A 72,089-nucleotide genomic window follows, 5' to 3' on the forward strand; every position below is an offset into this window, starting at 1 on the left:
GATGAATAAAACTTGAGTTCCATAACTTATGTAATACATTATTTCCCCCAAATTTGGTGCCCCTAAATTAAACTGCATCTTATACATGGGATTGTCTTATACAAGAGGAAATATGGTACCTTTGATAAACTCACATTGTCTTAGACATGAACTATTAAAACTAACTCAAGAAGAAAGAGCAAATGTGTATAAACTTTTAGCAAGTAAAATAATTCAATCAGTAATCAAACTTTCTCATGAAGAAAAGTCCAGGACCAGATGGATATGCTGGTGACATCTACCAAATGTTTAAGGAAGAGTTAGTACCAACCCTTTACAAACTTTTCTGAAAATAGAAGAATATGGAGTATGTGCCAACTCATTCTGTAAGTCCCCTATTATCCAGATCACAAAATCACATAGAAAAAAACCCCCACAGAGCAATATTCCTTATAAATATAGATATAAATGTCCTCAACAATATACAATGTTGACAAATTGAATCTAGAAACATATAAGGGAATATATATATATGACATATATACTGCTCACAAAAATTAAGGGCTATTTCAAAATGAATACAAAACTATAAAATATCCCATAATTTTTGTGAGCAGAGTATTATATCATTATATGTAACATAGAGGTATATATTATTCAGTTTATATATAGTATATGCACCATGATCAATGAGGGTTTATCTAAACTATGGTTGGTTGGTTGAATGTTTGGTTTAATATCTCAAATCAATGTAATATACCATATCAATAGAATAAAAGATAAAAACCTGATAAGCATCTCAATAGACATAGAAAAAGCATTGGCAAAATCTTATATCCTTTCATGATAAAAATTAGGAATACAAGGGACCTTTCTGAACCTGATAAAGGGCACCTACAATATTCCCACAGAAACCATCACACTTAATGATGAAAGACTGAGAGTATTCCCCATAATATCAAGAGCAAGACAAGGATGTCCACTCTTGCCTCCTGTATTTAACTGGTGGTTCTAGCAAGGAGTTTGGGCAAGAAAAAGAAATAAAAAGCACCCAGATTACAAATAAAGGAGTAAAACTCTCTGTATTTACAGAGAACATGGTTTTCTAGATTTTGAAGCATCCACTAAGTCCCTAACAACAAACAGAAACTTCAGGAAGGTTGCAGCACTCAAGATCTATACACAAAAAGCAACTGTGTTTCTCTATGATAGCAATTAACAGTAGGAAAATGAAATTAAGAAAATTTCATTTACAATAGCACCAAAAAGAATAAAATACTTAGAACTAGCTTAACGAAGGAGGTGCAAAACTTGTACACTGACAAACACAAAGCATCACTTAAGGAAATTAAAGAGGACCTCAATAAATGGAAAAGTGTACTATGCTTTTGGATTGGAAGATTTAATATCATTAAAATGGCAATACTCCTCAAAATGATTTAATGATTCAAAACAATATTTTCAAAATCACACCAACTGTTTTTTTTCTGAAATTGATAAACTGATACCAAAATTCACATGGAAATGCTAAGGACTTAGAATAGCTAAACTAACATTGAAAAGAAGAGCAAGATGGGAAGACTCACAAGTCCTCATTTTGAAATTTAATACACTGTGAGCATAATCAAGACAGCGTAGTGTTAGTGTAACAATAGACATATAGGGCAATAGAATAGAATTGAGATTATAGAAATAATGCCCTTTGGGTGATGTGTATACAACATAATTAACAGTTTAAATATTATGTAAATGCTTACCTGAAAGCTATGTACTCTTATTCATCAATGTCACTTCATTAAATTAAATTTGCAAATTTAAAAAAATGAGAAAAAAATAAGCCCTCACGTCCATACTGATATTCTACAAGAGTACGAAGACAATACAATGGGCAAAGGATAGTTGTTTCAACAAATGGTGCTCACACAACTGTATATCCACATGCAAAACAATGAAGTTGGACCCCTACATCACACATATACAAAAGTTAACTCAAAATGGAGCAAACACCATATATGTAAAGGACAAAACTATAAAACTGTTAGAAGAAATTTTAGACATGAAATTCATGACCTTAGAAATGGTAATGGATTCTCAGATATGACATCATAAACATAAGCAACAAAAGAAAAAATGATAAATTGGACATTAAAAATTAAAAAAGCATTGTGTGCTTCAAAAGACGATATCAAGTAAGTGAAAAGACAATCCATAGACTGGGAGAAAATATTTCCAAATCATGTATGTGATAAGGGACTTGTATACCGAGATTATAAAGATCATTGAAAACTGAATATCAGAAAGACAAAGAGCCCAGTCAAAAAATGGGCAAAGGACATGAATTGACATTTGTCTAATGGTGATATACTAGCTGCCATTAGACACATGAAAAGATGCTCAATATTATTTATTATTAAGAATATACAAATCCTAAGGAAAAAGAATGAAGCTGGGGGCATTACAATACCTGACTATATTATAGGGCCATGACAATCAAAACAGCATGGTATTGGCAGAAAAATAGACAATCAGACCAATGGAACAGAATAGAAAGTCCAGAAATAAAACCACATATATATGGTCAAATAATTTTTGATAAAGGGGCCAACAACATACAATGGAGAAAAGAAAGCTTCTTCAACAAATGGTGCTGGGAAAACTGGAAAGCCACATGCAAAAGAATGAAACTCGACTACAGCTTGTCCCCTTGTACTAAAATTAATTCAAAATGGATCAAAGACCTAAATATAAGACCTGAAACAATAAAGTACATAGAAGAAGACATAGGTACTAAACTCATGGACCTGGGTTTCTTTTTTTTTTGTTGTTGTTGTTTTTTTTTTTTTTTTTTTTTTTTTTTGTATTTTTTGTATTTTTCTGAAGCTGGAAATGGGGAGAGACAGTCAGACAGACTCCCGCATGTGCCCCACCGGGATCCACCCGGCATGCCCACCAGGGGCGATGCTCTGCCCACCAGAGGGCGATGCTCTGCCCCTCCGGGGGGTTGCTCTGCCGTGACCAGAGCCACTCTAGCGCCTGGGGCAGAGGCCAAGGAGCCATCCCCAGCGCCCGGGCCATCTTTGCTCCAATGGAGCCTCGGCTGCGAGAGGGGAAGAGAGAGACAGAGAGGAAGGAGGGGGTGGAGAAGCAAATGGGCTCCTCTCCTATATGCCTTGGCCGGGAATCGAACCCGGGTCCCCCGCACGCCAGGCCGACGCTCTACCGCTGAGCCAACCGGCCAGGGCCTGGACCTGGGTTTTAAAGAGCATTTTATGAATTTGACTCCAAAGGCAAGAGAAGTGAAGGCAAAGATAAATGAATGGGACTACATCAGACTAAGAAGTTTTTGCTCAGCAAGAGAAACTGACAACAAAATAAACAGACAGCCAACTAAATGGGAAATGATATTTTCAAACAACAGCTCAGATAAGGGCTTAATATCCAAAATATACAAAGAACTCATAAAACTCAACAACAAACAAACAAACAATCCAATAAAAAAATGGGAAGAGGACATGAACAGACACTTCTCCCAGGAAGAAATACAAATGGCCGACAGATATATGAAAAGATGCTCATCTTCATTAGTTATTAGAGAAATGTAAATCAAAACTACAATGAGATACCACCTCACACCTGTTAGATTAGCTATTATCAACAAGACAGGTAATAGCAAATGTTGGAGAGGCTGTGGAGAAAAAGGAACCCTCATTCACTGTTGGTGGGAATGTAAAGTAGTACAACCATTATGGAAGAAAGTATGGTGGTTCCTCAAAAAACTGAAAATAGAACTACCTTATGACCCAGCAATTCCTCTACTGGGTATATACCCCCAAAACTCAGAAACATTGATACGTCAAGACACATGCAGCCCCATGTTCATTGCAGCATTTTTCACAGTGGCCAAGACATGGAAACAACTCAAAAGCCCTTCAATAGAAGACTGGATAAAGAAGATGTGGCACATATACACTGTGGAATACTACTCAGCCATAAGAAATGATGACATCGGATCATTTACAAGAAAATGGTGGGATCTTGATAACATTATACGGAGTGAAATAAGTAAATCAGAAAAAACCAAGAACTGCATGATTCCATACATTGGTGATACATAAAAACGAGACTAAGTGACATGGACAAGAGTGTGGTGGTTACAGGGGGGGGGGGGTAAGGGAAGGAAGGAGAGAGGAAGGGGGAGGGGGAGGGGCACAAAGAAAACTAGATAGAGGGTGATGGAGGACAATCTGACTTTGGGTGATGGGTATGCAACATAGTTGAATGACAAGATAACCTGGACATGTTTTCTTTGAATATATGTACCCTGATTTATTGATGTCACCCCATTAAAATTAATAAAAATTTATTTATATAAAAAAAAGAATATACAAATCAAATCCAGAATGAGACACCAGTTTACACAACAAAGATGGCTATATGGTCAAGACAAACAGTAACTGGGTTGAAGATGGTGTGGAGAACTGGAAATGTTCATACTTTACTGAATTACTCATAAGTTCACGAATGTTCACACATGTAAAACGTTGTAGTTACTGTGGAAAACAATTTGGTACTTCCTCAAAAAGTTAAATGGAAAGTTAATACATGACCCAGAAGTTTTATTTCTAAGAGAATTGAAAACATATAGTAACACAAAAATTTGTATGTGAATATTAATAAAAGCATTATTCATTATCACTAAAAAGTGGAAACAATCCAAATATATTTCAATAAATGAATAAACAAATTCTGGTCAAACCATACAGTGGAATATTACTCATAATAAAAGGACACCCAGTACTGATTCATTCTACAACAATTAGGAAACTTGAAAACATTATGCTAAGTGAAAGAAGTTGAAAACAATAGGCTTCATTATTGTATGATTCCATTTATATGAAATGTTCAGAATAGGAAAATCCATAGAGAGAGAAAGTAGATTACTGGTTGCCAAAGATGAGGAGAGGGGAGATTTGGCAGTGTCTGCCTATGTGTATGGGATTTCTTACGAGGGTGATGAAAATGTTTTGGAATTAGATAGTGTTGGTCATTGCATGACTTTGTGAATATGCTAAAGACAATGGAATTTATCACTGAAACACTAAAATGTGATTTTTATGGTATGTGTAGTATATATCAATAAAAAGTTATTGTCTGAGAAAAATACGTATTCTATCACTGTCATTAGTTAATAGACAGGTGTAAGTATGATGTACATATGTTGGTAAGGGAATAGTGAAGAATGAGACCAGAATATTTTGCTGCAATGATTCTGAAGGTAAAATACTATAATTATTGTCACAAATAATATAAGTGTGCTTTCTATTCCTGTTGCTGTTGTTATTATCATTTATTGTTATTATTATCATTATGGAAGCTCTTATAAGGATAATACTCCATGAAAGAAAAATGATAATTATATCTTTTCAAAATAAAGAAGAATTATTTTTATTATTTTCAGATTATGTGATTGTTGCCTTAAAAATCTCATGAAATTTAATTTAAAAATTAGAAAAATTTAATTTAAAAATTTAATTAAAAATTATATATATACACAGAACACCAACAGTTTACATTTAAATTACAAAACCTCCTTGGAAACTATTACCTCAGAAAGTTTGTTTTCCAAGATTAGAAAATAAATTAAAAGCCTCTAAATAAACACCCCACAAGACTCGGGATTTATGTGAGCAAAAGCAAAAATCAAACACTTTGAAAGAGAAATAAATGTAGAGGCAGGCCATAATTCTGAACAGCAACATTGAATGCTTTTAAATTGTTAAATTATTTTCAAAATAATTTATGAGTTCAATGTAGTTTTCATTCCAACCTCCTAAAGAATTTATATTGGAATATTATGAAAAGATGCTAAGGATTATCTAGAGGAATAAACAGTGAGACTAGCCAAGGAAATTTTGAAAAGGGAGAGTAATTAAGAGAGGCCTCATCATATCACTTATTCTAACTTCATCCCCTCACACGCTTGCTTCACTCCAAACTGCAATAGCCAAGAAGATGTGGAACTGGTACAAGAATTAATATCTGGATCGAGAGAAAAAAAATGCTCCCACAGATAAACAACCACTGCCGTTACCACTATTATCACCAGCAGCAACAAAACATCTAATTTTACCAAGAAGTTAGAATAAGACCAATAAATACTACCTTGCAAATTAGTAGGAATAATAGAAGAATTATTTAGTAAGGGGTGCTGAAACAATTGTTTAAATATTTGGAAAATAAATTTATATTCCAATTATTTTTCTTACATCAGATTCAGTAAATAGTTGAATATGAGACAAAATTGGTAAAGACCAGAAAAAATAAAAGTATTTATTTAACTTTAGCTGAGAAGGAACTTCCTGAGTATAAATTAATGGAAGAAACCACAAAGGAAGAGGTTGATCAATAACACTCCATAAAATTCAAACTTGTACATAAAAAGCACCCCATACATGGCATCTGCCGTAGATTTAGAGTTAAAGATCGAGAGTTCTGGACATGTGTTTTTGAAAAAATCAGTGTGACTGCTTTGTGGAGAATGGATTCTAGAAGGGCAAGAGTTGGAAGCAGATAGACTCTTTAGCAGTGTATTGCCGTAAGTTAGGGGAAGTGATTCTGGCCTGGACTAGGGGGATAATGGAGACAGTTAAAAAGAGGTCAGATTTGGGGTACATTTTGAAGTAGATTACTACTTCTAGAAAGATTGGCTCTGTGAAATAATTAAAGAAATAGGATAATTAGAGGGATATTGAGGGTCAGTAGAGGGTTTTTAAAGATATAGTCAAGATTTAGATATAACCTGAAGGGAACGTGCCGATACAGAAGAAGATGTTGATCAGGAATGAGTGAATATACTTGACAGAGGAAAGTATCAGAGGAAATGATAGTCAGATGCAATGGAGAGTACACCTAAATGAATTAGCTTTGACAAGAAGGAAGCACACTTTGTTTGATGAAATGATGAAAAAAAAAAAAAAAGGTGGGGGTGTAGGCTGTTGCTGTGATTGTGGCTGGTAGATCAGTAAGGTGAAGAAGTCCGTTCCTCAAACCTCTATTTTCTTTGTAGTGGGACAAAAATGCAGAAGGACAGAATGGGTTTCGTGAGAGTGTGACCTATGCAGTCACACAGGGTTCTTTACTCAGAAGAGGACTCCACACTTGGGGTTTCAATACCCCGTGATTGCCATCTTGGAATTCTTAATCATTTTACCTTCATATTTATTTGTATAAGCAAAGTCCAGCGGGAAAGCGGCATGTGCTTGGGCTTGGCATATTGGATCAGGCTGCCCCAACCCGTGCATGGACTTACCTCCAGCTGCCCCCCACCTCCCTAGGACTGATTCCTGGCTGCCCATTCCCTTGCCGCTGCCCGGTTACTGCTGCCACCCTCTATCACTGACACAAGCCTGGGTAAGAGCATGTTGAGGATCAAGGTCAGGTGCGCACGGCCCATTCTTTAAATGGTGGGGTAGGGAATTGGGTAACTATATTTTTCCACATTTATCCCAGCACCTGAACCAGTGCAGCATTATATAGTAATTAAAAGAACAACGTGGCAAATTGAGGCCAGAGACTGTAGAAGGAAGAAAAATGCTTTTATCTTCTTTTTGAACCAGGGCCTTGTATTTTCATTTTGTATCCTGCAAATTATGGACTGGTTCCTGATTAGAGGCCCTGAAAAGGGCAGTTAAAATTTGGAAAATGCCTCAGTGGAATGGGAGACAGAGTATGTAATAGGACCTCTAAGCAATGTTCATGGATGTGGGTTGGCACTAATTTACACTGTTATGTGCCATCATTCTAGAAGCATTCAGCATCAATTTATCCGTTACTGGTGATTTCAGAACAAATGTGATAGAAATGAAAAACTGAACTCAAGGAAGCAGCATTTCTATGATTAATAAGGCTTTTTAATGGAAGAGCCACTGAGCAGTGATTCTTTAAAAGTGTTGACCCTAGCACCAAAACTGCTATTCCTCCAACCTTGGCAGTATTCATGCAGTAAACATTCAGCTTTTCAAGGGTATGTGGTTTAGACACTTCATCATCACCAGTTGTAGGGCAGTGGAGGATGTAGAATCTGTTCTGACTTTTGTGATATTGGTTTGGCACTATCAGTAATTTTGCATTAGGCACAGTTGAAAATCAAAATAGCATTTCATAGAAAATTTCAGTCCCTTTCTCAAAGACCCAGGAAAGAAGCCTAACCATCTTAAGATCCGAAAGATTTGCTCTGGTCCAGAAAGTCAATGGCATTTAAAACATACATTTTTCTTTTAATCTTAAGCTGGAAAGCTCCACTACAACCACAAAGTTACCTTGCTTGACTAAGACAGCAGCATTTTGAGAGGAGGTCAGTATAAACATGAATTTAGGATTTGCAAGACATCAGCTTTTGTTCTTTGTACGAAGTCATGTATTGGTTTCACTTCACTCGTTGTCCCTTTAGATTGGGGAAGAGAGGAGTGTTAAAAGTGCAATTTTGCAGTGATGTTACTCTTAACTGATTTATTATACAGTTAGCTCTTTGGCCAGCAATGTGTTTAGTGACCTTCCTGACTCCCAGTGCACACATGCCTTCATTCTTGCTTTTCAGTAAAGGCATTAGTTTCCATGACAGGAGACCAAAAACATTATCAAATTGGAAGTGTTTAGGGCCTCTGAGAAGCTGTTTTTTGGTCTCCCTGGAATTGTTAGAGAATAAGCTTGCATCTAAAAAATCTGACCTTTCCCAAGGAGAACAGTAGTTGAAGAGACAAAGAAGTTGAATACTCATTGCTTTCTGCTACTTTCTGTATCAATATGCACCGCATAAATGAAGGCAATGTAGTAGGCTTGAAAGTACATTTGGGTCTTTGATCTTAACCCCCTCCCAATTGCAAATGTACTCATATCTCTTGCTTTAGGACAAATATGTGGAACCGCAACTCAAGACACGAGGAATTTAATATCAAGCCACTTGGTTGTATTTCTTCTCCATTTTTTTCTAGTTCAAGTAACTGCTCTCTATTTGGTCCCAAAGACTTTTTTTGTACCTGATAGGCTATCAAGTCTTGAGCGGTGGGGACCCTGACTAGCTTTTGCAAGTTCTGGCCCCAAGCTACATTCCTATGTCTAAAGCCCTGTTACCAGCTACCAGACTTTCCTTGGTGCTGCCTGCAAGCTTAGATCTTTGAATACTGTGTTCCTAAACCCTTTGTGGTTGTGCTCTGTATACTTTTTGGGAAGTGCTTTACCTATTGTTATTGTGTCAAAATGTTATACTTGCTCTATGACTGTTATTTTATTTTCTTTGAGACCATCTTTTTTTCTGTCCAGCAGGGTCTATTCCCATTACTTGACATTTAATCAGCTTCCACAGTCTATATAGCACCCAAATGTGTCCTAGTTTTGTTAAACCTTTGACTCCTAGAAGTGTCACAGAAAAGACTGAATGACATACAGGAATATCATCAAAAAGCTACTTTGAATTTGTGGGACATTAGAAGAACATACTTTTTTCATCATGAAGGTATTTCTAAGGGAAATAAAGGTGAAATCAGTATTATGAGAAAAGTAGAGAGAATGAATTTTGCAAGCTTGAAAGTAAAAGAGTACAGCACAGGCAGTCCCTGGGTTATGAGCAACATAGATTCTATAGGTTTGAAAATGTTTAAGTATTTATATGCAAAGAAAAGTAAAAATAAATACTATGTTTAAGACAAGCATCTGTCTAACTTGCATTTAATAGGTAAATGTACTAACTTACATACCACGTCAACTTAAGAATAAACCCATAGAACCTATCTCATTCGTAACACAGGGAATGTCTACAGTTAGAAAAATTTTGGTTGGTTGTTTGGCAATTAACAGAAAACAATTAGAAATATCTCAAGCAATAAAAAAGGAGAATTTGTTACTAAGAGGTATATGGAATTCACAGGTGTAAATAAAGCCCATCCCTCACATTTGATTTTATACATCTGCATCATTCTCTGAAGACAAGTTTTCTCAGCTTTTAAGATGCTGGAACAGAAAATACAATCTTTTAAAAAGCAAACATACATTTGATCATGTAAACTCCCTGCTTTAAAACCCTTCAATGGACTCCCATTGCACCTAGAATAAAATCTAAAGTCCTTAACAGGCTTTACAATGCCCTGTGTTATCCTGTCCCTACCTACTTCTCTAACCTTATTTGCTATCACTTTATTTTTATTCTTCTGTCTTTGTAGACAATTTAGACCAGGGGTCTCAAACTCGCGGCCCACGGGCCGCATGCGGCCCGCCGAACAATTTTGTGCAGCCCACAGACTAATCCACGAAGTTCAAAATATTTTGGATAAAATTAAGTAAGCCTAGGGGCCTACTTGTATTTTTCATTTCTCTAGCATCCTAGCTTGATATTAGCTTAGTTAACAGCAGTTGTGATGCGAACTACAGTTTCTGGTCGTTTTGTGACACTGAGTAAACTGCATGTACGATTGTGCTCGTTGTACTGATTTTTTTTTTGTTTTCAACTGCAGTGAGAAAAGTGTTGCGTAACAGTTGCCTTTTGTAGACCTAGTGCTGCCCACCAAACGGCTGTGATCTTGCTCTGCGGCCCACATGCTGAGTTGAGTTTGAGACCCCTGATTTAGACTCTCGCTTTTGAGTCTTTGGCTTTTATGTTTCCCTTACTTTTTATTACATCATCCTGTCCTATTTCTGAAATTATGCTGTTCATGAATTTATCTGTTTATAATCCAATACCTTTGTGTGTGTGTGTGTGTGTGTTTGTATGTGTGTGTGTGACAGAGACAGAGAGAGGGACAGATAGGGACAGACAGACAGGAAAAGAGAGAGATGAGAAGCATCAATTCTTCCTTGCGGCATTTTAGTTGTTCATTGATTGCTTTCTCATATGTGCCTTGACCAGGGGGGCTACAGTACACCAAGTGACCCCTTGCTCAAGACAGTGACCTTGGGCAAAAGCTGGTGAGCCTTGCTCAAACCAGAGGAGCCCGTGCTCAAGCCAGTGACCTTGGGGTTTTAACCTCTGTGTCCCAGTTTGATGCTCCATCAACTGTGCCACCACCTGGTCAGGCTCATCCAATACTTTTTCAGTTGGGAGCTGCACGAGAGCTAAGACATTGCCTGTCTTTTTCATTCTCATAGGTTCAGTACCTAGAGTTATGTGTGACACATATAAAGGACAGTAAATACTTGCTAAACCAATTAAAAGAGGAAGATGATTGAACATTGACAGTCAGACATCAGCACAGTGACCTGGCATTAGAGATAAAGAAAAGCATAAACAATAATAATGTTTAACTATATACAATGTAAAACAATAAATAATAAATAAGTCATATTAGCTCATATATTTTTGAATACTTACTCTTTGGCACTTTTCAAAGGACATGTTAACTTATTTAACCCTCTCAATAATTCTATGAGATAGATCCTATTGTAATCTTCACTTTAAATTTGCAGATGCTAAGGCATAAAAATGTTAGATGACTTCCCCAAGGTCAAATAGCTAGTAAAATGGAAAGTACCCACAGTACAGCTAATCACTAATGCGTATTGCCTACTGTGGTTGCGAAACAAACTTGATTCTGAAAGAAATTCTCCTTCATACATTCTCTAACCAGATTTATATATCTAAGGCCTGAATATGTAAGTCTTAACTTATAAGTTGTAATAAGTGAGCATATTCAAGGCCAATCAGAGTATGTGAGAGGTGGAACCAAGCTGCTCTCAACACATATAAATAAGGCTGAAAAATTGAATCAAACCTTAGGAACAGTGTGTGAGCTCACAAAATAAAATGTGAAGATATATTTTATTTTACTGTCTCTGATTGGTAGTCTTTTAGAATGAAATCTACAGTGCTGAGATTTTAAAACATACTGTGTGTGCATATGTGTGTGTGTGGTTATATCCAACTACTTCATAGTTTGTCTCATAAGAAAAAAGTGTTTACTGTAAGAGCGGATGAAAGGGATGAGAACCATCCATTAAGAGGAAATTAAAATGGAAATCTCGATTCTTACCATAAAATGTTGAATCTTTTTTTTTTTTTTTTTACAGTGTGTGTTGTTTACCACAAGATGGCAGCTAAGCAATTGTCATTTGAATATGGCAAAGGTAAGTAGGCACTGGTATGTAGAAATCCTTTAATTCTTTAATGAAGTACAAATTGGATTTCAAATTTTGCTTCTAACAATATGCACACACACATATATAATACACACACATATATATATACACACACATTATATATATATAATAAACAAACAAAACCATGACACAGAGGTCCTTGCCATCGAATACTGAGACTGCCAAGGTTTTTCTGGGTTTATAGATCTTTAAAGTTATTGGAAGGATGGTATTGATTGTTAGCCAAGAAAAGCCTTGGCTAAGACTTATTTAAAAATCAAACAATAGAAAACACAACCTATACAAAGAAAATGTGCCAGGATCTTGGAGAAGAATGGAAATGAATAGTTTGGATGAAGGAACCAGGCTTCATTACAGCTAATTGAACATTCCAGCAATGATGCTCATCTTGGTTGTTAAATCAATGGTTCAATAAATTCCATTAATAGTTAAGAAAGCCAAACCATGAGAAGAAAGTTATTTTAGAGATGTTAGTTAGGCACAATACAGTACATTATTCTTTGAAGTTCAGCCTCCTCCATGAAGTCCTTCCTCACTTCTGAATTCCTATCACTTTTGCTGTCCAAACCACTCACTTTAGGATTTAATCATGCCTGGACCTATGGTGTTGTCTGTGTGATTTTATTTATTGATTTTTAGAGAGAGGAGAGAGAGAGAGAGAGAGAGAGAGAGACATCCAACTACTTCATAGTTTGCTGTCTGTTACTAGTGTGTGTTTATTTTTCTATTAGATTATAAAGTCCTTTGCTTGAGAAGTGTATTTTACTTTTTCATCTGAACATGCGGCTCACCTCACAGCACATTTACAGAATGGTCACAGGAGCACGGGCAGCAGAATTCGGAAGTTAAGAGCATGCACATGAAGTCACACTGCCTGGATTTACATTCTGTCTCTGTATAATCTTATATAAGTTATTTAATCTCTCTGAGTCTTAATTTTTCAAATGTAAAACGATTAACAGCTAATATAAACAAAAGTTTTAAAACAGTGCCTGATATGCAGTCAGTTGTTTCTTAGTCTTGGTTATCGATGCCTCAGGTTTTGGAAAGGCTTCTGGTATGAGGAGTCTGAGCTGCCCCTTCAGCCGCCTCCTGGTAGAGTGAGTAACCTGGCACTGAGCAACCAACCGCTCTCTACTGGCAAGCCCTCTGGTCACAAATACACTAAATGATGTTTCCTTAAGAGAGAGAAAAAGTTTAGTCATAAGAACCTGAAAAGTCCCATAACCTGTTCTAGAAGGGATAGTTTCTCCTGTCATACTTCAAGGAAGGAAGTTTTCACCATTTTAGAATTTATAAAGTTGGTGCACCACTTTGGAGATGGTTGTTCTCTAAGAGTGAGTTCTGCTGTTTCATAATATAATCGGCTCTGCTGAAGTGCTGGTTCTGTCTTGTCTCCTGGACTGTGTCTTGTTTTCACCATATAATGGGAAGGAGGGAAAGAGTGTAGGACTGGCAGTAATGGAGGATAATCAACATTCATCAAATTTACTATATGTTAAGCCTTTTGGTAGGAGCTTTCATATGCAGTACCATATGTAATTGTCACAGTTACTAGTCACATTTTACAGCCAAAAAAATCTGAGATTCAAATAGGTGTGTAACGTTCCCTTTCTTTCTTTCTTCCTTCCTTTCTTCCTTCCTTCCTTTCTTCCTTCCTTCTTCCCTCCCTCCCTCCCTCCCTTCCCCCTCTCTTTCTTTCTTTCTTTCTTTCTTTCTTTCTTTCTTTCTTTCTTTCTTTCTTTCTTTCTTTCTTTCTTTCTTTCTTTCTTTCTTTCTTGATTTTTAGAGAGAGAGAGAGAGAGAGAGAGAGAGAGAGAGAGAGAGAAAGCCGGGAGAAGTGGGAAGAAACTCTTAGTTGCTTCTCGTATGTGCCTTGACCAGGTAAGCCCAGGGCTTTCAACTGGTGACCTCAGCATTCCACCACAGATTAGGCTGAAATTTAATTTTAAATGGACATCCTGTATTTTTTGGCAATTCTAAAAATATAAAATATTGTAAATATGTTCCTCCCTCCCTTTTTCTTCTTTCACTTCCTCCTAATAGTTTCTCTCTCACTTATTTGGAGTATGACAGTCTCCCCAGGGCCTCCCATAGTGCCTACATACACCAGGTGCTCAAATGTTGGAAGGGCAGAAATAATTTATATGGGATGTCAAATCAATTCAATTGGTTGCATGCTATAAGGTATTGGTGCCCATTATCTAAAAATACTGGTGGCTGAAAAACAGATAATCTCCAGCAGTCACTGTGGGGTACAGTTGAAAAAATGAAACAACCATTATTTAGCAAATTAATTTGGTCAATACCAGATAAATTATCCCCCCAGAATAGGTTTGAGGAACCAAAATCATGTGGGTTGGTTAGTTTCCATTTTCACCTCCGAAGAGCTTGGTCTCATAGAAGTGAGTCTATCCAAATCCCTCTTCAGACTCCCAAATGAAGTACTCCATATGCAACAGTTTAACCTCAGTTATCAATTCATAGTGGTGTCTGTTTGATTGGGATTCTCCGGTTATTGTCAGAACCTGCCTTGTTAACCATCTCCTCTTTCCATCTCTGCACTTAGTTTCCCACGATGGATATAGTCACCAACTGAAATGCGAAGTGGATTTTCTAAGAGAGTTTTTTATTCATTTGTTTTTGCCCATGAATCTCTACCTATGATAAACAGTTAGGGTTATATTAATGAAAAACATGTATATAGTTACATGTATCTAAATGCTTCTAAAAAATTCTCTTTCTGAAACATGGTGGCTAGTGTTAGAATTATATCCAAAATAGAAAATGATAGTATTTTTAGAAAGATAAAGTTTTAAAAAATATCTTCAGAGTTGTAACTATCCTCAAGAGGAACTGAGACCAATAATTATTAAATCAATTTATAATTTCAGGCCCTGGCTGGTTGGCTCAGTGGTAGAGCGTCGGCCTGGCGTGCGGGGGACCCGGGTTCGATTCCCGGCCAGGGCACACAGGAGAAGCGCCCATTTGCTTCTCCACACCCCCCCTCCTTCCTCTCTGTCTCTCTCTTCCCCTCCCGCAGCCAAGGCTCCATTGGAGCAAAGATGGCCCGGGCGCTGGGGATGGCTCCTTGGCCTCTGCCCCAGGCCCTGGAGTGGCTCTGGTCGAGGCAGAGCGACGCCCCGGAGGGGCAGAGCATCGCCCCCTGGTGGGCAGAGCATCGCCCCTGGTGGGCGTGCCGGTGGATCACGGTCGGGCGCATGCGGGAGTCTGTCTGACTGTCTCTCCCCGTTTCCAGCTTCAGAAAAATACAAAAAACAAAACAAAAAAACAAAACAAAAAAAAAATTAAAAAAAATTTTATAATTTCATTGATAGAAAATATCTTAAATAGACATTATCTTAAATAGACATCTTGCTGAGGACCTAGGGATAGCTCATCTGTGGAACTGTACTAGGTTTTTCTAAAAAGAATATTAGTTAATTTTGTGCAGCATTTACAGTCTTAGTACTCAACAAAATTCAAAACTTCATTTTAAACCTATTAATATAATAGCTGGTCTTCAGGGTAGAATAAGAAAAGCTACTTACACAACTCAGATGCTGTAATTATAATGTGTTATTGATCCAACTTCTTTAGGAGAATGTGTCGCATCCTACCGATGGAGAAAACTTTATAAGAGAAGCATTTCTTTCAAAGGAAATGATTTCATTTCTAATACATTTCCAATTGTTTTCCAATTGTTGATATTTCTGGTCTGCCTCAGAGGATGTCAACCAGAATGTAAACAACCAAACTTCCCACAAGTGCAAAGTCTCCAGACACAGTTTCCAGGAGCTCCTCTTGCCCTGATGTCAGGGGTATACGAGATGTTAGGAAAGGGAAAATGGGGTGCCGAGGATGGGAGCAAAGGTCCAAATGTAATCTTGCTTATATTGTTGTGAAAATACTTTTTTTCTCCAAGGATTATCCTTCCATGTCCTCATTTTTCTCTCTTGGACCACTCTTGTTTCCGTGCTTTCCAGGTAAATGACCCCAAACCTCCAATTACTTCCCAGTCACCTTTAGACTGCTGGGTCATATGAACACAACATAAAAAGTAAAAGATAGCATGTGGATAGAAGGTACCAGAGCCAAACCTGTGCGCCACGTGCCTCTGCAATGTTTGTGGTTTGTGGGTCTATTGACTACTCCCCCCGCCCTCCAAGCATAGTTATGTATACGTGTGTGTGGACATGTGGAGAGTGTGGGGAGGAGGGAAGAGCTACATCAGAATGATTTACTTCTCTCCTCTGTAGTTACAGAAATAATTGGGAGTACAAGTTCACGGATTCCAAAAAGAACAAAAGCACCTTGCATTTGTCAGGGCAGTGCTTTCACAGAAGACCGTAAGTGATTCTTAAAAGAGTACTATTTGGGTAAGGTAAGGGAATCTCCTTTTTTTCTCATGAGAAATTGAGCTTCAAAAAGCTCAACTGACTAGTTAAAACATTTCCCAAAGCCACACGTTTCATAGAATATGGCTGCTCAATACGGTATCTCACTTTCCTCTCCAAGTCAGTAGTGGAACAAATGATCAGTCTTCTGTAGCTACTGTTTTTCTTTTGCGTTTAAAATTTTTTTTACTGGCCCTGGCCGGTTGGCTCAGCGGTAGAGCATCGGCCTGGCGTGCAGGGGACCCGGGTTCGATTCCCGGCCAGGGCACATAGGAGAAGCGCCCATTTGCTTCTCCACCCCCCCCCCCCTTCCTCTCTGTCTCTCTCTTCCCCTCCCGCAACCAAGGCTCCATTGGAGCAAAGATGGCCCAGGTGCTGGGGATGGCTCCTTGGCCGCTGCCCCAGGCGCTAGAATGGCTCTGGTCGCGGCAGAGCGACCCCCAGGAGGGGCAGAGCGTCGCCCCTGGTGGGCGTGCCGGGTGGATCCCAGTCGGGCGAATGCGAGAGTCTGTCTGACTGTCTCTCCCCGTCTCCAGCTTCAGAAAAATAAAAAAATTAAAAAAAATTTTTTTACTGAATTTATTGGGGTGACATTAGTTAATAAAATTACGTAGGATTGAGTTCTCCAATACCTCATCTGCTCACTGTATTCTGTGTTCACCAACACCCCCCCAGTCAGGTCTCTCTCCATCAGTAATAATCCCCCCTACACTTTTTTCTTTTTAAAAAATATTCACTTATTTATTGAAACATTTAATTTATTGATTTTTAGAGAGAGAAGAGAGAGAGAGAGAGAGAGAGAGAGAGAGAGAGAGAGAGAGAGAGAGGGAGAAAGGGGGGTTTGGAAAGTGGGAAGTACCAACTTGCAGTAGTTGCTTCTCACATGTGCCTTGACCCGGTGAGTCCAAGATTTCAAAACGGCGACTTCAGCATTCCATGTCAACACTTTACACACTGAGCCTTCACAGGTCTGGCCCCCTATCCTTTGCTACCCCTCCACCTTCTTTCCCTCTGGTAATCGCAATTGCTATTTTCCTCTTCCTCCCAGACCTCTCTGTCTTTTCCCTATTTTACTGACCACACTTTTTCTCCACTTTGCCGATTCTGGCAGACAGCCAGTTCTAGGGTCACGTCTAACAATGAACTTCCTTTGTACTCACGGGTCCTTTTGCTCATGATATCAGTGAGGCATCTTCCTAGACTTGTCCTGGATATAAGTAGAGAGTATCTTTTTCACCCAGGAAATTCTGTTACCTCTCCCTTTCCCTATTCTATTATATCTAGGAATAGCAGTAGAAACAGTTCACTTTCTCAAAACTATCACATATTGGTAACTTCCTGACCACTGACATTGGCAGAGGTGGATTCAGGTTGGTTGAGGCCCTGACACAGAAGAAAATATTGGGCCCCTTAAAAAAAGAGAGAGGAGCCTGACCGGGCGGTGGCACAGTGGATAGAGCATTGGACTGGGATGAGGAGGACCCAGGTTCGAGACCCCGAGGTCACCAGCTTGAGCGCGGGCTCATCTGGTTTGAGCAAAGCTCACCAGCTTGGACCCAAGGTGTCTGGCTTGAGCAAGGGGTTACTCAGTCTGCTGAAGGCCCATGGTCAAGGCACATATGAGAAATCAATCAATGAGCAGCTAAGATGTTGCAATGAAAAACTGATGATTGATGCTTCTCATCTCTCTCTGTTCCTGTCTGTCTCTATCTGTCCCTCTCTCTGACTCTCTCTCTGTCACTGTAAGAAAAGAAAAAGAGAGAGAGAGGAAAAATGAAAATACATGTTCACCATATTTTAAAATAAATAAAAAATATGTACGATTCATGTTAAAATGGCACATATAAAACCAAACTTGGTGTCATTAGAAAAAGTGTAAAGTTGGGGTTTTGCAGGGCCCTTCAGAAGTCGGGCCCAGGGTGCATGCCTGGTGAGCCCGCCGTTAAACCTGCCTCTGATCATTGGGATTTCCCTACTTTAGTCTTGCAGCACATGTCGTATAAAAGCAGAAGTATGGCAGGTGCTCAGAGATGAAACAGCATTTTAATTTATATGGCACGTTTCCCGAAACCTTGACTGGCAGGCTGCCTGGGGCTCCCTGGCTGGTGCTCCATAACTTTTACGCAACTCTCACTATTCTTACCTAATCAGCTCACAAAAATGAGTAAGGAAACCTTTTTTGTTTTTTTTGATTGTTTTGTATTTTTTTTCTTCTCATGTTTGGAGCACCTACATATATATCTGATACGCTGAAGCCATCTCTCTCCCCTTCAGCTTTACCTTATGGAAATATGAGTATTTAATATTTTATACAGATTCAAAGCTTGTATCCAAATATCATCTCTAACTTATATCTTAATCCATCTGTTCTATTGTAGCACATTACTAGAGGTGGATTAAGGTCAGCTGAGGCCCCGGCCGCAGAAGAAAATATTGGGCCCCTTACATTAGAAAAAAGTATAAAGTTAGGATTTTGCGGGGCCCTTCAGAAGTTGGGTCTCAGGGAGCAAGCCCGGTGCACCCACCATTAAATCCGCTTCTGAACATTACATATATACACCTAGTAGAATTTCGATTTCTGTTTGGATCTGGATTCTTCAAGGTGGATATAATAATGTAACAGTGCACAAGGGAGAGTGCCTGTCATTGGAAAGTATCATGGTGCGAGTGGGCAGAGACTAAGAGGATGACAAATCAGTAGAAAGCCTAGTGGATGTAGTACCTCTGCCAGACTTCCATCCAGACTCTTGGAGTCTAAAAATTTTGTCCTTTAGAAATTGATCTGTACTCTTTTGCTCCCAGTTGTAAGAGACTACATAGCAAGTGTGGCACAAGTATCTCCCTTTCAATATTTGTACAGTAAGTCCTCATTTAACGCCATCAATAAGATCTACAACTTTAAGCAAAAGGACATTTAATGAAACCAGTTTTACTATCAGCTAATTCATTTAAACAAGAGTTAAGTTTTTTTGTTTGTTTGTTTTTTTTACAGAGCGAGAGAGAGGGATAAATAGGGACAAACAGACAGGAATGGAGAGAGATGAGAAGCATTCATCATCAGTTTTTCGTTGCGACACCTTAGTTGTTCATTGATTGCTTTCTCATATGTGCCTTGACTGCGGGCTTCAGCAGACTGAGTAACCCCTTGCTCGAGCCAGCGACCTTGGGTCCAAGCTGGTGAGCTTTTTGCTCAAGCCAGATGAGCCCGTGCTCAAGCTGACAACCTCGGGGTCTTGAACCTGGGTTCTCCGCATCTCAGTCCAATGCTCTATCAACTGCGCCACCTCCTGGCCAGGCAAGTTCTTTTTTTGACTGTTATAATGTTTTTAATTTATCTTGCATTTTGCAGATGGCTATGAATAATTTTTAAAAAGCACCACATTACCCTATCATGTGTTTCCGACAATTGTTAAAGTAGGCAATGAGTGTGTTAATAGCTTAAACACTGGCATCTTGCAAGGACTTAAGTAAGACTAAGCAGCCACATGCCAAAGAGCTTGGCAGCTCTTTTATCTTGTTTTCATAAAATGGTGTGTCCACTTGGCTTCGGACCTGCTCGGCTACATTTCCACAACACACCTTGCAAAATCATTGGTGATCAGCAAATTAGTGAGTTTGGTACAGAGTTGTGCTCTTTTGCCCATGACAGCCTGGAAGCCTGTTTTAGTGCTAGTGACAGAGCACCAAGACTGAGATGTTTAGAGATAGAGTCAGGTATTCTTTTGCAGAATTATGTTGGGTGATTGGCCCATGTGACAAGTGATGCATTCCTTGATACATCTTTTCAAGTCAGTTTCTCTGTTTCAGTTGAAATCTTCCTATGATTATAAGTTGATTCTTACCTTCAATAGAGCCAATGAAAATGCAATGAGATGTTTGAGCTGAGGATGTAATAGTTTACAGATATCTGTAAAGTTGACAAAAAGAACCTTTCATGGTTCTTACTTGGACAAACTGTGGAGCTTTCATGAAAAATTTCCTTTTCTCTCCAGCAACCTTATCTGGATTCTTTCCCCTCATTATGCTGAATACTCAATTCAGTAGCTCGTCATATGTGCAGTCTCTTTCTGAGCCTGACCAAGAAGGGCCTTTCTCATTACTGAATGAGATACCATCATCTTTTTGCTGTATTCGTCTTCTAAAACTTCGCTTTTTCTAGAATTTTACCCTCATTTGGGAACTTGACATTCTTCTATTTCTTTCTTTCTTTTTTTTTATTGTCAAGATTAATGTCAAGGCCATCCTCTGGTTCAGTTGGTTCTTGAATGTCACTTTCAGTCTTAAGAGCCTTTACAGGTTCTTTAACTTCATCAATATCAAATATCCTTTTTGTTTCCTTTTCTTCTTATTCTTTTTAAAAATTAAATTTATGCACGGTGAAATTGGTTAATAAAATTATATAGTGTTTCAAGTGTATAATTCTATGATACATCAACTGTGTATTGCATTGTGTGTTTACCACCCAAAGTCAAAGCTCCCTCCATCACCATATATTTAACCTCCTTTACCCTTTACTACCCCATTCCCTTCTCTTGTAACCACTGTAGTATTGTCTGTGTCTATGAGTTTTTGTTTGTTTTTCTTGTCTGTTCATTTGTTGCTTTCAGTTTTATGTGCCATATCCCACGTATCAGTGAAATCATATGGTTCTTGACATTTTGCATCTGATTTATTTTGCTTAGCATGATATTCTCAAGATTCATCTATGTTGTTGCAAATGGTAGTATTTTATAATTTCTTATGACTGAATAGTACTCAACTGTATAAATGTACCACATCTTCTTCATCCAATCATGTATTGAGATGATTGGTTGTTTCCATGTTTTGGCCACTGTGAATAATACTGCAGTGAGCATAGGGGTACGTATATCTTTACACTTAAATATTTTCAAATTTTTCGGGGAGATAATCAAAAGAAGGCTTGCTGGGTCATATGGTAACTTTATTCTTAATTTTTGGGGGAATCCTTTACTGTTTTTCATAGTGGCTGTACCAGTTTACATTCCCGCCAACAATGAGTGAGGGTTCTTTTTTCTCCACAACTTTTCCAACAATTTGTTGGCACTGACAGGAAGTGAAACAGGTCAGCCTCAAGCCCTGGTGGTAGTGCAATTCCTGCTGACTCCTCTACCACCACTGTGCTAGGCTCTTCCATTAGCAAAAAGTAAGAGTTAAGTTCTTATGGCTTCTCAGCAATATTACAACAAAATGATGTTGAATGAACTGACATTACTCAAGGAACTGCTGTACTAAGAAATCCATTCTGTCTTAAACATTTGTATAAATCTTGTGGTGGGAGTGGTTATGAGATAGGGCTGTCTCCAACCCCCATACTAATACTCAAGCTGGTAGGTTTTTATCCTAGGATTCCGAGATGGCCTCTGTTCAAATTGTAATAGGATAGTCCTGATGCAGCCAAACAGGCACAAACAGGTGAATATATGTTTGGGTGATCCTCAGCCAGAATTTGACTCCCCCATGAATTAGTCAGAGTTCTATTGCCTCTGGACAAGAAGGATCAAAATGAGATCATCCAGAAGCTCTGAATAGCATCGTAAAATGATGACTCAATGAGAGCATATTGGGTTTTAGAGCCAACACTTTGGAAGTTGGGCACTACGGTTGAGTGGAAAGAGTAAAGGCTCAGGTCCCAGGATTTGTGAGCTGAGACAGTCATTTACTGCAGTGCATTTTTTTTGGCTTCTATAAATTGTTGATGGTGGCAGCATTCTACCTTTCTCTTCTAATTGGCAGACAAAAGCATTGAAGAATAATTAAATATGACTGAGCCAGCTTGGAACTTGCTGAGCATGAATTGACCAAAAGAGTGGGGAAGAAAGAAGACAAAGTTTCACCCAATTTATTCTCTGCTATGTTATTGTAAGTCCTAGTGGGCAATGTCAGTGTAGCAGGAATGGAAACAAGTTGTTCAGGTTGATGTGTGGTACTTGGAGATACAGTGTGAGACTCCTCCAAATTAGAATCAAGCCAGTATTCATTAAAGAAACTTGTATAATAAAGCATTCTTTTTTTAGCAGACCAAACAAAACAAAAACAACAACAACAACAAAATGAAAACCTGTGTCACTGCCAAAGATTTGTTAAATAAATACACCTGCCCTGCAGGAGAGTGAAGCAAATCTGAATGGAATGCCAGGCTTCTGACTAATTTGTCACATGATAGAGCTGACCCAGGAGGAACCTTAGCTGAATGGGAAGGCAGTGATACTGGGCTGTGTCCCCATCGACAGCTCAACTAACTAACACATTTGTAATGAGAGTAAGAAGTTTTCTTGGGACTATCTTAATATACCAGATGTTTGCTTCACAAATAGAAGTGCACTTCACAGAGGCGTGTTTTAGAAATGTAATAACTATTTCATTTATTGTAATTAAAACAGACCTCTTTTTATAAGGGAGCTATTAAATAGACACTTTTGAGAACATTTCTGCTTAATTTTTAGTAAAAAAAATTTCTCCTGAGGCAAATACAGAGTTGTGATCATTTCAGATATGAATAAAAGTGAGATTGCAGTTGGATGATGGCAAAGGGAAATTTAACTCTTTGTTTTAATTAATTTTTTATGTTTTAATTTCTCCAATGAGAATGTCATATATTTGAAATTTATCCAAATATGTACATAGAGATGTTAGTTATAGGTGCAGTGAAGGTGATGTTGAGTAGATGAATGTAGTGGTCAGCAGCCTAGGATTTTAAATATGACAGATGTCGATTCATATTTTGCATATACTATTTATTAATTACATGGCCTTGGGCAGGTTACCTAAGTTCATTTGTAAAATAAAGAAATAATACTTACCTTGAAGTATTGCTGAATGATGGTGGGAATGTATGCAAAGTGCTTTGTATGGTGCTAACACAGAAAGGTATCCAATTAAAGGTTAGCTACTATTTGTATTATTATAACTTGTGTAGTCCAAGTTCTTTCAAATGTTATTTTATTTATCTGTCTTAATAATCCTGGAAAAAGTCAAAACTAAAGAGAAAATTTCATGAATATTGTCACTTTTTCTAATGGAATGGTTACTGATGTAGATATGCACCCACCTTCAGGATGACTGTCCTTCTGTCCTTTCTGTTTCCAGTTTTGTCCATGAAATCTCAGTCTCTATGCTTAATACTTACCAAATTGCAATATGTCATTTTGAAAGTGGTGACCACTGAACTCATGCCATTATACAGAATATAAGAATATATCCTTGAAGTGTTTTAATGTTTCTGAAGAAAGTAAAAACCAATTAGAAGCAAGAGGTTTTAACCTATGAAGAGAAAGCTGAAATTCAACCTCAACAGTAGATACTGAAGTTCATTGTGAGGAAGTAGGAACAGTAAGCCCTCACTTAATATTGTCGATAGGTTCTTGGAAACTGCAACTTTAAGTGAAACGAAATAAAATAAAACCCATTTTTGCCTGATCAGGTGGTGGTGCAGTGGATAGAACATCGGACTGGGATGTTGAGGACCCAAGTTCGAGACCCTGAGGTCATCAGTTTGAGCGCGGGCTCATCTGGTTTGAACAAAGCTCACCAGCTTGGACCCAAGGTCATGGATTCGAGCAAGAGGTTACTTGGTCTACTGAAGGTCCACGGTCAAGGCACATATGAGAAAGCAATTAATGAACAACTAAGGCAGGGGTCGGGAACCTATGGCTTGCAAGCCAGATGTGGCTCTTTTGATGGCTGCATCTGGCTCACAGACAAATCTTTAATAAAAATAATAATAACATTAAAAATATAAAACATTCTAATGTATTACAATCCATTCATTTCCTACCTCTCATGTTCATGGTTGCGGGTGGCTGGAGCCAATCACAGCTGTCCTCCGGGAAAACAGCAAGTTTTTATTGGATAATGTGTAATGTACACGGGTTATTTTGAGGTCAGGAAGTAAACTTTCCTCTTTTTAATAAAGTAGTCAGCTAGCTAATTGCAGAAACCCTTTTGATGAAGAAGATGGCTAAAAGAAAAAAAGCTGAGGAGTATCATACTTTTCAGCAGGAATGAACAGAGGAATTCGCCTTTGTGGAGAGAGCAGGTTCTGCAGTGTGTCTAATATGCAATGATAAAATTGCATCGATGAAACGGTCAAATATAAAGCAGCACTTCGACACACGCCATACTACATTTGCATCAAAATATCCAGTGGGGAACAGCAGGAAGAAAGCATGTCAAGAGCTACTGTGCAGCCTGACCTGTGGTGGCACAGTGGATAAAGCATCAACCTGGAATGCTGAGGTTGCCGGTTCAAAACCCTGGGCTTGCCTGGTCAAGGCACATATGGGAGTTGATGCTTCCTGCTCCTCCCCCTGTTCTCTCTCTCTCTCTCTCTCCCCCCTCTCCCCTCTCTCTCTAATAAAAATGAATAAATAAAATCTAAAAAAAAAGTAAATAAATAAAAGAGCTACTGTGCAGAGTGCAAGCTAGTCAGCAGCAACTCTGTGTTTGGACCCAACAAGGTGACTGGAATTTGGCTAGCTTTGCTGATGCTTTAGCAATTGTGAGAAATGGAAAGCCATTCACAGATGAGAAGTATGCCAAAACATTCATGCTTGATGTTGCCAGTGAACTTTTTGATGACTTTTCGGACAAAGATAAGATAATCAAAGGAATAAAAGACATGCCTCTGTCGGCAAGAACTGTTCATGATTGTACCATCATGATGGGAAATCAAATTGAGGCAATACGAGTGAAGGACATAAATGTAGTGCCATTCTTTTCTCTCGCTTTGGATGAATCAACAGACGTAAGCCATTTATCCCAGTTCAGCATGATTGCAAGGTATGCTGTCCGTGACACACTATGTGAGGAAAGTCTTGCTGTTTCACCTATGAAAGAGACAACAAGAGGGGAGGATTTATTCAAGTCTTTCACTGAGTTCGCTAAAGAAAAAAATCTACCAATGGATAAAGTTATTTCAGTTTGTAATGATGGTGCTCCGTGCATGGTGGGGAAAAACAGAGAATTCGTAGCGCTTCTTCATGAACATGAAAAGAGACCCATCCTAAGTTTTCACAGCATCCTACATCAGGAGGTGCTTTATGCTCCGATGTGTGGCAAACAGCTTGATGAGGTGATGTCGCTGGTCATTCAGGTGGTCAACTTTATTGTTGCCCGAGCTTTAAATGATCGCCAGTTTAAAACACTGCTGGATGAAGTTGGGAATAATTATCCTGGTCTGCTCTGCACAGCAATGTGCGTTGGTTGTCAAGAGGGAAGGTGCTCAGCCATTTCGTGGCTTGTCTGAGTGAAATCCGGACTTTTCTTAGTTATTAGAGAAATGAATATCAAAACTACAATGAGATACCACCTCACACCTGTTAGATTAGCTGTTATCAACAAGACAGGTAATAGCAAATGCTGGAGAGGCTGTGGAGAAAAAGGAACCCTCATTCACTGTTGGTGGGAATGTAAAGTAGTACAACCATTATGGAAGAAAGTATGGTAGTTCCTCAAAAAACTGAAAATAGAACTACCTTATGACCCAGCAATTCCTCTACTGGGTATATACCCCCCAAACTCAGAAACATTGATATGTAAACACACATGCAGTCCCATGTTCATTGCAGCATTGCTCACAGTGGCCAAGACATGGAAACAACCAAAAAGCCCTTCAATAGAAGACTGGATAAAGAAGATGTGGCACATATACACTATGGAATACTACTCAGCCATAAGAAATGATGACATCGGATCATTTTCAACAAAATGGTGGGATCTTGATAACATTATACGGAGTGAAATAAGTAAATCAGAAAAAAACAAGAACTACATGATTCCATACATTGGTGGGACATAAAATCGAGACTAAGAGACATGGAAAAGAGTGTGGTGGTTACCGGAGGCGGGGGGAGGTAGGGCGCAGGAGGGAAGGAGGGAGAGGGGAAGGGGGAGGGGGAGGGGCACAAAGAAAACTAGATAGAGGGTGACGGAGGACAATCTGACTTTGGGTGATGGGTATGCAACATAATTGAATGACAACAGAACCTGGACATATTTTCTTTGAATATATGTACCCTGAATTATTGATGTCACCCCATTAGCATTAATAAAAATTTATTCATAAAAAAAAAAGAAAAACGTCTAATATCCTGAGTTAGCTAACACTGAGTGGCTCTTGAAGTTCTACTATCTCATGGACATGACTGAACATCTGAACCAGCTCAATGTGAAAATGCAAGGCATTGGAAATACAGTCTTATACCTTTAACAAGCAGTGTTTGCATTTGAAAACAAGCTAGAACTCTTCATAGCCAACACTGAAACAGGCCGTTTACTACACTTTGAAAAACTGGGAGAGTTTAAAGATGCATGCACAGCAAGTGACCCTGCTCAACATCTTGATCTCCAGCAGCTAGCGGGCTTCACATCTAATCTCCTGCAGTTATTCAAAGCGTGCTTTGGAGAATTTCATGAGCACACTTGTCTTTTTAAGTTCATCACCCATCCACATGAGTGTACAGTGGACAGCGCCTACCTGAGTTACATCCCCAGTGTCTCTGTCAGATATTTTGAGCTATAAGCTGCTGACCTGAAGGCCTCAGACATGTGAATGAATAAGTTCAAGTCACTGAATGAAGATTTGGAAAGACTTGCATGACAGCAAGCAGAGTTGGTGAGCAAACACAAGTGGGGTAAAATGAAAAAACTTCAACCCATGGGCCAGCTGATTGTCAAAACTTGGAAGGCGCTTCTCGTCACATACCACACACTGCAGCGTGTGAGTATTGCTGTACTGACAATGTTTGGCTCTACGTATGCATGTGAGCAGTCTTTCTCAAATCTAAATTAGAACATTCAGACCAACCTATGATCATGTTTAACGGATGGAAATCTCAACGCTTGCATGAAGCTTAACCTCACCACGTATCAATCAGACTACAAAGCCATCAGCAAAACCATGCAGCACCAGAAGTTGCATTAATGGTAAGAAGTACTTTATTCATCATTGGTTAGCAACAGCATAATAATGCTATTAAAAAGAATTCAGAGACTTATTGTACTTTAAAAATGTTGGTTTTACATAAAATGCACATATTTACTTGTATTTAGTGTTAAACATATTGTATGGCTCTCACGGGATTACATTTTAAAATATGTGGCATTCATGCCTCTCTCAGCCAAAAAGGTTCCCTACCCCTGAACCAAAATGTCGTAACGAAAAACTGATGATTGATGCTTCTCATCTCTCTCTGTTCCTGTCTGTCTGTCCCTATCTATCCCTCTCTCTGATTCCCTCTCTGTCTCTGTAAAAAATGAACAAACAAAATAAAAAATGAAACTATTTTACTATAGGCTAATTGGTATAAACAAGAGTTAAGTTCTCACAGCATAGTTCTGGTCACAAAAATGTCACCAAACTTCTAAAGACAGATCCATAACACATCTAACATTAAACATTGAAATAAATGTGAATTATATACACATTTAAGAAAGGTGAATAGAAAACAAGTCAAAGAATGATCTTCCAGCCCATTTTTTCCAGTTCAAGGTGGTGGGTAGGCAGAACCGATCCTGGCAGCCCAGCGCACAAAGAGGGATCCCCGCTTGAGAGGATTGCCTCCCATCACAGGGCGCACCCACACCTCCACCCACACTACTCAGGCTGGGGCAATTTAGAAACACCAGTTCACCTAGTGTGCACATCTTTGGGATGTGGGAGGAAACTGAACTACCCAGAGAAAATCCACACAGACATGGGGAGACATGCAAACTCCCCACAGACAGTGAGTGGCCCAGCTGGGAATTATTGTTGTTGTTTTTCTCATCAATGTTATAATAAAATGACATTGGACAAAATGACTTTTTTCGGGGACCTGCTGTTTCAGGATCATTTTAAATGGTATGCCCAGCAAGGTGTATTTATTAGATCTTAGAGAAAATGCAAAAAAAAAAATAAAAATGCTCTGCTAATATTAAACAGAACAAACTCTAGAAAAGGCAGTAGCTCTCTTTCTATTCTTGCCTTTTATGGACTTAGGTTTTATATATTTGCTCCTTTTCATTTTTTACCTTTAAGAAGTCTTCTTCCTAGAATGCCCTTTTTAGATATTTCGCTTGCGGAAAAGGACTCAGGTTAGACTGACTGTTTTCAAAGCATCATGCGGAGGGCTTGTTAACGTACAGATTGCTGGACCCCAGGCCCCAAAGTTTGGGTTCATTTGGGAACTACTAACAAGTTTTCAGATGATGCTGATGTTGTTGATTTCGGAACTAAACTTGGAGAAGCCCTGCATTGAAATGAGGCAGGGTCACAGAGATTTTGTATTTATAGCTGATTAGAGGACAGAATCTAATATTTATTCATTTAAATCATGGAAACTGTATTTCTACTTGTTGCATAATGGCTTGGCAAATGGGACTTTAAACTCTTTATCAATTCAGTGAGTATTTATTTTAATATCTACTATGTGTGAGGCACTGGGCTAGGTGCTAAGGATACAGCTGAAACAAATTAGACAATGTTCCTGGTCCTCCATACAGTTTTCATTCGAGGAAGGGGTGACAGCAAAAAACACTGAGACGAACTAGATAATGACAACTTCTATGAAGAACAGTAAAATCAAGTAAGGGGATAGAGGATGACAGAAATTGGGGACTATTTTATAAAATGTGGTTAGGAGAAGCCTCTTTGAAGAGAGGAAATCAAGTAGGGACCTGAATGAAGTAAAGGGGTAAGTCATGAAAGTATCTTAGGGTGAAGCTTTTCAGGTAAAGGGTTAGGCCCTGAGGTCTGCATGAAGGTCACTGTGGCTGGTGAAGGCTGAAGAGTGAATAGAGAAATGAACAATAGGCCCTGGCCAGTTGGCTCAGTGGTAGAGCATCAGTGTGTGGAAGTCTGGGTTCGATTCCAGGTCAAGGCACACAGGAGAAGCACCCATCTGCTTCTCTACCCTTCCTCCTGTCCTTTCTCTCTGTCTCTCTCTCTTCCCCTCCCACAGCCAAGGCTGCACTGGAGCAAAGTTGGCCCGGGCACTGAGGATGGCTCCATGACCTCCACCACAGGCACTAGAATTGCTCTGGTTGCAATGGAGCAACGCCCCAGATGGGCAGAGCCTCGCATCCTACTGGGCATGCCGGGTGGATCTCAGTCGGGTGCATGCGGGAGTCTGTCTCTCTGCCCCTCCCCGCTTCTCACTTCAGAAAAATACAAAAAAAAAAAAAAGAGGAAATGAAAAATGAACAGTAGGAGGTGAGATTTTCAGGTTAACAAAGGCCAGGTCACGTAGAGCCATTATAAGGATTTTGGATTTTATTGTGAAGAAAATGAGACTTAAGTGATATAATAACAAAAAGACAATATTTGGAAAACAGCTTAAGTTTGTCATTTTAATTTACATGGTTTGATATTGTGTACAGATAGTCATTTATGGCATTCAATTTTGAAAATTTCAACATCACAAATTTCCCAGTATTATTCTTTTCCCCCAGGACCACTCTAGACAAATCTGAAATTTAACTTTAATTGAAGTCCAATAATTTTTTTAGAGTGAAAGAAACAGATACCAATTTCCTTAGAATGGTTATTGTCATGTTTCTGGTATTTCTTTAATTTGCTTACTGTCTTCTCTGACACTTGTTTGTTTTTTCCCACTGTATAACACACACTGAAGAGCTTACAGACCTTAGCTGGAATTTCTTGTAGGCAATGCCAAATGCTGTCTTGTTTTTTCTCCTAGAGACCTGGGAAATTGTACAATAGGAAAATTCACATTAACTCCTGAAATACAGGAAATAGATCATTCTGATAAGCTGGGAGTTTTCCTGATAAGACAACCCCTTCTGTGAGTGAAGAAATAATTAAAATAATTTACTGTTCTGATGCCCATTTGTAATATAACATCTTTGGAGTTTAAGTATAGACTGGTGGGGCCCCCAAAAGACAAATTCTGTATGACTCTATGCATAGGAGGTGTCTAGAGTAGTCAAAATCATAGGAAGAGAAAACAGAATGGTGGTTTCCAGGTGCTGCTGGAAAGAGGGAATGGATAATTATTTTCTTTAATGGGCACAGAATTTCAGTTTTGCAAGGTGAAAACTTCTGGAATTTGATTGGACAACAACGTAAATATACTTAATACTACTGAACTGTACACTTAGAATGGGTTAAGATGATAAATTCTACGTATGTATTGTATGTAGTACTCCAGTCCACTGGGAACTACCAGTGTTATGTGGAAGAACCCTACTCAAGACAAACTGATGTCAAGAGGAAGAGAGAGAGGCCTGCCAAGGGAGGCAAAAAAGACCTGAATTTCCTTCTCCTTTAGCTTTTATTGATCAGAATCAGAGCAGAGGTAACAGGATTACAAGGAAGGGAGTCCAGGTGATAAGGGGAAAGAATGACTAATGGCCATTTTGCTGACATGGAGAAAGGGCTAATTTGGTATGTACATTCTTTTGCTAATTAATAAGAACAAAGGAAAGGGCAATCTAGAACCTCTAGGCTAATTTTCTAAAGCTTGTTCACATGCATTCCTTTGTGTCTGCACAAAGGTCACTCACTCACAGTTTGTTGGTGTTTGCCTCCAAGGGACATTTCACTCAGGGCTTTTAACTAAAGTTTCCCAGTCCAAATCCTAGAGGGTTCAAGGTTAAATAGGTGATTCCCTACATATGTGCATTTTACCGCATTTAAAAATAGTAAAATAAAGTAGTTGACTCTAATAACAACAATAACAAAAATGAACTAGTAATATAACCCTGCTATAATATAGAATGATAAGTCAAAATCAGAGTATGGATAAGATCATCTACTTTATATGGACTTCTGCTTAGGTAGATTCAGTGGACAGTTACTGTCTATTATGTATATGCAGAAGGTCAGGTGCCATAGATACAGACCAAAATAAGATAATGGTTTTTGCTTCCTTGGAGCCTAGTTGAGACTCAACAACAAAATAGATTGTTATTATATGAGCAGAGAATTTCAGAAACCTGGTCAGTTTGGAAAGGTGTAAGGAAGGTGAGTCCTTAGTTTGGTTTTGAAGGGTGAGTTTTTATGTTGGACTAGAGAATGAAGAGCATCCTTGCCACAGGGAACAAGCTGTGGTATTAGAGATTGTGTAATTTTTAAAGTGAAAGCCAATGCAGAATCAGTAATGAGGGAAAGGAGAAGTATTCTGAGAAAGACTTAGAAGGTAGAGATCACAGGTCCTGGTAACTGATTAGTTGAGGTAAAGGCAGAGAGGAGCAATAAATTGAGAATGGCTTTCAGATTTTTTTGTTTGGGTACATAGGAGTACTATATACATACATATGGAGATAGAGATAGAGAATATAAATCTTAGGTCTAAGTCTGTGTTACGGTCGCTAGGTACTTCTCTCTATGGAATAATTTGAGAAAAGTCAGAATTTCTAAGATTATCATTCAATCTTCTTGACCTAAACACCCAATATTGTCACCTCCTAGCTTTTTTTTTCTGTACTTGGTGATTGAAAAAATAAAATTTCATTTCTCAAATTCCCTTTTAACTAGAGTGCTGGTATATGACCTGATTCTGCAGAAACTGCATTTGGAGAGATGTAAGTTCTGTCAAGTAGGGCAGCCAAGGCATCTGGGTCTTTTGAAACAACTGTGGTAGAGTTTATGGCTCTAGGCTCAAGATAAAAGTGTAGAACAGGAGGCAGCAACGGTAGTCTTTCCACTATAACAGTCCTAGGGTCTGGTTGGGCATTTCTCGTTGCTGTATCAATGCTTCTGGCTATTTGGCATCCAAGGCTGGTTCTTGGCACTCCCAGAGATACTATGGGGAGCCCAAATTATTATTTTTTACTAAATTTCTTTTTTCTTAAACTAGCTGGAGTGGATTCAGTTAGGTACACCTAAGCACTGTTACCAATATACATGAGACTAGCCTCTCATTAGCATATATGATCAAATGAACTAGCTGGCATTTAAGCCTTTTAGAGAACCTAGGTAGGTTTCAGGAATGGAGGCAATAGCGCATTTAAATGCTATGGTCAGGCAGATCAGGTCTAAGTTCTGGCTCTACTGTATGGCATCCATATTACTTATTCAGGTATGTTACCTAAGTACTTTCAACTGTAAATTAGAGATGATCATAGCATCCAACTTATAGTGTTTTTGTAAGGGTACTATGTAATAATTAATATAAAGAGCTTCTCCCAATGCGTGGAAGACAATAGTGATAAAAAAATGTTTACATTTGCTCATGTTAACACTGCATGTGTATCAACAGTTCAAATGCTTTAGACATGTTTACCTGAAACCTATGTACTCTTACTGATCAGTGTCACCCTGTTAAAGTTAATTTTCTAAAAATACAAAACAGAACACTGCATGTGTAGGCTTTGTCTCATGCACTAGGATTCCTTGACTTTTCAGAGTCCTTCTTTTGTATTTGGCCTAAACAGGTCCATTTCTCTATACAATGAACAATATATTTTATTTACAATATATTTTGTTTTTATTTTATGGAATATTAGGTGAATAAAAGCAAAAGTAGAAAAAAGAAAAAAGAGAAGATAGTTCTTTGTATTAACTCATGTCTAAACTTGGATCAACCTACAAACTTCCATGATGGCTCTTAGAATGTTTAACAGTCAATAACTGTGGCATTTCAGGTGCTGGGGCCATGCCTAGCTTCCTGTTAGGATCAGGAAGTTGTTTCACTCAATTTCTGGTTTGAAATATCTTAAGATTGGGTGAGTTGGGTAAGAACCTGGATTACTTTTAAAACATAATGCTGAGCAAAAGAAGCCAGATACCCAAGAGTACATAATGTATGATTCTATTTATGTGAAGTTCAATAACTGTCAAAACTAATCTATGTTGATATTATTCAGCAAAATAGTTTTTCTTTTTGGAAAAATAATGTCTGATAGTAAACATAGAGGAACTTTCTGAGGCCCTTAAAAGGTTCTACATCTTGATCTGGGGGGGGGGTGGTTACATGGTGTACACATATGTAAAATTAATTAATCTGTGTACTGAAATTTGTGCACTCTGGCCCTGGCTGTTTGGCTCAGTGGATAGAGCATCAGCCTGGAGTATGGATGTCCTGGGTTCAATACCTGGTCAGGGCACAAATGAGAAGCGACCATCTGCTTCTCTTCTCCTCTCCCCCTTCTCTCTTTCCTTCTTGTAGCCAGTGGCTCAGCTGGTCCCAGCATCAGCCTCAGACGGGTGGGGGTTTGTTGCCGTGTGGATCCTGGTTGGGGCTCATGTGGGAGCCTGTCTCTCTCTACTCCTGTCACTTAAAAAAAAAAAAGATTTGTGCACTCTGCCGTGGTTAATTACCAATTTAAAAGAAGACTCTGAGTATACTTTAAGAATGGCATCATCACAAGTAAATACACGTGGTGCTACTTTACAGAGATAATATCAATATGACCATATTTGTTCTGACATTAGATACAGGCATATTACTCTACAGTCACTCTTATTAGGTCCTATTCATAGTCTACAATCCACGAAATAAAAACAAGTATAGTATATCTCTGGCGCTTATATCAGAATATGTTGATTTAGGAACTTATCTTAGTCACTGTTAACTTGTTTAAGCCCCAATACTAAAGAAGTCACGAAACATTTTGAAACAATTCCATCCCATTGGTTGTCTTTATTTTACCAATAATTCAAAAAGTAAAACACTGTCTTTTATTCCCTTTAAGGTTGAAAGGTGACCATCTGATTTCTATTTAATGCTGCATTTATGTTTGGTTATGGTTCAAAAATGTTTCTTTAATCACTGACATAGAGAATTGTTTTTGGATGCCAGATATCATATGCTGTTCAAGACTCTTTGCAGATTGTGAAATTAATTTTTCTTGTATACCAACCTTTCCTCAGCTGTTTCGCTGATTTGGCTTTCACCCATAATTCACTAAGTAAAGGGTTAGCATTAGTCATTGTTTGTAAAGAACTTTCAACTTTCAAATCCCAATTTCCTAATCAATAAATGTGGAGAAAATTAGTAGATACAATGTTACAATACGTGCTAAAAGAGCAAATGTTAAAATAGAACATACTACTTCAGATCTATATGACTTTCAGTTAGTGTTTTTTATTAATATTTAGAAAAGACATTTTTCTTACATGATGGAAGAAAGAAAGAAAGGGAAAGGAAGAAAACACACTCAGGAAATATCAAATCTCTTCTACCTCAAGTTATAAATATTAAAAAATATTTTTTTTATTAGGGTAACACTAGTTAACAAAATTATACAGGTTTCAGATGCCCAGTTCTATAACACATCTCTATACACCATGTTGTGTGTTCACCGCCCCCCTCCCCAGCCCAGGTCAAGTCCTGGTCAATCATCATTTATCCCTCTACTTTCCTCCACCTCCCCCAATCCCAGTAAGCCAGTCAGAGAAAGACAAGTACCATATGATTTCACTCATATGTGGAATCTAACGAACAAAATAAACTAGCAAGCAAAATACAGGTTATAAATATTTTGAAAAATAAAACAAAGACTATAACAGGGATACCCAGATATCACCTTTATTATTAGGAAGTTCCAGTTTGAGGAGTTGTCTTTAGGCCTGGTATCCAAGTAGGCCTGCCCACTAGTTCCCAGAAGTAGTCAGATATGCCCACCCAGTGTCAGACAGAATTGGATTTGGGTAATCCTCCCCACTGCAGGTGTAAACACATGTATAACCTATGGTCTGACAGAACACAGGAGAACTTATACTGTCTGCAGGAAGGCTTACTCCCAAAAGGGCAAAATTAAGCCATTCATACCCAGTTATTCTTCCCAAGTTTGCCAGTCAACTGCGTCCTTCTATCTCCTCATAGGCAGCATAAGTAAAGGATTCAGAAAGAGATCTTTAGTAGACTTAGTGAGCTCACTTTGCAAAACGGGAACATCAGATCTGGAGAAGTGTTCTTAACTAACATAGCTTTTTCCATTGAATATTCCATGTCCTTCTTTCTTTCAAATTACTAAAGAAAAAATGTAAATACAAATATAAGTTATGCCTGACTGGTGGTGGTGCAGTGGATAGAGCAATGACCTGGGATGCTGAGGACTCAGGTTCAAAACCCTGAGGTCACCAGCTTGAGCAGAAGCTTGACAGCTTTATCAAGGGATCTCTGGCTTGAGCACAGGATCATCAACATGATCCAAAGGTCACTGGCCTTAGAAGGGGCCACTGGCTTGGTTTAAGCCCCCTGGTTAAGGCACATATGAGAAGCAATCAATGAACAACTAAGGTGCCGGAACTATGAATTGATGCTTCTCATCTCTCTCCCTTCCTCTCTCTTTCTCTCTCAAAAAGAAAACACACACACACACACATATTATAATTAAAGTCCAAATGGGTAAATATTCTTTTATAATCAGCCATGGCACTGCCCTAATATGAAAAAACAAACAGGCATTTTTTTCTCTGAGACAATAGATTACAGGTGACTCTCTGAGGAGCGCACCAATGCTTTCCTTACCCTCTTCCCATAGGCGCATTTTCCTTGCCTCTCTCTCCCCTAAGCTCCAAGGAGCCATCTTACATCTCTGAAACTTGTTTCTTGAGCCCCTTTCTTTTACCTCTTTGACTTTCTAAATAGACTTTCTTTTATAGTTTGAAAAAAATCAAATCACAAAGTACAAAATCAAAAACAGAAAAAAGTTAAAAGTCTGTGCTGAAAATCTCTAACATTGTGGTCAAATTTATTTTCAACTAGCTTCAGAATTTTTTTTTAAATTTAACTTAATTTTTTTTAAATTTAATTTTTAAATTACTTTTTATTTATTGATTTTTAGATAGAGGAGAGAGAGAGAAACAGAGGAGAAACGGGATGCATCAACTCATAGTAGTTGCTTCCCACATGTGCAAGCCCAGGGTTTTGAATCGGCCTCCTCAGCATTCCAGGTTGATGCTTTACCCACTGTGCCAGCACAGGTCAGACATAGCTTCAGAATTTGAAATGTGAAATACAAAGATTATAGTAAAAACTGATACCCAAATATCTTTAGACCATTTACTGCTCAATGAAAAGTAATATAATGCTTAGAAAATTTTAAGAGAAATATTAAATCTTTAATTTATAAAGTATCTACTAATTTTATCCAAACCCAATTTTGTATTCAACCCCCCCACCCCCAGGAGACCTCTTCATCACAAGGAGATCCTTCTTATAACTCTCTGGACCATGTCATTGGCAGGTAAGGAAACTAAAGATTAAAGAGGTAAGTGGCCTACCTGAATGTGACTACTAAGTGGCAGAACCTGAATTTACACCCGTGTGTCTAACTTCAAAACCCATGCTCTTTATCAGGTTAAAAAAAATAAAATGTAAAAGGGGAAACATTTTTTAAATGAAATTAGAAAGTCCTGGCTTTATCAGCTATAATCAGCTATAATGTCACATAGCATTTTCTGGCAATTTTGGTGAAAAAACAAATACTATTTCCTAGAAACCACTGACACACCATTCTATGCACCAGACCAGATAATATCAGACTAAGTGACATTGTGACACCCAAAAATTTGACTCAAAGACTCTAAGGAAATTGCTGGCAATGACAAAGTTCTGTCATGATTTCACCAAAGACAGGAGCTGCTAAATACAATGTTATACTTAGGCCTTCCACCAAAATATTGCAAATTCTCAATTTCTAGTCCAGTGTGTCCCCAAATACCCTAAAATATTTCCCAGAAGCATGGTCATGCCTGTTCTGGAGCCTAGGGCTTTTGGATAGGCCTTCAGGATTTTTAGTAGCTGCTTCTTGCTGCTTTCCATAATTGCCTCAAAGCAGGTTAAATTTGTGCCCTTATGGAAAGCTGTAACTCATGTGGACTGGCAAAATACATAAAAGGACAGCTGCTCTCGTGCTTTTGAGCCTAATGGTACCTTTATTTTACTTAAAAATTTATTTTAATTTACTGATTTTAGCGAGAGAGGAAGAGAGAGAGAGACAGAAACATCCATCTTTTTCTGTATGTGCCCTGATCAGGGATCGAACTGGCAATCTCTGCATTCTAGGACAATGCTCCAACCCATCAAGCTATCTGGCCAGGGCAATATCTTTATTTATTTATTTATTTATTTATTTATTTATTTATTTATTTATTTATTTACAGAGACAGAGAGAGACAGAGAGAGACAGACATCTAGTGCAAATAGGGACAGACAGACAGGAACGGAGAGATGAGAAGCATCAATTCCGTTGCACATTGCGACACCTTAGTTGTTTATTGATTGCTTTCTCATATGTGCCTTGACCGCGGGCCTTCAGCAGACTGAGTAATCCCTTGCTCAAGCCAGCGACCTTGGGTCCAAACTGGTGAGCTTTGCTCAAACCAGATGAGCCCGCACTCAAGCTGGCGAGCTCGGGGTCTCGAACCTGGGTCCTCCGCATCCCAGTCTGACGCTCTATCCACTGCACCACTGCCAGTCAGGCAGTATCTTTATTTTAAAGAGAAGAGTAAATAAATAATCATATCTGTTATGACACCAGCATTATCTTAAATCACTGTAATTATGCCAGCCAGCCAGTTGTTTTAAACAAAATAAATAGTTCGATTACCTAAATATCCAGCAAAAATCTAATCTACCATTGAATACACAAAAATAAATTCAAACAATCTATTTGTTTGATCAAATTTTAAAATTTCTATCAAATGTGTTTCAAAACTGCATTTGATAAAAAATAATTACAGAGAAAACTTAGTTTTGAAATGACTAAATCAAATGGCTCAATGTTTAAGTGAAAACTAACACATGTATTAGGATTCTCAGTTGAAAGCAACTGAGACTGACTCTGATTTGACTTAAGTAGAAGAGAAATGTATAGCGTGAACAGGAAAACTGGAGAACTAGGTGAATAAACTATGAACCAAAGATAGCTCTGGAATATCGGAATGGGAAAAGTACAATGGAAAGTCAAGAGGAAGCAGTGATTGATTCTGGTAGGATGAGCTTTCCACTTTATGAAAGAGTATTACTTGCATCAAGTGCTATCTCTGCTTTATAATCATTTTTTAAAAATTGAATTTATCAGGGTGCTATTAATTAATAAAATTATATGTTTCAGGTATATAATTCTATCCTATATCAACTTTATATTGCATTGTGTGCTCACCACCCAAAGTCAAGTCTCCTTCCATCACCATTTACGCCTCCTTTACCCTCTTCTTCCTCCCTCACCCCCTTTCCCCCTGGTAATCACCATACTGTTGTCTGTGTCTATGAGGTTTCTTCTTTGCTTTATAATCATTTTGATATGTGGTTTATCTTCTCTGCTAGATTGAAGTTCCCTTGTAGTAATTGCCCTTTATAGGAAACACAATAAAGATATTTTATATTTTGTCATCATCTAGTGCAATTAATTGTATACATTTAAGATGTTCAACATGTGCTTATTAAATACCTACCTTAGGCTAGGAACTATGTACTATGTACATACTGGAGATAATAAAGTGAACAAAAAAAAACTTGATTTCTATTGTGGAGTTTACAATCTGGTGGGTGAAACAGGCCTTCAAATGATCACATTAATGAATGCATGGTTACAAACTTTCCAAAGTGCTGGGAGGGAGAGGAAGAAGGTGCTATGAAAGAGTAGAGTACAAAGGACCTAGCCTTGTCTCTGGGGAGCAGAAGACTTCCTTGCAGAAGGGACATTGGAGCTGAAGTCTGAATGATGAGTAAGAATTCGGCCTAGTGATAGGTGGACACAGGCACCTCAAGCAGAGAGAACAGTGTATGCAAAGGGTCTTGCACATGGTGGATGGTACACAGTTATGTTATAGCTTCACCTTTTTCTATTCAACTTCAGATTCAAAAGTGAATCTTTATTCTTGCATTCTTATTTATATCTTTTTCTTTTTTGAACTTGGATCTATCAATTGTCTTTTATTTCTCTTATATCCTCAACTACTCTCTCCATTAGATATTTCCCTTCAAGATATAATCCTCAGAGTTCAGTGACCTACAAAAACCAAAATGATAGACAAACACTTCTCTGATTCCTACATCCTCTACACCTAATGTTAAGTGTTCTTAAGAGTGTACTCCACATTATTTCCTAACTTTAGTTATTTTTATTAGCAAAACTTCTAGAATAGCAATATTCTCTACCTACAATTTCCACTTCCCCAATTTCCATTCACTTTTTAACATGATTAAATATGGAATCTTGCACAATCACTTCACTGACAGGATCTTGTCAAAGTCAGCAGTGACCTCCTAGTTGCAAAATTCAGTAGCTAGTTTTCAAGTCTCATCTTATTTGACTCTTGCCATCATTAGACAGTGTTGACTACCTCTCTCCTTTCTGAGTGCCATGATATTCTCTTTGCGTCCTACCTTTATTTCAGTCTACTTTAGAGTCTCTTTGATTTATTTGTATCCCTTAAGTAAAGGAATTTTATTTTGGGTCCAGGTTTCTTATTCTATACTCTATAGCTGGATGAGCTCTTCAACCCCACTTCTTGGTCCCTGAGAAAATCCCCTCCCCTTTTTCTGTGAAGCCTTGTTTAAAATTTACACATTATGACTCTTTCTCTGACTTTCTTAGTAATTGTTAGGGCTTACTTTTCTGCATTCTCTCTCTCTCTCTCTCTCTCTCTCTCTCTCTGTATGGTATGTATCCCCAATAAAAGCAGGTCTTATGTTTTTATGTTTATCTGTTTCCTAGCCTGTATTTCTAACTAGATTAACAGCTCCTTGAAAGCAGGGACCATCTTTTTATATCTAGCTTTTATCTCAGTGCATGGCAGAACAGATGATCAATAAACATTTATAGACATATGGATGGATAGGTTCGGGCAAGTTCTTTTGTCATTACAGTTTTGTAGAGAATATCCAGAGAAAGCTTTGACTACTTGAAGATTGCACAGGTCAAGTATACTCTCAGTGTCCATAAAATGCACATTTGTGTGATGTTCACACTCTGCAACTGCTCTCATGTCTATTATCTTATATAATTATCATAACAATCTTGAAGACTAAGGTAGATATTGTGTTGCCATATAATAGAGGTTCAGAAAAGTTGTGATTAATGTTTACACATTGATTGAGTGGCAGAGTCAAATTTTTAACTAACCTCTTCTGGGTGCAACTTCAGTGTACAGTCCAGAGCTAGAGAATGCCTTAGCTCTGAGGTAATGTGGATTAATGGAAAGAACAAGGTCTTTCAAGTCAGATAGACCTAGTTTTATACTCTAGCTTTGCCACTAGCAGTATGGTTTTAAGGAAGTTTATTGATGTGTCCATTCCTCAGGTTCATCTCTAGACTGTGCTAATACTCCGTACCTCAAGGTGCTGATGAGGAGACTGAGTGATACAAGATACGGAAATGGCAGTGCTCAGTACATGCCCACTCATATTCATATTTCTCTCTCTGTTTCTCTCCCACTCTCTCTGTTTCCTTTCTAATTTCTTTTTTTTTTTTTTTTTCATTTTTCTGAAGCTGGAAACAGGGAGAGACAGTCAGACAGACTCCCGCATGCGCCCGACCGGGATCCACCCGGCACGCCCACCAGGGGCGACGCTCTGCCCACCAGGGGGCGATGCTCTGCCCATCCTGGGCGTCGCCATATTGCGACCAGAGCCACTCTAGCGCCTGGGGCAGAGGCCACAGAGCCATCCCCAGCGCCCGGGCCATCTTTGCTCCAATGGAGCCTCGGCTGCAGGGGGGGAAGAGAGAGACAGAGAGGAAAGTGCGGCGGAGGGGTGGAGAAGCAAATGGGCGCTTCTCCTGTGTGCCCTGGCCGGGAATCGAACCCGGGTCCTCCGCACGCTAGGCCGACTCTCTACCGCTGAGCCAACCGGCCAGGGCTCCTTTCTAATTTCTTATTCCCGTCAAGCTTGTTCCTATTTTGTACCAACATCTATGCCAGAAGAAAGGCCTCACAGGGTCCACTTTGGAAAGATTTTACAGGACATTCTTTCTATCTTCTCACTTTCAAGATTGTCCTGTCCCACTTAAAGTGACAACAAAGATGCCAGAAAGAACTAATCGTTTTCCAAGCAAAGATGTTATTGTTATTGAAGGAAATAAACTCTCTTTGTTATTGTGTGACTACTACCACCCACCCCCATGTTTGTCCACATATTCACTCCCATCACATCTTGCCTGTTAAATTTCCTTTCTTCTCTTCTCACAACTCACTCACTCTTCAAGTTCACACATATTCTGTCTTGTTCAGGAAGCCTTCTTTGAATTTGTCAGCCTACCCTGAGCTCAGCTTTTCCTAAGTTACTAGGCCACTCTGGTTTATATCATAGAGTTTTTCACTTCCTTGTTATGAGGCTCCTGGTTGTATATTCAATGTCTTCTCGATTATGCCTTCCTGATTAGTATGAGCTCCTTGAGGGCACAGAGCCTATTTTATGATTCTGCACCTTCTATCCACACCCTCATCAAACCTTTATTTCTAGCCAGTACTGACGTAGGGCTGTGTACCTTGGAGGCATTCAGGAAATACTGGTGGTTTGATTTACCTTGAATCCTTCACTCTTTATGTCAACAGTAGGTAAATGAAGGGAATTTCCCATGGGAAGAATGTGAAAGTCTCTGCACCTTGAGCTCTGCTGCGTAAGCCACATTGATGAGGAGCTGAACACAATGGCTTGCATTATGTCAAAATTTAAGTGAAAACCAATGCTACATGAATCCTATCTTGTTTTCCTTTTAAGTCTTGTAACCTGGAGCATGTGTACTTTAGGGAAGAATTACACTATTAATTATGTTTGATAAACGAAAATTTGGAGGCCCCAGTAACCTACTTTTTATGTTTACTCAGGGGAGATTAAATAAAAAGGATGTGATTTGCATACACAGCGACAGTGAGGTCTTTGGGAGTACAGTTGGTGTGCTTCCTGAGACCTACTTCCCTACCGTCATTCGGTGTTTGGTCTTCCTGATAATAAAAGAAACCCTTTGCACCTGGGGAGTGTCTTGTGCTTTTCTACATGTCTGCTGCCAGAACCTTGGTCCTGATCACCATCATCTCAAAGCTACCTTATTGCAACATCCTCCTAATTAATTTCCCTGACTCAGTCTTTTGTTGTTTACAATCCATTCTCCAGAATGCAATCAGGGTGATAGATATAAAGCACAAATTTGATTATGTCCCAGCCCTGTTTAAAACTATTCAGCATCCTTAGAATCTAACCCCTCTGGTATGCTCATAAATAAATAAAGAAATAAATAAACCCCTCTTCCTGACTTGCCTTCTGTCTAGCTCTTCAACTTCATCTCCCACCACTCCACACCTCCATCTTCCAACCTCTTGTACTCTACACTCCAACCTTCCTGAGATACTGGTATATTTCACTAGCATGCTGTGTTCTTTTTTGTTGTTTTTTACAGTGCAGTGCCTTTGCTCACACTCATTCTGCCTATATTGTCTTCCTACCATCGTCTGGCCTTTAATTGGAGTTCTCTCCATCCTGTAAGACTTAACTCAGTCTTTGTCTTCTAAGTGAATCCTTCCTTAACCCACAATTTATTATTATTTATCCCCTCTTTTGTATATATACCTGCTTTCCTCACCACGTTATTATTATCTGCTTATGCATCTGTCTCTGTGACCTGCATGTGCATTTCTTTGATGTTGGAACTATGGCTGACACTTCCCCACTCCCTCTGCACACACATCTTCTTCCCTCAGCACTATATACATATTTGAGATTCGGGAATGTTGTTTAAGTGAATAATTATTATATTTCCTCACTTAAAGAGTTGTTTTTGAGGTACACTGACCTCAGAGTTGCAGCAACATAACCAGTTGTTCAACTATTTTCAGGCTTCTGATCTGGGGTAGGTGTGATTATTTCTTGAGAAAGGATAGATTTAAATGTTTTGTTAAGTTTCTTCTTAATTCAAGATCCTATAAATAAGCAGCATAGTAGAATAACACCCTCAACAATGCAGAAGCAAAGAAAGTTCCTTGGTTTTTTGCTTTATACTTTCCATTACTTTTCTAAATATGTTATTTCTTTTAGGTCTTCTCTTATACTAATCATTTATAACAAAAGGTGCCTGGGTGAATTTGGTCCTCATCTCTATTTAATCTCAACCAGGACCATTTATTTCATTATATATATACACACAAATATATATTTGCCACCTCGGGAGCTTCCTGGGCGAAATCTGAAACCAGCCACCATACACAGTCCTCATACAAGAGAGACTGAAAAAAGAGGCAGACCACTCCAGGTTGTTAGGTGGCAGTTTAATAAGCAAGAGAAGTGACTTATAAGGATCTTCTTGGGCAGCCAAAAGCTGAATAGATCTCTGCATCTACCCACCAGAATCTTGAAAAAATTTATGTAGAGGTCTTAACTGGGTTCAGTCATGTATAACTAACTGTCCAGATGGTCTCAAAAACACATAGCTTTCTTAAGCCTGTGTCCTTGAAAATGGCTCCCACTGTGAGAATGGTGGGGAGAGTGGACATTTCAAGTCCAGGGAGCAGGTGAGAAGCCTCTGATTGCCAGGATCCAGCTCACTTGTCAACTGGGGGGTCACGTTTTCTCAATGACTTCCTCCAACAATATATACACATATCATTTTTTAAGGTGAGAGGAAGGGAGATAGTGTGGCAAACTCCCACATGCACCCTGACTGGGATCCACTCAGCGACCCCTGTCTGGGACCGATGCTCAGTATTGACTTATTTTTAGTGCCTGATGTTGATTTGCTCCAACAGAGCTATCTTCAGTGCCTTGGGCAACACTCTGACCAATTGAGCCACTGGCTGTGGAAGGGGAAGAGAAAGAGAAGGGGGAGAGGGAAAGGGGGATAAGCAGATAGTTGCTTCTCCTGTGTGCCCTGACTGGGAATTAAACTTGGGATGTCCATACTTCAGACTGACACTATTCATTGTGCCATTGTCCAGGGCCTATACACATATCATCTTATTTAATACTTACAAATACCCTATGCGTTAATTACTGTTATTATCCATATTCTGTAGATGAAGAAACTATAGTTCAAATAAATTAAATAACTTATTTAAGGCTGCACAACCTGGATCTAAACTTGGATGTGATTGTAAAGCTTATCTTTGAACCATGACACCACATTCCCTTATCCCCTTTAAAAGAATAGCTTAAGCTAGATTATCCTTAAGAATTCTGTCCACAGTTCCTCTCCCCCCACCCCCTTTCCTCCCCTCAAGGGCTCCACTGGGGCCAAGCAAGAGGGTGGTGTTCTGCAGATCTGGGAGCTGAAACAAAGAGATATGAGTTGCCAAATATTCTCTTATGCATTTGTTTTTCTAGAATTATTTCTTATTGAGACACACTATAAGGACTCCTAAAATGGCACATTCAATAGTGAGCTTCAGGACTTGTGGTTGTTGCCAGCCATTTATCTTCCTCTTAGGCAACTTGATCTTTTAAAGCTAAATTATATCCACAAGTGAGTAATGTGTGAGATAAATACACAACTCTTGGGAAGCATTTGTTCCAAAAGTGTAAAAAGCCTAAAAAAGTGGAATATTTCACTAAAGAAAGGAAAACCTTACATTGAGCAAAAGAGATCAGTGTCCTGAAGGAAAAAAGTTGAAAAAAGAATAAAACCATTTTTTTTTACTGTGTTATCCCTTAAGACACCTGGAACAAATTTTCATTGCAGGTGCCTTGTTCAATAGAACAAAGAACACTGACCTTGGGTTCAGAGGCTGGGGCTTGGTTCCCATATCTGTACGTTACTAACAGTGCAACCTTGAGCAGGAGACTGATCCACTCTGAGCTTCCATTTCCTCATTGCTAAATTGGAGATAAAGAGTGAGGGTCAAAGGTAAAAATAAAAATAAACCAATTAGAAGTTTAAAACAATAACTCCATCAAAGGTTTGTTCTTACGGTTAACTGAATTAAATCATGTTTTATGTACTTCTATTCACATCAGAAATTATTACAACTCACCTTGGTTCAGTACGAAGCCACTAATCTAGTTCTTCTTCTTTTAATACCGGCCGTTCTCTCTTTGACCACAATCAGACTCTACTGCATCCTCGCCCTCCTCCCCAAATTAACTCAAAAAGCAGCATTACGACTGTTCTAAGAAAACAGTTCCTTTAGCCAATGTAAGCAGATAACACTCATGGTGAACTCTAGTAGTTGACTTAGTTATAGAGAATACATGAATGCCAGGAGACCTACATCCAAGTGTCTCTACTGCCTATCTCTAGAGAGGAGGAATGATACCAGGCACAAAGTTAGATCCAGGTGCTCTAGGAGGAAAGAGAGAGAGAGAGAGAGAGAGAGAGAGAGAGAGAGAGAGAGAGAGAGGGAGGGAGAGAGAGAGAGAGAGAGAGAGAGAGAAGGTCTATTTTGTGACAATTGGCCCAGACCTATTGAGGGGACTTGAAACTCAAGATTAAGTTCTTTGTTTGAACATGGAGTGATTGAAAGAACCAGTGAAGAACATGGAAGTATAGCTTCGGCAATGGTACGCTTCATGAAGAAAGAATAAGCCACCATATTTCCTGTGGTTGCAATTCCCTAAGGTTTTTTAGCTTCTTGCTAATTGCAGATTTCACACTGGGAAGAATCATAACAGAAAGGAAACTGAAGAGATGCAGGAGCAAGTTAGAATGCTGTGTCTCTCTTTAGATATCAGGTTGAGGATAGACAGGCTGCAGCAGCATAGCTGAAGCTCCACATCTACTGGATATTATGGCAAAAACAGAACAAACTAAATAATGTCTTTATGGTTCCATCACTGGTTTGAGTCTCCACTTTGACCTTTCTCTCTTTTTTTACCTTCTTCAATTAGTACCCTTCATGTGATCTGTAGCAGAAATAATAAACTGCGTACTTCAATGTATAAGGCAATTCTTGGTGGTAAAAATAATAAAAACTCAAAAATCTGGGCATCATAGAGGAAAGTCAGTAAAAATGCTTGTCTTGTGTTGAAGAGTTCTTTTGGATCAAAGTGATTACATAAGGCTTAAGAATCAAATGGTATGCTTGTTTACTAACATATTCTGAGATTTTTTCTTTCCCCTCACAGATGTAAGATGTGAAAAAACCAGGGCTATGTTAGCATATGGAGGTAATTTGTTCAGATGTACAATTGGGCTTGAGCCATCAGAAACCTGGTTTTAAGTTCTGAACCCCTTGTATTTTGTTATTTCAAAGTATGTTCTCCATTTCAAGACAAAAATCAAATCAGAATTGCTCTGAAAGATATCACATTGAGGGTTCCGAGTAGAGAAAAACATCACTGGCAACAGTTTGGACATTGGCTCATACCAAGTCTGTCTGAATTTAAACTCATGAACTCTCATAGTTCAGTCCAACATGAATCGTTTAGTTTTCCAGTTCCCTTAAGCTAGGAAAATTAAGACTTCCTGTTCTTTAGGGAGAAAAAGAGTCTAAAAAAACGTAAGAGGTTAGAAAATGTCTTGAAGCTCTTCATAATTGAGTATAAATGAGTCCAAACCATATGGATTGCATTTCCTTTTTTTACTTTGAACACTGGGGGGAAAACATGTTTGGCAGAATGCTTCTTGTTTTTTTCAAAGCCAAATATGTTACTTTCACCCCTGAGCCTTCTTCCCAAGCTGTACCATATGTTGGGAATGATCCCAGGGTCCTTCGGTCTTTAAGTTTGCAGCTCCTGTGAGGCCTTCCTTCCTCAAGAAGCTATCTCTGGGTGATTTACAAGCGACATTCTGAATGTCTTCTGAACCTTAGTGGGGAACATACAACTTTCAAGACCTCCCTTCTTTCAACCTTCTGTTTTTGTACACTGTTAGTTGTGTTTGTTAAAGGTTTATTTTGTTCGTATGTAACTGCTCATGTCATTTATTTATTCTACATTTAAGAACCATTTATTTAGCATCTAATGGATCCAAGGTTTTATGGAGAAGTGCCTAGGTTAGCACAATCTTACATTGTGCTGAATGATGCAATCCCATATGAAAGACTAAACACAGCCCTGGCTAAGTATCCACAAGTGAGATGCAAACTAGGAAAGGGAATTGGGACGGTCTCAACCAGAGGAAGTCTCTTGATGTTGGGATTTGAAGGGCTCCAATAAACTTCTCCAAAAGCAGCAGATTAATTTGTTTGAATTAATAAGGCTATTTAAAAAGACAAATGGTTCCTGAACTATAGTAATAAAATTTTAAATCCTGCAATTTGCTTTCTTTCTACTAACTCACTGAGTTGCACAACACCAAGGAGCCTAAGTCTCAACAGGACTGATAAGGGAGTGAGATAATTTGAACTGCTATGCACTGTAGAGTTTTTTAATTTTTAAAAATATTTTTTTCCATCAAATTTTACACTCAACATTATTTTGTATTTGTTTCAGGTGTACAGCACTGTGGTTAGACAACCATATACCTTACAAAGTGTTCCTTTCAGTATTTCCACAGCCACCAGGCACCACTAGTATTTATCACAATATTATTGACTATATTCCCTATCCTCATAGATTTTTAACTCAAGATACCTCAGAGCAACTTAGTATTTCTGTGAGTTGAGGTTAGAGGAGGAGGAGGCACATAGAGAGTGAGAACAAGAGTGTGCGTGAGAGTGGGAGGAAGGGAGGAAGGATACTTTAATTAGACTTTGATTTATATTTAGGACTTGAAGATAAAATAACTCAAGTTGTAAAGGAAGTTGACTATAACATATGTAATATTTTTTTTCAGAATTGCCTTATTTCTTTCCCTAATGAACCTGTAAGCATTGTGGAGTTTAGGGACTCTCTAACACTTACCATTTATTTGCCACCCATGTTATGCCCACCCACTCTCACCCCAACACCTAACCAACCTTAGCCCAGAGGAGACCTTCAATTCTTGGTTGATTGGTTATAGGGGCTCTTAAAAGTTGCACTGAATATGGAGAATGCCTGAGTCCTGTGTTACACATTGTAGCAGATATACAACCTGAGGACAGAAGAAAATGATTTTGACTGTTTTGTTTGGAAAAGCAAACCCTATGCATGAAAATAACCCTGTGAGGGCCCTGGCCGGTTGGCTCAGTGGTAGAGCATCGGCCTGGCGTGCAGAAGTCCCGGGTTCGATTCCCGGCCAGGGCATACAGGAGAAGCGCCCATCTACTTCTCCACCCCTCCCCCTCTCCTTCCTCTCTGTCTCTCTCTTCCCCTCCCACAGCCAAGGCTCCATTGGAGCAAAGATGGCCCCGGGCGCTGGGGATGGCTCCTTGGCTTCTGCCCCAGGCGCTAGAGTGGCTCTGGTCGCAACAGAGCGACGCCCCGGAGGGGCAGAGCATCGCCCCCTGGTGGGCAGAGCGTCGCCTCTGGTGGGCGTGCCGGGTGGATCCCGGTCGGGCACATGCGAGAGGCTTTCTGACTGTCTCTCCCCGTTTTCAGCTTCAGAATAGAAAGAAAAAAAAAAAAGAAAATAACCCTGTGAGGATCATCCAGTGGAATACAGAATTTCCATGCAAACCCTGGGATCCTATAACAAAAAAACAGCTGACTAAGTCTAAAGGAAGCTTTAAAGCAAATGAAAGGGTGTACTACTCTGTGTGGTGGAATTTGAATTTAGGAAACGTGTTACCTTGAAGTGACACAGGCTGAAAATATGTTTGTACAGCTTATCTTACCTGCCCAAGTTTACATTTCTAAGAGATCTTCTCCTAGCTCTTCTTCTATTGCCCATCTGATGGCTCTCCTAGGACTTTCAGACAAGGAGGGGAGAGGGAGCCTGATAAATAGGCTCAATAAGTAGATTTGAAAGTGTGATTTTATATTTCCAACTTAAGAGGAAGTTAATTATTAGGAATGTACCCTTAACCTCTCAAGGCTGATAACACTAAGGAGCACATTTCCATGGAAGCCCTCATTAGAAATCGTTTTCAGTTGCAGTGACTTGTTTCATTAAAAGCCCTGCTCTTGAATTCCTATTCAAGAGCCTCTGAGGATAAGGTGAGTCTTTGCCAAGCTATGCAATGAAAGTAGGGAGACTTGGTGGGGAACACATTTAAATTATGGATCCAGAAACAGGAAGTGAAATCATGGTGAAATGGTGATTAGAAGGAGATGTCCAAGGCCCAGATGAGACAGTAATGCTTATCTTATTTTGATTGACATTAGCAAGCATATGCCAGACACTGTGCTAAGCACTCTATGTGTTATCACATTTTTTCAACACAAATTTATGAAATAAGCACTACTATTGAATCATTTTATAGATAAGAAAACTGAGTTTTGGAGAGTAAAGGTTTTTCCCCAAATCACCCAGCCAATACATAGAAGAAATAAGATTTAAACACAGACCTGTGTAGCCCATTTAATTACTTTTGTATACTGCCTTAAATAATTCCATCTCTTCTTTGTCCCAGGGTGTTCATTAGCAGGAAGAGTTAAATGACCACATTTGTTTTTATCTCAGTCCTTGGACTCAGGCTATTACAACTTGGGAAAAGGAAGTAATAAGACGACTGAGATACAGTCCAAGTCTTATCTCTATAATTTCCCTTTCTAGATGTTTGCTCAGGTATAACCACTATGCTTTAAGAAGAAGGTATGAAGAAGACAGGGCACGTGGAACAGGTTGTGGAAGCTGGTCAGTGATAAAGCAACCCACTGGCATATATTTTGAAGGACAGATAAGGAAATGTGGGATGATTAGCCAGAAGAAAAGCCTACTGACACGTAATAGCTGTCTTCAAGTATGTGATAGACTGTCACAAGGAAGTAGCAATAGACTTACTCTATGTAGCTGTAGACGAGAAATATGGGAACAATGGGAAGATGTTAGAGGAAGATATATTCTAGATCAACAGAAAACAACTCCATAAACATAATGCAGAGTTTCATAACATTATTTTGTGCCTTAGATTCTCTTGGAAATCTGGTAAAGCCTATAAACTCTTCTTAGAATAATGTTTTTAAATGCACAAAGTAAAATGCTTAAGATTACACAGGAAATAAATTATATTAAGATATGATTATTAAAATAGTAAAATATTGAAGGTATCTGCAATGAATTTAAAGTGAATTGAAAATATCTGGGGTTTTTGGTTGTTGTTATTGATAACAGTACTAGGGTTTGTTGCTTACATTCGTAACAGAGAAGTGGTAAATTTCAGTTAGAGATTAGGGATAACAAAGATTTTTTTTTGTTGTTCCCATCCAGATTCATGGTACCTCTAGGGATTTATGGATTCCGTGTTAAGATTTCCTGAATTAGAGGTATCGAATAGTAGAATGTAAAGTCATGCAAAGTTGTAGTTTTCCTGTCATGTGAATAATTTTTAAAGAAAGACTGTCAGGGATGTTTAAATAGGATTTCTGCTTTGGTTACATACTGGATGAAATAAACTCTTTAGGTGCCAATTCTAATATTCCATGCTCAAAACTCTTTAATGGCTCTTATTATTTAGAGCAGAGATGTTCCATTTCTTTAAGCAGCAGAAGACGTTCTTCAAAATGAAGTCTTACACGATCCCTCAATATAACCACCAGAAAAGTGGGGTCACTTTTACATTGAAATGGAGGGCCTTGATCTCTGCCTTCTTAGCTTTCCCACTCACCACCTTCCCACTTCCCCACCTGCACTGAATTGAAGTCTCTTTATTTGCGAATGTGAGATTTTTTTTCTGGGGCGCCCTAGAGCTCTGTGAAACAGCTGTAGGATCAAATATAAGGTCCTTAGATTTGCATTCAAGGGCAGGTAAAATCTTACCTTTCAGCTGCTGCTCAACAGAGCACTCATTGTCTCCAAACAGCTTACAACATTCCTGACACCACACCTTTGTTCACACTGCTCCCCAGTCTGGAATGCCCTACACACCCTCCTCCTCTTTGCCATTTCCCTAAACTATACCCTCCTTTAAGTTCAAATCAGGTTCCATTTCCTCCGAGAACTATTCTCTGATCAGTCACGCTTGCTGATTATTCCTGTGCTCTGATTCATTCTAATACTTGTCTCTATTTGACACAAAGTGATACTGCTTTGCTTCTGTTGCCATGTCCATTTTGTCTCCTCATTAGGATAGTAGCAGCCCTGGCCAGTTGGCTCAGTGGTAGAGCATTGGCCCGGTGCATGGATGTCCTCGGTTTAATTCTCCTGGTCAGGACACACAGGAGAAGCACCCATCTGCTTCTTCACCTTCCCCCTCTCGCTTTTCTCTCTTTCTCTCTCCCCCTCACAGCCATGGTTGAATTGGAACAAGTTAGCCCTGGGTGCTGAGGATGGCTCCATGGCCTCCATCTCAAGTGGTTAGAAGAGCTCAGTTGCTGAGCAACAGAGCAACACCCTAGATGGGCAGAGCATTGTCCACTAGTGGGCTTGCCAGGTGGATCTCAGTAGGGGCATAGACAGGAGACTGTCTCTGCCCTCTGCCTCCCCTCCTCTCACTGAATAAAAAAAAAAGGAGAGTAGCAACCAGCACTCTTAGACTATTTGGCATCTTGAGGGCCCAGTAAAATATCCTCTATACATAAGATGCTGAATTAGTTCTTGTCTAGTAAATTGATTTTTCACGTTTGTCCCCTTTCCCTAAAGAAACCATAAGCTTTTTGTGGACATGGATTTTCTTAGAAATTTCATCTGCTACAATCTCTCCAGCACCTAACAGGATCCAGAACCCACAGAGACCTGAACTAGGCATAGTAGGATATGGACAGGAAAGATGTTAGATAAGGACGATTTAGAAGGGATAAAAAATACAATTGGATATGAGGAGAGTTGTATCTGTTGCCAAGTAAGAAGACAGATGCTTGGAATTAAGTGTGGAGCGATACCCTTGAGAATGAAAGAGCAAGTCAAGACATGATTAGGAAAGGCAAAGAATGAGATATCAAGGAAAATGTAGTGTGAGTCAGAATGAAAGAGACCAACAGAGACTAATATGGAACGGCTCTGAGATAAAAAGCAGGGACACAGCCCTTCTCTTGCTGACCATTCATCAAAGCTCAAATAGTTATGCTGTCCAAGCACAGAGAAAATCTCTTTTTTTGGACCTTGATTCTGAGTTAAGACAGAGGGTCTTTGACTCAGTCCTTAAGGAAATATTTGAGATTTCCAAATTCTCATTCAAAAATCTATGGTCAGATGAGATGTCTCTAAACCACTTACACACTAATGTCTGTTTTGTACCACATGTTCAGAAACCCAACTTAATTATAATACGATTTTGTAATAAGAATGAGTGCCATTAATTGTCGGCTTACTTATATTCAAGGCATTGTGCTAGTGATTTAGATGAGGGAGGGGAGTCTGAAATTCCAGGAAAAGAGTGGATAGGATAGTATAAATTAAAATAATAGGATGAAATGCTCCCAAGAAGTCAAGAAGGGTAAGAACTCATAATAAATAACAATAGCTCACAATGCTAAGTGCTTACCCTGTGACAGGTACTGTTTCATGTATTTATGTTAGTGCACTGAATAATCATAACACCCCTTTGAGCTAAGGATTATCATCACCATGTTAGAGATGACAAAACTGAGATTCAGAGAATTTTATTGACTTATTTTAGGTCTCACAGCCATGTGAATGACAGAGTGGCAAAGCGGGAATTTGAACCCAAGTATCTTTGCTCCAGCTGATGCTCTTTCCCATGGCCCACACAGCCCCTGTCTGTCACACTGTCAAACATCATTGCTAGTTGCTAAGGAAGAAAGAAAACAAAAAGAACTCATTTAGTAAAATTGCCAATTGTTATAGGAAGAAGGGCCAGGAGTTTGAGTATAATGAAAAGCTGGAGAACTCTTAAACCTCACATGAACCAGACATTTCAGTCTCTGTTCTCATCATATTTTAATACCCCTCCCAAGGTTCCCGAAGACACTATGAAGAAAGAGCTAGTCAGTGGGCATTAAGATTTTGATGCTTCTCTTTTCACCTCATGCAGGTTTTGAGAGAAGGAACTTCTCAGAGAACACAGCAGAGATCTAAGAAGGAAGAGAAGGGTCATTTACAAGATACAATAAATCAACTGGGATAACCAGAGGGTGATTTGCTTATGCTGGGGGAGGCTCCAACTGAAAGGTTTGTAATTGAGACTAGGTCGAAGCTGGAAACAGTGCTCAAGAGAGAAAATGACTCTGAATTTTTTTGTTTTTGAACATTGTGTTCAATCAAACAGCAGCCTTCTCTCCTCAATAGGTCAGAAATATCAGTGGGATTCACTTCAAACTCTAAGTTAGTAAATTCACCATTATTTACCACAAGGAGAGACACACATGTATTGCCTAAGGGATTCTTGTAATTCAGACCCTGTTTAAGGGTTTACGCAAATTCAACTCTCCACAAATTCAATTCTTGAGCACATATTTGTTGAGATGGCTCCAGACTCCATATCTAAGGCATTTCAAAGCAAAGTCTCTGCATTAGTGTAAACCATTTCCTTCTGATCTTCTACCAGTCCACACCCTTAGATTATCTTCTTAGTGAGTGATGCACAGGCAAACCCTTTCCAGGTCTGTAATCTTGCCTGGAATGCATAGATTCCTTCTTCAATTCTTTACTACTCCACCCTGTTATTTTCTTTTTTTTTTCTGTTTCTTTTTCTTTTAATCTCTGCTTCCTTAGTGTCTTTTGCTCCTTTTCTGACTGATACACATGCATCCCATTCGTAAAGTACCTTGAGTGCATACTATATCATTTTTGGCATCAAGGTAAAAACTAGTATTTGTTTACAAATAAAGCTGCTTCATGGAGGAGAGATGAGGGTACATATTTCTCAAACCTAGTGGATAGAGTGTTGGCCTGGTATATGGACATATCGGGTTCAATTCCCAGTCAGGGCACACAGGAGAAGCTACCCTCTGCTTTTCTCTGTATCCCTCTCCCCTTTCTCTCCCTCTTCTCCTCCTGCAGCCAGTGGCTTGATTGGTTTGAGTGTCAGCCTCAGGCACTGAGGATAGCTCAGTTGACTCGAGCATCAGCTCCAGACGGGGGTTGTCTGGTTGGAGTGCATGCAAGAGTCTACCTCACTATTTCCCCTCCTCTCACCTAAAATAAAAAATAAAAAATAAAAATTTATAAAGAAAAATTTACATAAAATAAAATGCACCCATTTATAGTTCAATTACTTTTGACAAAAATTTACACTAGTAAAATCGCTCCTATCAAGATATAAAATAGAACATCATCCCAGAAAGTTTCCTCTTAACCCTTTAAAGTCAAAACCCCACTGTAGCCCCTACCTCCTGGTAGCCACAAATCTATTTCTATCTTTATAAAATAGTTTACTTTTTTCTATAACTTCATATATATAAAATCATACAGCATTACTTTCTTTAATCTGAAGTCTGAAGAGTTATCCATGATATTGCATATGTCAGCAGTTTGTTCATTTTTAATTTCTGTAAATTTTTATTTATTGTTCATTTTTAATCCTTTCTAATTTATATTTCTTTATAGAATATGCTGCAATTTATCTATTTTCTGTTGACTGATATTTGGGTTGTTTCCAGCTATTAGCACTTAAGAATAAAACTGTTATGAACAAGTGAACAAATGAAAATCTTTTTGTGGTTATACACAAAATACCTATATATGGAATTGCTGGATTCATAAGATAGACCTGCATTTAACTTAATAAGAAAGTTAAAAATATTTTTTTAAAAATGTTGTTCCATATTATACTCCTATCTACAGTGTATGAAAGTTTCAATTTTCTCACATTCTCACTGAAAATATTGTCACTCTTTTTCATTTAAGCCATTCTAGTGGCCATGCATTTAATCTCATTTTGGCTTTAGTTTCTATTTTCTAGAAGACTAAACATGCTGAGCACCTTTTTATGAGCTCATTGGTCTTCCATACATCTTCTTTTATAAAGTGTTCAAAATATTTTAATCCCTCCTTTTATTACTAGTTTGCTTGTCTTCTGAATATTGAGTTGTCAGAGTTCTTTGTATACTTTGAAGACAGTATTTAGTCAGATACATTTTTTTATTATATTCTTCTAATAGAAAACTTGCATTTTAATTTTATTTATTGGTGCATTTTTATTTTATTTTATTTTTATTTAATTTATTGTGTTTACATAGATTCTAGTGTTGCCTTGAATGCATCCCCCCCCATATTCGTCTCAACATCTCCATTACTGCCCTCCTAACAGCACCCTCCCCCCTTCCCTTCAGGTTTAATTCCATTCCTCAGTTCACATTGTTCCTTGGATTCCTCAAATGAGTGAGGTTATATGATATATTTTTCTCTCTGCCTGGCTTATTTCACATAACATAACAGTTTCTAGATCCATCCATGTTGTTGCAAAAGATAATATTTCCTTCTTTTTCATGGCCCCATAGTATTCCATTGTATATATGTACCACCGTTTTTTTTATTGGTGCATTTTTAGAAGCAGAAGTTTTTCATTCCTATGAAGTCCAACTTAGCAGTTTTTTTATTATTATTATGACGAGTATGTTTTTGTCTTAAAAAATCAGGATCATAAAATTTTCTTTTATGTATTATTCTAGAAATTTTATAACTTTTTTATGCTTAGGAATATGATCCATTTGAAGTTCATTTGTGTGTATGATGTGAGGTAAAGATTCTTTTATTTTATTTTTTTCACATTTGGATATCTTGTTGATTCAGTTCCGTTTGTTGACAAGACTATCATTTCCACATTGAATTACTTTGAAATCTTTGTTAGGACTCAATCATACATAATGGTTCTGTTTTGGGCTCTAGTTTATTCCAGTGATCACACTTGAATATATTTTTACCAACACCACAATTTGTTGGTTATTGTAGCTCTATAGTAGGACTTGATGTGAAGCAGAATAAGCCTTCCAACTTTTCTTTCCTTTTTAAAATTGCTTGGCTATTTTAGGTTCTTTGTATTTCCATATTAATATTAAAATAAGCTTGTCCATTTCTAAAAAGAATTTTGCAGAAATTTTGATTGAAATTGCATTGAATCGATAAATCAATTTAGGGAGAATTGATATCTTTAGAAAATTAGGTCTTCTGATTATAAGTATGGCATATCTCTCCATTTGTTTTGGTTTTCTTTACTTTCAGAAATATTTTATAGTTTTTAGGATACAGGTTTAGTCTATATTTTGGAAAACTTATTCCTAATTATTGTATGCATATTAAATAGAATTACTTATTAATTTTATTTTTTAATTGTTTTTTGTTACCCTATAGAAACACGGTTAGGTTTACTGTAGACTGAACTAATATCATGTTGCTATTGCCTTGTGTGAAATATATTATTGTCCAGCTACTTTTAGGAATTTCCATCTTTGATTTATAGTCATTTAACTATAACATGTCTGAGTGTGTTTTTCATTATAATTTGCCTACTGAGTGTTGCTGGGCTCTTGGACTGTTGTTTTTCACCATTTAATAAAGTTTTAACATTATTTAAAAAAAATTTCTATCCCATTCTCTTTCTCTTTTTGCTTCTGGGGATCCAACTACATGTATATTTGAGAGTACTGTATTATCTTACAGGTTGTATTAATACACAGAAGTTCACTGATGTGTTTTTTCAATATTTTCTTTCTGTTTTTCAGATTGGATAATTCGTATGAATTTGTAGTCAAACTCACTCCTCTCTTCTGTGAACTCCAGTTTGCTTTCAAGCTCTTCTAAGGAATTTTCTTTATTTCACATACTTTAAATTTCTAGAATTTTGTTTCTTTTATATTGTTTTTATTTTTATGTTGAGACTTATTCTGTCCTCTTATGTAAACTTTTCTCTTATTTAAATCATGCTTTCCTTTATATCTTTGAATTTGTTTTTAAATTCTTGTCTGTTAATTTTAAAATCTGGGCTTTCTTGGGGTCACTTTATATTGATTTTTTTTAATTTAGGGTCATATTTTCTTGTTACGTTAAAAAAATTTGATGTATTGCTAGACATATTGGATGCTATATTGTTAGGAATGGATTATGCATGCTGTCTTCCTTTACTTTATTGGCAGTTCTCTCTGCTTTTGTGGCAGGTTGGTTACAGGCTAGGTAAGGTTGATCTAGAGTAGCCCCACCTAAAGTAGCCCAGGGTAAGTAAAGCACGGTTCTTTTCCTAATGCATGGCCTTTCTGTGGTCTTAGCTGAATGCTGGAAATTTTATTGAGGTCTCTCTACTCAGATTGTCATGAAATGCCAGTGTTTCTGAATACTGTGCAACCTCCAGAATCTCTGTTCTACTTTCAACACATAACAGCCTTTTGCTGCTAGCTCTTGCACAGTCCTGCCCTGCACATGGATAGTCCAAGCTTTGGTCAATGACTTATGGGAACTCCAACAGAGTCATCTGTGAACCCTACTGCACAGCTCCCTCTTCTTTTGTATCTTTCCCTAAACTTCAGTATCTGTTCTGTCAGCTTAGCAGAGCTAGTATGGTCTGCTAGGTTTTTATCAACCTGTGTCTTGTTCTGGAAATTGTTCTAAAACAGAGAACTGACAAGAATTTGGGACTTACTTTTGTATGGTTTTTTTTCCCTCAGTAATCAAAGTTCTGCACTGCCTACTGTCCTGTACCTTAAAACAGTTGTTCTATATTGTGTTCAGTTTTATAGATTTTTAAAAAGAGCAGAAGGTCACTTAGCTACTATTTACTCCATCATAAACAGAAACAGTCTTCCTGTTTTCTTACGCTTTAGAACATTTGATTTCCAAGTATTATTATCATGGCTGGCTGCTGTTGATCTTTCTAAAGATTAAGAGATGCTAAATGAATGAGCCATGATCCTCACCTATGCCATATAACTCTAAATCTCTTGTGCTTTCCAGTACACTGTGTTGCTCCTCCATTCAAGTAGTTTTCTTGATGTAATGATTTGAGAGGTTCTGAAGAGGTACCGTTATAAACAAAATTCTTTTCATAGTCTAGCACAGAGATTTGAAGACTTCAGTATCTCAATGTCCTTTTAAAAATTTAAGCACTCATGGATGTAGTCAGCTATTTTATAATAGCCTAGAAACGACCTTCTATAATGGTATTATATTGGGATGACATTTGTAATGTGTTTCAAGTGTGCAAGTCTGTAATGCATCATCTGTGTATTGTGTGGTGTGCCTTATGAATTATCTGAAACAACTCATTCATTTTGACAAAAATGAGACAGTAAAGAAAACAAAATTTCTGCTTAAGATCAAATAACTAGTGACTAGAAGAAGCAAGACTTGAACCAAGCTTCTCTCTGTCAGCTGTTCTTACCTCCAGTCTTAGTAGCCTGTATGGCTGCTTAGAGTAAAGCTGTTAAAGAATAGAGTCTAGAACTGTGGCCTAGGAAAATATATGGCAGTTCACACTGTTGCTTCATATCTTTGAAAAGGCAATGAGGACATCAGTAAAGTTGAGTTATTCCTTTGTCCAGTCATCTTCTGAGAAGTTTCGGGTTTCCGTTCAGAGAAGAATAGCTGGACCTGAGCAGGAAACTGTCATAGTTATAAGAATTTGGGAAGTGAGCCATACCTCCTTCCAGGAAGTAATTACTTCCAAACATAATGGTGACATAGCAGCAGAATCAGGTGTTGAAATTTACATGTGCTCAAGGGATTCTAAAGTGGAACAAAGCTGCCTTATTTACTACATTTCAGTTGTGATAGCCACATCTGGTATTGCTTCAAAGCCTTTCTAAAAATCTGGTAGAAATGATATGTGGGACCTGTCACGATAAAAGATGAGTTTGACTTCACTGGAAATTTTTCCCACTTAGCCTTCAGCCATTGTGATATTAGAGTCAAACAGGTAAATGGCCCCTCTTGATCCTAATTCCAGCTATTTCCCATTGTGTTATATGCATGTATCCTAAATACTGCTGTAATCTCTCCATCTCCTAGAATTTTCTCATGTTTTTCTACCCACTACTAAAAGAAAGGAAAGCTAAAGTTTTATCTACCTGAGTTTGATATTGGAAACATGCCAAAATTAGTACAGCACTTCTTTCTTTTGGGTGTGGTTGACTGTCACAAAGTAGACATCCAGACAAATCTCCTGCCTCAAACATCAAACCCAAAGGAGAGGTTGTGAATCTCCTTCCCCATTTGGAGTTTCTGTTATTAAGAAGGCAGAAGACATGAGCTTTGTATGCATTGGAAAAACTCTAGCTCTTTTGTCTTACTTTCTATGACTGGATTCATACCAATAATCTGGTGAGAGACTGCTTGATATGCATTGGCTGGTGTATGAAACCCTGTAGCCTCAGCACTGAAGTGTCATCTCCAGACCTTTTAATGAGAAACAAGTCTGAGGAAGCCTATGTACATCACAGTACCCCTCAAGCTTCAAATAGACAAGAAAAATAAGTTTGAATTTGCCAGAGTCTATAGATTGAATTATCAACAATAATAGCATGAACAATAATAATATTTTATATTTGTTATGTATTCTACACAATTCTAGGCACTTTACACGTACTCATTTTACTCTTTGCAACAACCCTCTGAGGAAGGCACTGTTCTTCCACTTTACAGATGAAATTCAGTCAGAGTGGTTAAATGGCTTGTAGAAGGTCACGGTACTGGCTCAGTGGCTCAGCCCAGATCTGCACCTAGAACGGTGTGCGTAACCATTAGGCAGGGGTAATAAGCAGTATCATTGGCTATCTGACCATAATCAGACTATGGCCTGCATTCTAAGTAACCATGCTTACAAGGATTTTAAAAATCCACAAATAATTTTAAAAGGTATTAAGAAATGGTGACCTTTTTATTAGCTTAAAATAAAGCAAGGATGGTTCCTTGGTTGCCCTTGGTTTACTTAACTAGAAAGCAGATGGGAATATGGGGTGGCTCGTGACAGGTTCTGGTGTCAGTTCTGCTACTATTAATCTTGTAACTAGAAGTCCTTGTAACATTCTAGAAGTCTTCACTTGAAAATACAACAAATATTGAGCACTTGCTATGTGCCAGGCACTGTACTTGATGCTACAGTAACAGTGATTAGCAAGTAAAGACCTAATTATGAGAACTGAGAATGTCATACTAGGCAGTCCCTAAAGTTTCTTCTGGAACTAAACATAATCAAAGTCAGCAGTACTGTAGATGCACTCCAACAGAAAGGTGTTGATTAAATAGCCATTTGACTCACTAGAAAAAACGCTTAAAGCCTGGGCTCAAAACTGATTCAGACCTAAACTGCTCTTGATCACAATCTCACTACGTCATTGCCCAGGTGCTAATGCAAATGATCTCCAGGGCAGGACTGCTGGAATGCACCCTTGCTACTCAGTGCGGGCCCTGAGACAAAAATGCCATAATTATTTTCATGTGCTCCTCCTTTCTCCCTAGTTTCTGGTTTGGCAAGCAGTTCCCTTTTCCTTAAAGGGAGTTATAGCTTTAAAGAATAGGGTAAAGCAGATCTGGCAAGAAGTCATTCATAACCAAAAAGTTGAAATAAGTGGCCAAACAGAAGTCATGCTGCTGAAAACCCATATCTATTAATTTTCAACAGGGAATCCAAAGGTAAGACCCTCCTCCCATTCATTCTAGCCAAATCATCTAGGAAAAATCAGGCATATGTAGCCTAATACCTTTCCCCCTCTTTTTCTTGGGAGTGAGCCTGCCCACAGGCTCCCATATTCTCTTCTGGTCCTCTAAGCTAAGCCACGACTTTTAGCATAGGCTCCTCTCATGACTGTATTGTAGCTAGTGTCCTACTTAGATTGACATGCCTGAGCATAGAGTCAATGTTTGCAAGTGGCCTGAGATGAAGCAAGGGTCAGACCATGGATAACAATGTCCTTTCACAGGTTATATACTTGAAAGCAAGAGCCACACTGACTGAAAGCTTTCTGTTTTATTTAGTGTCGTCACTAATCTGCACAGAAGACTCAGAATGTCATTTTGCTATTTTATAACTATGTACTCATTCATATCATCATACCTCCTCTATTCATAACCCTTTATTTTACAGATAGGGAAGCTGAGACCTAGAAAAGTAAAGGAATGTTACCAATTACACTGCTTACTAGAAGCTGAATGGATATTGTTGTTTCTCAAAATAGAGGAGGTTAATGCTGGGAGAAGTATCAATCCCAGCTTAGGTTTAATTTAGTTCATGTGTATGCATACTTATTCAGACTTCATTTTCTAATTATTGTGAGAATGCATGTACTATAGACGTTCCACATTAGGTCATCACACTTTTGTGGGGAGAAATAACAAAGATGATTGATGGCTTCTAAAATTGGGTGCGGTCATTGAGAGAGAACAACTATTTCAAGTGAAAAAGGCACTACAATATAAATATTCTTCACAGAATGGAATCTAAGGCTCTTCACTTTCTATCCCCTGATCCATGCCAAGTTGCAAAGTGTCCCAGATGCCAATCTTTGCCATGTTGACTCATACTGCAACCACCAGACGCTTCTTTCAAGTCATGATCTCTCTCCTCAGCACTGAGTCATGAACAATAAATAGCACATGCTAGCCAGTTGGAATGAATGCAACAGAACTATTTAGCCACAGGTAAAGTAAGGGCCCTGGAGGGGTCAGCTTTATAAAGGCAGGTGAAATATGTCAGGGAGTGTTATCAACCCTTAGCTGTCCTTGAAAAAAAATACTGCAGGTGACGTCAATGACCCAACCCCAATCTTCCTGCAGCCTGCATCCTTCTCTCTGCTTTACTGAGTGAAAAGTTTCATTTCTCAGCCTTGTTTTGCCTTTTTATCTACCTCCATCTACAACATGGACTAGAACTCGAGTCCCCTTACAGCCATTTGAGACAGTGTAAATTGGAATGGCTGAATGGCTGAAAACCCTCAGGACCCTGATCAGCAACTTTTCTCCAAAGCCATAGGATTCTTTTCCAGCTGCTCTGCTAACTATTGCTAAGCTGCTTTGTACACCATTTTTGCTCCATCCTCTGTTCCATTTGTCTTTCCTCGTTGTCCACTTTTCCCTTTCCTTGGATTCCAGTGATTTCCTTTCATCCCTTGTCAAGCTCTACCAACAAAATCTAAGCCCCTGCTTTTCTTCCAGCCTTCACACATTAACACATGCAACCATATTCCTTAAATTGATTGCTTACAGGTTGATATTTTTTCACCAGAAGATCCAGCAAGGACCTAGATTAAGAGATTTTTTTTCTCATACTTTAACCAGTGTCACCCCAATAAATCCAAGAAAAAGGAGAAAAAAAAAAACGATCCTGAGAAGATGTCGAATGTGAGATAACAATGCAGATTGAACTGTGCTAGTAGTCATTTGCTCAGGTTTCTCTGAGAGGTTCTTGATGAAATGGCATCTTCATGAACTTGGCCTTAAGATTTGAACTAACCTTATTCACCGACCTTGAAGACAAGACAGAGCAATTTAAAGTATCAGCTGAAGGCAATTTTCTTCAACAATGCTGTTTGGTTCAGTTCAATTTATTTACTCTGTAGTCACATAGCACTAATTGAAGGGCACCAGTGTGCATAGGACATGCTCACAGCCACTTCCTCTTCTTACCCCAATAGGGTAAACAGCAGTTTCCAAGCTTTGCTTTTGGCTTTAGCAGAAACCTGTTTTGATTGGGAGGAATCAGGAAGGCAGACAATTGAGAGATCATCTGTGTGCTTAGCACAAGAGCCCCAAAATTCAGATGGTGGATGCAGATCTGAACATCATCAGATAGCTGTATAATTCTTTTTTTTTTTTTTTTGTATTTAGTAAAAGGAGGGGAGGCAGACAGACAGACTCCCACATGCGCCCTGACTGGGATCCACCCGGCAAGCCCAATAGGGATGCTCTGCCCACTTGGGGTGTTGCTCTGTTGCTCAGCAACTGAGCTCTTTGAGCTTGAGGCCTTGGCAATGGAGCCATCTTCAATGCCCAGGACCAACTAGCTCCAATCAAGCCATAGCTACAGGAAAGAAAGGGGAGGAGAGAGAGAGAGAGAGGGAGAGAAGCTAGAGAAGGAGGGATATAGAAGCAGATGGGCACTTCTCCCATGTGCCCTGACCCAGACTCTAACCCAGGACATCCACATGCATGGCTGATGCTCTACCACTGAGCCAACTGGCCAGGGCAAAAAATGTTTTTTTTTTTAAAGTTAGTCAAGTTGCTGAATATTCCATGTATTTCTCTTTGCAACTGTTAGACTGGAGCCATATTTTAGTTTGGCTCCTCAATAAAGCCCAAAGAGGTGACCTTAGTCAGTAGTGATAGAAAATGTAACCCAGTGTCACAGAACTGGGAGAGTGATTCAGGCAGGCATTTGTATCATGGAGCTAGAACATGTTAAGTGGTGTTCATGACAGGAAACAGGACGAGCTCTTGCCTTATTCATTTATTTAAAAATAACATTTATTATTCTCTGTGCTTTGGGGCACTTTGTAAAATTTTAAAAAGTATTTAAAAAATGAAAGCTATGCATCATCTAAAACTCAATAAATAATCATAATTAATATTTTAGCACACTTCTTTCTTATGCATCTCATATTTAAGTAAGATAATATTGGGAATATATTTTTATTATTTTATTTTTTTACAAGGATAGAGAGAGAATCAGATAGAGGGATAGATGGGGACAGACAGGAATGGAGAGAGATGAGAAGCATCAATCATCAGTTTTTCGTTGCGACACCTTAGTTGTTCATTGATTGCTTTCTCATATGTGCCATGACCACGGGCCTTCAGCAGACTGAGTAACTCCCCGCTCGAGCCAGTGACCTTGGGTCCATGCTAGTGAGCTTTTTTGCTCAAGCCAGATGAGCCCATGCTCAAGCTGGCTATCCTGGGTCTTGAATCTGGGTCCTTCCGCATCCCAGTCTGACACTCTATCCACTGCGCCACCACCTGGTCAGGCGGGAATATATTTTTAAATAAAATTTTTTTAGAATTATGGGCACAGTAATTATTTTCCTATGTCATGTATTCTTTCTAATGATATTTTAATGCCTACATGATAGCCTGTTTCTCCTATATATTTATCTTTACCCCAACATTTTGCTTTTATAAAAAATGCAAAGAACATTATGAGGCATAAAACTTTTCCTATGTTTTGGATTTTGTTTTTCTTCTAGAATAGCTTCTGAGAAATAACGCCACCATTGAGGCAAAACTTTGACTCTGTGACATGATTGTTTGGAGCATGAAGTTTTACTCTGTTATTATGGGGTTTGAATGCACTTGATTAAATTATTTGGTCTCCATCCAGATGTTGGGCATTGCTCAGTCAGAGCCTTAATAAGCTTTTGTATTTCTTTTAAACTTGTCCTGAAACACCAGCTTTTGAATCCCAGTGACAAGATCATTAATCCAGTAATGAACAATGTAAGTAGTATATGTAATTGACAGTAACTTTTATTGAGTACTTTGCATCAAGCATTCTACTAAATTTTTTATGTAGATTATCCAATTTCACATGTTTGAAGCTTTCTTGATCATAATAAGCATTTGGACTTACAGTTAAAAATAACAAACTCCCAGGCCCAGGAAATCAGTTACTACTGTTTTTGGGCATAGCTACCTCTATAAAATGGGCAAATATATTGGCCTTGCCCCACTTACAGGGTTGATGGGTAGTCCTCAGGAGATCAAATATTTACTAGAGCTTTATAAAAGTTATGAAACTTTATATAAAGCAAAGTCTTAGCATTGTTTGGAAAAATACTTGTCTATACCTTTCATGGCATTGAGAGCTGTGGTTTTTAAATAAACAATGTAATTAAAGCTGAGCCTGAGAAGGTTGCAATTTCTTATTTCTTTATTTTTGAAACAGGTCATTAAATCCTGTAGGAAAGAAAAAACTATAATTATTAACTCTACCATCATTGTTACTGATGAAGAAAAACAGGTTAATGCATATGAAGAATCATGGGATATCACCCTACTATATTGGAACTTCTATGTAAGAGTTGCTTGAGAGAATTTAAAGTTTATTGTGACGTCTGAGATATCACTTTTCTTTATTTTTCATTCAAATGTATGTGAGTAGGAAATGAAATAGCTTTTGTTACACTTGGGGAAAATGATTGAACACACCTTATTACGTGGCATACTGACAATGAGGTCAGCTATTAATAATCCTATTTAAACCAGTTCAATAGTAGTTAATTAACTATTTAAATTTACTGAATGTGTAGGTCAGGTCGACATTTTGGAAGAAGAGATTGAAAATGGTCACTTTCATTGGATCCTCTAATATCTTTGAATCCTAGGCCTTGATTTGATTTTAAAAGCTGGTCTAGTTAATCTGGGGTTGTCATAATCTCCCTATTCTCTTGGCCACAACCTTCTTTATTCTTATAATACTTTGATGGCTTTTCTATTCTTACATTTTATTATAAACCCTTTGTGCAATTAAAGCATCTTTTTGGATAATCATGACTCTGTTTGGATATCAGCCTAGGTATTATTTCTACTCAAGCATACCTTAACTCTGGGTCCATGGAAGACATTACTCTTTTCTCTAGTCTAGCTCATCTGTACTAACTTAACACAGTGGGGCCTGCTGAGGACATTTCTGGGTTATTAAATTCTGTCTTTCCAATATTTGGTTTGGGATTTTTTTTTTTTTTTACTGTAACACACCTAATACTAGTTAGAAGGTAAAGAACATGAAAAGCTTGGCTGGGATTTTGAGTTTTGAAAAAGTAATGTGACAATATATGAGATATGAAACTCACTGTTGGCTTATTTGCCTTTCAAATGGTGGGCCCTGTGCCATTTTGTAAGAAATGTGTTGCATGTGGTCTCCAGAGATTAAGACTAAGCAACAAAACAACGTAACTACCATAACATGTGTGTCTGTAGTCAAAATGATCATAAATTTTTTTTTAAAGTTTGCTACAAAACCGGCATTTACAACACCTTAAAAGTAAAATGTTGTATCTTTAGATAGGCACTGGGGTCAATTAATCCCAAGTCTAAATTGCTCATTTGAGAGAGAACTAAGAAGAAATGAATCAATGGACGTTCTAATTGTTTGCATTGCCTGAAGGTCAGAATTTGCAATCAAGCTGAAGTGATATTAGAAATAAATGTCATACATTCATTCTTGTTTTGCCAGTAGTTTTATTAGTCTTTCTTCTTTTGTTGGGCCATCATGGTGGTTTAGTCTGGTTTACAAAAATGATATAGCACATTGCAGTCCCTGAATGTTGTTTTTGTTTCCTTAAAAAAAAAAAAAAAGACAAAATACTCCCAAAGTTTTAGGATTTTCTTAAAATTCATGCTATTTATTCCTGAATAAAAAATTTAAACCACCCAGATGTATTTATACAGAATATATTTTCTTTGTGTTTTTGCTTAGGTCTCCCTTCTGTTTGGAATTCTATTATCTTCTCTTTACTTCCTTGTAAACATCTGCTTCCTTTCTGAGACTCAAATGCACTTCAGGAAGCCTTCCAAGACCTTTACACAGAGATAAGTGCTTCCTCTTCTACAGTCCCATAGTATTTCATTCATACCCCCCATTAAAGCACTTATCTTATTGCTATAATTATGTGTCTCATCACTGCCTCCTCTATTAGCATGTGTGGCTCTGGCAGAAAAGGACAACATTTTAGTTTACTCTATTTAGACAAGAGTAAATACTTATTATATGCTTGTTGAGTAAATGGATTACTATCTTACTATCTTGCTGGCACCCGAGTTTACTGAGGTCCACAGGACTATTAAAGGCAATGTGGCCTGGTGCCTACAAAGGGAAATAGAATGCCTCCCTAAGTAGAATATATTGTTATTTTGAACAGAAACAGAAGCTAGAATGGTAGTTTTCCAACCTGGCTTCAGATTAGAGTCACCTAAGGAGCCTTTAAAACTCTCAATGCCGGCCCTGGCCAGTTGGCTCAGTGGTAGAGCACTGGCCCAGCATGTGGATGTCCTGAGTTTGATCCCCAGTCAGAGTGCACAGGAGAAGCTATCGTCTGCTTCTCTACTCCTCCCCTCCCCTTTCTTTCTCTCTCTCTTCTGTTCCCACAGCCATGGCTTGATTGGAGCAAGTTGGTGCCAGGCAATGAGGATGGCTCTGTGGAGCCTCCATCTCAGGTGCTAAAAAATGACTCTGCTGCTGAGCAATGGAGCAACAACCCCAGATGGGCTGAGCATCACCCCCTAGTGGGCTTGCTGGGTGGATCCCAGTTGGGATGCATGTAAGAGTCTGTCTCTCTAATTCCCCTCCTCTCACTTGGAAAAGAAGAAGAAAAAACTCTCAATGCCTGGTCCATCTCAGACCTACTTAAATTGGAGTTCTGGGAGGAGGGCCCAAGTGTTAATAGATATTTAAATCTTTCTCTATGATTCTAATGTGGAGTCATGGTTACATACCACCAGTGTGAAGTTGGGGAACCCAGGATTATCAGAAAGTGTCCATGCTGAAATAGAAACAAGAGAGCAGATGAGGTCTAACTACTAAATCACAAACTGGAACCCGGGAATGAAATCAAGGTTGATACAAATCCATGCAATGGGGAAGAGCCCAATTCAACATAACAAGGAAAAGGGTGATTCATGCCAAGTTCAGTAGTAATGGTTGGATAAGTCAGAAGTCAGATAGACAGAGATCAGAGATGGTCAGAAAACAAAGTTTCTAATTGTAACAATCATTTACCAGAGATGATAAATTCCTTTCCAACCATGATTTGACTCCATCCAGCTTGACAAACTTACAGGGTCTCATCTCTGCTGCATTAAAAGCAGAAGTTTTATATGTGGACACAACCCTACTTTCTCATGTTGTTCTCACCAGCATTTTCAGGTTTTAAGGAAGAGCTTAAGAAAGCACAATTTCCAACAAAATTTCTCTCTTACCCTATTTATTGTTATTTTCTTTTGATGCAATACTCATGCCAGGCCAAAGTAAAATGAAAGAACCCTGGGGTACAAAGATCCAATGGCTCTAACCTAATTCCTTAGAAATATAAGCAAATAGACATGGGCAGTTAATGCCAGGGAATTGAATAACATGTTAAAACAATTTGCTGTGTGTGCCACACACAGTTATATATATTTCCTTTGAAATCATTTATTACCTAATTTCACATGTATTTTTGATACTATTTAGTTACGTCTAAGCAGACTCATTTCTTAGTCTCTATCTCTACATATATTTCACAACAAAAGTTATTATTAAACATATTGAGTCAGAATGTCCCTCTTAAAGGCATACCCTTTTATGGTTGCATTCAAAATATAAACTTTCTTACACAAGATTCTCTCCTTTGATAGCCAACTACTTGTTTGCCACATTTCCTTACTTTAACTATAATGTTTTCCGTGGCAATAGTTTATACTTAGGGAAGTATTACAAGGACTTATAAGTCAATGGATTTGGAAAAAAGAGTTTACTGGTGATAAGGCAAAAGATATTTTCAATGGCAATGAGGTCTTAGCCAAATTACAAGGTACTGAAGGAGAAAGGGGGTGATAACAAACTTTATTTCTAAGAAATAGAAATAAATTTTTGGTTTTTGACAAGTTTAAAAGTAAAGGAAGATGTGAGGTTGGGTGGTAGCCATAGAAAGGAGCAGTGTTGAAATAAATTTTTATTTTAGCATATTTATAGACTTAGAAGGAAGAACTAGAAGAAAATAATAAATTAAAAAGCAATATCAAGAGAAGAGGTGCCATAGAGACTGCTAATTGCATTTCAATATTTTTTCTCTCCTTCCTTAGTCATGGGAATCACATTTTTTTCATTTGGGCATGTACATTTCCCAATCTATTTTGCAGCTTGGTACGGCCATGTTCCTAACTTCTGGTTCATGGAATGTAAGCAGAAGTGATATATGCACTTCCAGGAAGCGTTCTCCTTTTTTTTTCTTTTGAAAGAATTAAAAAAAATTATTTACTAGCCCTTGCTGGTAAGCTCAGCAGATAGAGCATCAGCCTGGCGTATGAATATTCTGGGTTTGATCCCCGGTCAGGGCACACAGGAGAAGCAATTATCTGCTTCTTTCCCCCTCTATCTCCCCTTCCTCTGTCCCTTCCACTCCTGTGGCCGGGGGCTTGATTGGTTTGAGCATTGGCCCTGGGCACTGAGGAAAGCTTGGTTTATTTGAGCATCGGCCCTAGATAGGGATTGCTGGAAGGATCCTGGCCAGGGTGCATGTGGGAGTCTGTCTCACTATCTCCCCTCCTCTCACTAAAATAAAAAAAAAAAATTATTTATTGATTTTTTTTTTTTTTTAGAGAGAGAGAGAGAGAGAGAGAGAGAGAGAGCTAGGTCAATTTTTTATTCCACTTATTTATGCATTAATTGGTTGATTCTTGTATGTGCTCTGACTGGGGATCAAACCTGCAACCTTGGTTTATTGGGATGACTCTAACCATCTGAGCTACCTGACCAGAGCCGGGAAGGGTTCTTAATAGGAGGGAGTGTACTTTTCCATTCTTGTTTTCTGTTGGCTGGAATATGGACCCAATGGCTATAGCAGTAGTTCTTGGTCTATGAGATAGATTTTGAAGTGGAAGCAACATTTGAGAATCAAAGAGTAACAAGACTGAAGGAATTTGGGACTTGATGATGATGAAGCTGATATCCCATTCTTAGACTGCTTATGTTTATCTTAGAAGTCTCTTTCATCTTGTTTAAACTGCTGTCATTTTGGGTTTTCTATGACTAGCTGCTGAACCTAAGCCTGACTAATATGGTGGATAATGGGTACAGGAACAGGATTGAAATTAAAGTGGTAGTTTTTACTTGATAAGGAGACAGGAGAAGTCTCTTACCTGAGAGGATGGAAGGAAGAGAGAACAGTTAATATTCTATAATGTTTACAAGGTTGAAACATCATCTCATGTCATATGACCTCACTTATCAAGAAGGAAGCCATTACCTGAAGACCTGACCTGTGGAAGTGCAGTGGATGAAGCACTGACCTGGAATTCTGAGGTTGCTGGTTCGAAGCCCTGGGCTTGCCTGGTCAAGGCACATATGGGAGTTGATGCTTCCTGCTTCTCCTCTCTTCTCTCTCTCTTTCTCGCCTCTCCTCTCTTAAAAAATGAATGAATAAAATATTTTTAAAAATTCTTAAAAAGATCAGATTGTATATTAGACAGTAAAAAAGAAGAAAAACTTTATATCATTGCCACTCAAATTGTGGTCCCTGAACCAGCAACATCATCAGTATCTGGGAACTTGTTAGAAACACAGAATCCTAGGCTCTATCTTACATTTAATCTTTTAGGGGTGAAGTTCAGAAATATATATTTTTAGCAAGATGCCTGGGACATTTTTATCATGTTAACATTTGAGGATCACTGGTCTATGGAAACTACTGTGGAGATGCCAATAGAGAATTCATTAGTAACGTACAAAGAGCATTTTTGAGGTGTGAATAATAATCTGTGAAGTTTTCTCATAAATATGTCAAGATAATAATGTTATTGATGCTGATGACTTATTCAGTCTATATTTGGGGAAAAACTCCCACAAGTAAGTTACAGGACTACTCTATGACCAAGGAAACTTTGAGTAACATTTTTACTCCCCCCCTCCCAAAAAAACCCAAACCACACAGAATAAGGCAACAAGCTGGGTTGACATTGTTTCCCAAACTACTATATCTCTTTGATCTACCTGGGCTGACCAACATTACATGACAAACAATCTGAAGGCACAGATCTTAAATTACTTGAATTAAGATTCGAAATACATGATCTGGCCACTCATTCAAATTTATATAAACAACATATAAAGTAAAACTGTTACTACTATCATTTCAGCCAATTTTGTTTGTTTGTGTGTGTGTGTGTGTGTGTGTGTGTGTGTGTGTTTGTGTGACAGAGAGACAGAGGGGACAGATAGAGACAGACAAAAATGGAGAGAGATGACAAGCATCAATTCTTTGTTGTGGCACCTTAGTTGTTCATTGATTGCTTTCTCATATGTGCCTTGACCGGGGGCTACAGGAGACGGAGTGACCCCTTGCTCAAGCCAGTAACCTTGGGCTCAAGCTGGTGCGTCTTGCTCAAACCAGATGAACCTGTGCTCAAGCCAGTAACTCAGGGTTTCAAACCTGGGTCCTCCAGGTCCCAATCCGACCCTCTATCCACTGCGCCATCGCCGGGTCAGGCCCAGCCAATTTCTTATTCCTGTTTTGTTGTTGGTTGTAGGAAAATGGTGTAGAGAAAAGACCAAAAACTGCGTCTCTTTTTCTAAAACAATCTTAAATATAAATGGGATTAAAGTTCAGCTCATAGTTTCAATATTATCTTTATTTTGATTGTTTTCTTTCTCTGTAATTGAATATTTTGTGTTGGGCTATGCTCAGCTTTGCAGACCTGGGAACTTAAAGCTTCATTAGGGCTATAAAATATATGTAGATTTATTCACTGATAGCCCCTTCTATAGTTTTTCTTCTTTTTTTGCCCCTTCTATAGTTTTAAAAAACAAAATGACTTCTGTAAAGTTTCTACTGCACTAACTTAAATAAACTTTCCAAATCCCTTATATTTCCAATCACTATAAAATGCAAAAAACTAGAATTATTTTTTAAAAAAACTCCCAAAAGTTTGTCTTTGGCACAGGATTTTGGTACAATGTCAATTATTTGACCTGAATCAGTTCACTCATCTCATTTTGCAATAAACAGTATATGGGGACATGTCAAATCTGAATTAATATGGCAGAAAGAACAGGAAGATAAGAAAGAAGAATTATTTTGTTTATATTAAACTATTCTGGTCATAAGACAAAAAATAAAAAAAATAAAAAGAGAAGGAAGTCTGACTTATGGCTAATATCTATTTATTTGTGATCATAATCGGCTTCTTGACTTAACT

General features: G+C 38.4%; 1 pseudogene; it reads right to left on the reverse strand.

Annotated features, from left to right (window-relative positions):
* Positions 1–20,080: 20,080 nt before the first annotated feature.
* LOC136386446 (eukaryotic translation initiation factor 2 subunit 2-like) lies at positions 20,081–38,625 on the reverse strand (annotated as a pseudogene).
* Positions 38,626–72,089: the final 33,464 nt, after the last annotated feature.

This window comes from Saccopteryx leptura, chromosome X, assembly GCF_036850995.1.
Source record: "Saccopteryx leptura isolate mSacLep1 chromosome X, mSacLep1_pri_phased_curated, whole genome shotgun sequence".
NCBI lineage: Eukaryota > Metazoa > Chordata > Mammalia > Chiroptera > Emballonuridae > Saccopteryx > Saccopteryx leptura.